The following is a 72,089-nucleotide window of genomic DNA, read 5'->3' as shown; positions in this document are numbered from 1 at the left end:
AGTGATATCAGGGGCACAATTATATTTCTTAGGGGCAGTTTTGCCCTTTGCCCTCGTGTATTTCCGACGCTGCCTGGGTGAATGAATTACTGGAGGTGTGTGTGTGTGTGTGTGTGTGTGTGTGTGTGTGTGTGTGTGTGTGTGTGTGTGTGTGTGTGTGTGTGTGTGTGTGTGTGTGTGTGTGTGTGTGTGTGTGTGTGTGTGTGTGTGTGTGTGTGTGTGTGTGTGTGTGTGTGTGTGTGTGTGTGAGCAACACTCACCTTCCCCTGATGTTGACTTTTCTGTGACTCAGGAACATGAGCCAGTGACTCCCCCCTCTGCACTCAAACAGCGTCCATCGATCCGAGCCGACACAGCCCTCATTAACTCTTCGACCTTGTGTTGCTGTTTGTTCTCGGTCACATAGTGAACTCATGTTGAGGGTTTCTGTGACGACCAGAGGAAGCAGCAAGTCCGGGCAGGTCGTCGGTTCACTGAAGTGGGTCAGAAGTAACGTTTTGTGTGACACAGGAAGAACACGGAGCGGCTTCCTGTTTCATGTTGCATACTCACAAGTATTTGTGATTAAAGTCACACTGGTGGAACAGGGAGTGTAATCTGAAAGCTAATCTCATTTGTCTCACTGATCGTGGAAACACTTCATTTTATGACATTGATGAAGAAAACTGTTTAGACGCGGATCTGTGTCGTACACAATCTGCTGAAAAAGGTCAACATTGATACGAGGGGTGTCTCAATATATCGGCATTGACCTTGACGGACGTATTTAAAAATGAAATATTAATATCATGTAAATGTTCCAGCGCCTCTTAAATCATTCGACAGCTACGGTTACAGAATCTCTCTCCACCGCCCTAAACTCGGATTTTGAATCGAATTCATTTTCTAAAAAACGCACAATAAACAAAGTTAAAGATTAATTTTGACTGATAGGATTAGTTTTGTTTTCTGATATCATGAATTATTTTGGCTACAATCCTGATATCGTGACGGCTCTAATTGATGGCGCTGCGTTGTATTTTCTGACCGTGTGTTTGATAGAAAGAAAAAAGCCTCAACATTTCATATCTCAATGATTAGAAAAGGCATTATCGTACGCTGCCACCAAATCTATTTATCCAATGAACTGACAAAAAAGTGAGTGACTCGACAGTTAAGACGCACAGGATCAGTGGTTTATGAGTACATATTATTGTTATTATTATTATTATGAGTACATGTTTATGTTCCCGCAGCACATTAATACAGCGATTTTAAAAAGTAAGCCCCAATATGAAGAGGAATGCTGCTCTCCCTCCGTGAATCCCTTTTATGGTGCCACTGCTACATATTCCTTTCATGAGCGGTTGACCCTCACACACACACACACACACACACACAGATACAGATAAATAGAGTGCAGCCATTATAGAAGCAGTCCCATGACCATACAGGGTTATGCTGCAGGGACAGAGAGAGCTGGTGACTAAGGCTCCACAAGGAAAGGCTTGATTTACTTCCCACTGCTCACACTCGGCGTTTTCTCCAGAGAACCGGGGACAAAAAAAAGTGTGACCAAAAAGTCACCTGTGAAAGTGCTGAGGGTTTTTTGTGCACCTGACTCAATAAGATCAAATATAACTGTATTAATCCCGAAGGAAATTCTTGTGCAACAGCACTCAAAGCTCACCTATTTAAATATAAGAAGTGATACTAACACTAGTGCCTAATGGAAACTAAAATAGAAAAGTGATATTAATAAAGTAGTAGAAAGTTAGATGAATGAAAATAATATTTCACATGATATGGAAATGTAATATTGCACGATGTTGGGTAATAAGTTCTGTAGCACACGGTGTAGCTGTGGAAGCTAGCGACAGATTGAGCAGACGGGTTGTTTGCAGAGTGGAAACGACAGGAGGCACGACATATCGCCCACAGCCCAAATTCATCACCTTGTTGACTGACTCCAGATCTGTTCTCAGGCTCAAGAAAGAAAAAACTAAACCGTTGCTGAGAGCTGCTCTACTGCAGCGGACAGAATGTGATTCTTCTCCTGACCGACCCTCCCTCCCTGCTCGTTTTAAGACTCTGATTATGCAACAGTAAAGCAAACATGTCCCGTGAACTCAAACACTCATCGACCCGATAAGGAACCCAAGTTTCACGCATGTATAGCTATCAGTGGTGGACGTACGGTTGACACTCGAGGCTATTAATAATGCCTTGAGACGCCTTTGTGTAATCATCAACCCGACCCCTCCCTGTGCGTTGGTCCTGGTTGCTTGGAGTTGTGTTTATTGCGGTCTCGAGGGAGAACACTGGTCCTGTTGGCTAAAGGAACGCCTGCTTTCTGAAACATCCCCAAGTTTACCAGACGGGTCGGACGCTTCAACAAGGCTGCCCTCTGCAGACTCGCTCTTTAGTTCAGTCTGTAACTGGGTTTGATGAAGGTTGACGCGCCAGTTTGTCTCTCTGCAGATTATTCCCCTCTGAAGTGTAAATTCAGATTAAACGAGCAGATTGCAGCACAGCTGTCACCCTCTGACGCTCAATAGGTGAAAAAACAAATCAAGTTGTGTAACAGAATTTGAACAGGAACCGATGGCTTGAATGTGTGTGTGTGTGTGTGTGTGTGTGTGTGTGTTGCCTCAAATACAAAGGTGGACTTCTCTAGGTACCTAAAAGATGTAAAACCGAGTTCCTCCTCAAAGAATCAAACAAAAACACCACTTTATATCTTGTTGATTGATTTGTTAAAAATCTAGTCGTCTAAAGAAATCTTAGTCGAGACCAGTGACTGCTTAGTCGGTCTATAATGGGCCCTATTTGCTCAAAGGGCTTTGTAATCTGTACAACCAGCAGACATGCAATAGATAAACAATACTTTAATAATACTGATGAATATACAGATAATTATCCGCTGAATCTGCAGCTTTTTAGTGAGTTTCAGCTCATTGCTAATCAGTCCGGCTGCAACATTGCTGTTCTGTTTCACTCTCACTGCTCTCGTAGCTTTGCCACGATACTCTACCTGCTAACAGCAGACACGCTCAGTTAGCGACTAGCTGGTGAACAAAGCAAAGCTTTTAGCAGCTAAAGAGACACAAGTTTCCCTCAGACGGTGGTGGAGACCAAAAACGAGAGAGAATATTGGATGTAAATCTGTCAGGTGACACAAACATGACTCTGAATGAATGATAATGTTTCTATGTAGCTGCAGGATGATTGCATCATCACGAAGGTGCTGTTAAAGGTGCTAATTCAAATGCTACAATTTCATCACATCCAACACTTGAGTAACATCTGTAAAATTCTCCAAGAAAAGTCGACATTAACGCCTCTCTTGAGAGAGATGTTAAGTAGAAAACACACAAACTCTATTTGTTTCGTTAACCCCTCCCCTCCCCAGATGTTCTGGTCAGAGTCACATTCTTCAGGTCAGCCAGTGACAGTTTCCTCGGCTCGGTGCTCCGACCTCCCGTCGCGAATCACCGCAGGGCTTCGTTTAGAGACGAGAGGCCGGAGCCCAGAGGTGATCTGTGTTCATTAGAGCGCCGGGTCATCCCCTGATGATCCACAAACCTCGGCCCGGAGCCCAAGGAAGGAAAACAATCTGCTTTAAAAGGGGCTTTTGGGTGTAAGAAAAACAGATTATTAATAGTAGTAGTAGTAGTATCACAGGTTTCCCCAGAGGAGACTAAATGTCTCCTGAGTCCCGTAGTAAGTTCATAAATCTGGCGTTGATTTATTTTCGTCCATGGCTGTTTGTTTTTAAGCGTCATTCTTACAAAGATAACAATGAAAACACCGTCTACTCTCCTTTTTTGAGATGATGCTTTTGAGGAAGGTTTGATTTTGTCCCAAAGTGTCAGAATAATCATGCAAGGATGATAAATAACCTTTTTGAGTATTTTTATTCATAAACCTTCAGTTCATTCTCTCAAACAGCCCCTGATGGAGGACGAGGTGAAGATGATTCTGGGTTAAGTGGATCTGCAGTGATCTTGACAACAGGCTGCTGGTGCTATATATGTTCCTAATGATGGTTCAGGTCATGCCGGTGTTTGTGGAAGACCAAACATGATTGCCTCTGGTTGGTGTACATTTTCACAGCAGAAGATTTTTAAGTAAATCTGGCGGGTTAGCATGTTTATCCTCAACACGCTGGAGCAGTCGTCTCCTTCAGGCAGCAGCAGTGTTTCTGGTATTGTCCCAGACGTCTCACATTAACGCAGAATAACTTCCAACCTGAAGAAACCTGACAAAGATAAATGAGGTCAGAGACCAAAAAGACAGTGCAGATAGAGTTAATGGACCCGATGTTCTGTTAACTTGTTAGCTATTAGGAAGGCTCACCAGTACTATATGCTAACAATAATCAAGCTACTCCTGTTTAGACGCATTCATATTTAACAATATGTTGGGGTGGTGTTTGATTGCTTATTGTTTGTTTATTAATGTAGTGAATATTGTTCCACGATAACTTTGCTCTGCAGATTATTCTACAAGCGCAACATCGGCTAGCGTGTTAGCATATTGTTAGCATTAGCTGAAATGGGAATTCAACATTGCTACTCCGTTTAGCTTCAGTCTTTTATTCAGATGTTCAAATTAACATGGATACATTTGGTTGAAAAGTGACCGTTGAAGTATGTATGCATTTAGAGTATTTTAATGAGTACTAATATTAGTATAGCATCCAATTGTTCTGAGACATTTCACTCAAAAACACAAATGTGAACCTCGCGGTGGTAACGGAGAAAATGAAGATCACCAAAGTCTCCATGATTCAACCTTAGAATGAAGCTTAAGTCGGACACTATATCGGATGTATCAACAATAAGGATCGCCCACTAACCCGGGGCAAGTCACATGCAACGTCGGGCTAGTTAATCTAGCAACCGTGACATCTCTGTTGAGAGTTGTACATGCGCGGTACCGATCGGGCACAGGGGAGAAAATTGCGGCGGCTAAAGACAAAATTCATGAGCTGAAGCGCAAGCGACCATTTCAATGATCCTGGAAACAGGAGTTATGTGTGTGGCGACGTTAGAGGATGTGGGCCAAACTCCAAATTCATATCTATTAAAGTCAAGATGACAATCAACTTGAGTCTTTATTATTTGATGACTGCTAATAAGTAAAACAATGTGTATCGGGGCAATGAACTGTGCATGGGCACTATGAATGTTACAATCACTGGATAAGTCAAAGTCTGACTCGTTAGTGGCTCTAGAGGAAAAGTCAAAGGGGGACTAAAGTCTGCATGATTCAACCTCTGAGGACCATGAATATCTGTACAAAATGCCATGGCAATCCCTTTAGTAGTTCAGATACTTCAGCATGGACCAAAGTGTGGAAAGACCGACCGTAGTGTTGCTTACAATGAGCCTGAAAGAACAGCTGGTGCTCTGAAGAAGGTGAACACATATTTGTAACCGACTGGTCTTGGTCATATTTTGGGGAGCCGATGTCGACCGTTAAACTGTCCTCTCTCTCTCTCTCTCTCTCTCTCTCTCTCTCTCTCTCCAGGAGGTCGGGTGTCTTCGTTCTCCCCGTGTATCGAGCAGGTCCAGAGGACGTGCGAGGCATTGGTGGATCAGGGTTTCGAGGAGATCAGCACCCTGGAGGTCCTGCTGAGAGTCCACGACGTGCGAACCGTCTACCTGCCGATGCCCGACTTCGGCCCCGACCCCTCCGCTCAGACTCTGCCCGACGCCGCCGAGATAAAGCCTCCGACCTCCGTCGCCTTGAAGACCACAACCCTGCCCAGAGAAACGCAAGGCCACACAGGGTACCTCACCTTCGCCACCAAACCAAGAACCTAAAGAGATTTCTCCTCATGTTTTAGCTCCAGTAAACTGGGACGTGGTTTATCAGCTCTCTGCCTCGCTCCGGTGTATTTTCCATCTACATTAATAAGACTCTGATAATCCAGCGGGGGCACCAGGCTCCTCCAGGTCCCGACTGCACTGCAGCACCGAGAGGATTTACAGTTTTGTGTTACGTCATTTTATCCTCCTGTCACTTGGCACCGGTTTGTTGCTTGCATCAAGCATGAGTGAATTTAATTTGAGAAGCGTTTACTCTACTTTATGTCTCCCCTTTTATAGAAATCTATTTTTAATCAATTATTTCATTTGTTTGGGGAAGAAATGTTTTCATTTTTATCCTCTTTCTTTGCACTTTTGTATTCAAGTAAATACAATAAATGTGTGAAAAGATTCATGCTTTTCTTTATTCTGTTGCACAAGAAGAGGAATAAAGTAACTCAAAGGTTTAATCCCTTCACCGGCTGATATGACGTGTGTTTAAGTGCCCTTGAGCAAGACATCGATCACCCAGCAGGTCAATCAACAATAAGAGTTTGTCAGCTCATTACATTTAACATTAATCTTTCTCTATGTACAAAAAACGAGCCCTTTTCTGGAGTTGATAGTTTTAAATTTGTTAAATATTTGAGTTGGATGGTCAGGTCGACGCCTCTCTCATGTTAGCTTAGCATAAATTAAAGCCGCTTTTCTTTTATTTGAGTAAAAGTTCAAACCTTTTCCACAAAGGCGTCACAGAGACGATGTTTAAGAATAAATACATACAATATAAACAGGCATCAGTAGAGACAACTAATCCTATTACCAAGCTATTGTAATCGTACTACATTGGCATTTTAAAGTCTTTTTTTATTAAACTATTCTCTTGTTCGCAGCATGTTTTAATGTTCCCGTTGACTCGTGAGCATCTCTCTGAAGCTCGGCACCAAAAAAGGCAGAAGAAACGTCTGCAGTTAAACACAGAAGACACGGAGGAGCTTCTGCTTGTGTCCTCCTCCCAGATCAGATTCTCACGTAACCAAAACCAACCGTGAGATTTCCCATTCCCCCTCTCCTGACAAGAAGAGATCCGAAGCACCGGAGAACCATTACTGCTGTATTTAATTTTGGATTCTTGGGTTTCCCCACTAGTCTTTCTTTCCAAAAGCTTCACGGGAAGACATTCAGTTTAAAACGGGAGAAATCTGATGTTGTGTGACACATTTCTATCTGATAATATCTCATTAAATCAGCCCCTGTTGTTGTTTTTCCACCTGACTGCTGCTGCTGCTGTTAGTCAGAACCTCCTGCTGCATTCAGAGGCAGTCGGGGCGTTAGAGGGGCTGTTAACGGTATAATCCCCGAGGTTTACCGTGGGTTATAAAAAGCACTGCGGCATTTAAGTCGGCTGTGTTGGACAGGTTTGGTGTGTGTGTGTGTGTGACTGAGTGCCAACAGACAGTTTTACACGTCTTAACAAGGCACAGGCGGGGAAAAAAATAGAATCCGCATTCTAGATTAGACTTGATTGTCTGGACTAGATTTAATCAATTACCACAGCTCTTCTTCTGTGGTTTTAATCTTCCTGCACCTTGTCTTTATCGTCTGGTTGTGCAAGAGCCAATCGGTATGTTTTACTATCAATACTTACACCAATATTCATCTGCAAAGAGGCGGAAAATCAACTAGAAATTTAGTAAAAACTTGGCAGCAAGAAATGAGTCACAGGAAGTTGTTGTGAGAAGTTCACAGAGCATACAATTAAGCTCGTGTGTGTGTGTGTGTGTGTGTGTGTGTGTGTGTGTGTGTGTGTGTGTGTGTGTGTGTGTGTGTGTGTGTGTGTGTGTGTGTGTGTGTGTTTAAACCTTCACATTCATCTTCTTGTTGTGTTGAAAGAGACAGAAAATGTTAACAGTGAGTCCTAAAGATGATGCAGTTTGTGAAAGTCACACCAAGTATTGCAAATGTAACTAATAAGGTACCTCTTTTTTTGAGTATTTTAATTAATTTCCTTTCTTTCCCTCATCAGATAAAGTATTTAATTCATGATCTAAATCAGCAAATATGTGTTTATACTGTATACTGTATATAAGACACAGCCGGAGTCATCGTGACCAATTGGTTTGTAAACTGCAGTTTTGAAGCCTTGAGTTTGACATTTTGGCCGTCGCCATCTCGGATTTTTGCCACCAGTGAACAGGAAGTGACCATATTTGTATTGCAGAGGAGTGACCTGTAGAGACCTGTCAATCACCGTGTAGCCCCGCCCTAAAGCATCCCCTGCTTTATGGTCTGTTTGACTCTAAATGGACCATAATGTACTAAATGAACATCATGCTGTATTGAAGAAGACTTGGAACGAGAGATTGAGACCATAAACTCATGTTTACAATGTTTACTGAGGTAATAAATCAAGAGAGAAGTAGAGTCATTTTCTCATAGACTTCTATACAACCAGAGGACACGCACCCTGGTGGACACTAGAGAGAATGCAGCTTTAACACATGAAGCTTTGACTTCACTTTTCAGAACTGGAGGTTGCCTCCTGGTTAATACAAAATGCAATTAGTTGGAGATAATTAGCTTTATAACCAGTTAAAGCTGTACTAATCTGTATTTGTATTATGTCATTAATGAATCAAATGACGAAGGTGGTGGAGACCCAAAACAGAGCTGAAAGAGAGAGAAATATACATCCAAAAACACTGCATGCATTTGAAGATGTAAAGCTGAAACTTGGCTACTCTTCTGGGCGATAAAAAACGCCGCACATGCGACTTCTAATCACCACTAGGAGGCTGATGAAAATCTCCGTTAAATAAACACGAGCTTCTCTGGGCAGCTTCCAGAAAACGGAGTCATGTAATTGAGTGAAAGTCGTCCCACCAGCAGACCCGAAGCAGCAGGCGGCTCCGGAGGGTCCTAATCTGCTCGGGGCCGAGGCCGAGAATAGCTGCTCTTATCTGCTGGAAATCCTGCCGCTTAATCAGCTTGTCTCGTGGCGTCCTGAGCCGAGCGCTGATGCCCGGCCAACAACCAGGCCTGACGCAACGCTGTCAGAGAGTGCGAACACGAGATGTGACGGGGTGGCACGCGACCAGATAAGGGCGTGAGGGCGTGTCAGGCCTCCTAAGTGGACTCAAAAACTCAGTCATCGCTTTAAAGGATGTAGCTGCAGGTTATCTTAGCAACTGAGCTACTGGTGCACAGAGAGGAGAGCGCAGGTGGTTTCTTTACGTTCATTATTAGCTCCTAAACGTTCCACTGTGTTCACCAGCTAGTCGGCTATTTAAAAAAAAGACATTTTTAATTTTACACAAATATTTTACAGTTAAAACTTGTCTAATAGAATCAAAGGCGATAAAGGGATTTTATGTTTAAGAAATAACACTAATTTTTAATTTTTACACAAATACTTTCTAATCATATTAAATGAGATGTAAAATGTATCGAAATAGGATTCAAAAGGCAACTTGGAGCCGCTTTCAAGACTGAAATAGCCGTTTTTTGTCATTAATGGAGCTTATGGTTCTGCTTTTCCTCTACAGTATGTGATCCTATCTGTTTTCTTTTAACCCCTTTAATCCTGGTGGGACTAAGAGAGAAGGAGAGGAAAGCAGCGATGATGAGATTAGAGGCTGAGAAGAGAGTAAAGCTTCTGTTGCTGCTCCGTGCTTTTGAATAAACCTCTTACACAAGTCGTCATTTCGCTGTCAAAACAGCAGCACGAATGGATTTTAATGTGATCAATAACAGCGCTTTTTTAAAAATACAGTACATAATCCTTTTTAACACGTTGAGGAACAAGAGATCTCCTAATAAGTGTGTTGAGTTTATAAAGACAAAAGCATTTGAGTAAAAAGCAGGAATGAAAGAACAAAGTCATAACAATAAAAACACACGGCGTGCATTTCTATCTCTGCAAAAAGCTTCAAAATAAAGACAAGAACATCACTGCAACTGTCTAAGAGTTCAAACAGCATGATTAATAAACGGACTAAATAATAGTTACACATTTAAAAACTGGATTTATTGAGAAATACAGATTTCAGGTATCTTGTGTTTCTGGATAAAGACGTTGGTCTGTCTCAACAACTCCTGCCCCGATTACATTTAGGTAAATGTTCATGGTCTCCTGAGGATGAATACTAGTTATTTTATCATTATCATGAGAACTGAACCTGACTCGTACCCACGACTTTAACATCAGACTGACCGAACACAACGAAAGACGTTCTGAGTTTGTTGTTTACTTTTAGATGGCGACGTGCGAATACAACAAAGAGCTTATTGGCTCAGTTTAAAGTGTGTCAAAAGGAAACATGATCATTTCTCTGCAGCTCCGTCTGACAGGAACATGTTCATCTTTTCATTGGAGGATCTACCATTGATAATGATGATGATAATAATAACGTTATAATCTCTGTGACCCAGTTTCAGTGAGGGACGAATGTTTCCACCCTGAAGGCCACAGGCCTCTGCGGTCTAATTACCGTATGAAATATTGATGAGCTGCCTGTTTGAATCCGTTCCAGCTGCCTCCTCAATTACTATCGATCGGTTTTGGGATGGAAAGCCGATGCTGCTCTGTGTCATGTTTTATAATTCTGTATCTAATCTGCAATATTTGATTTGGACATATGCACGTCTTCTTTCTGCTTGTTTTGTGTGTAAATACATAATTTACTCACTTTCCATCTTGGAAAGCTACAACTTCATAAATAAGGCTGGAATAGAGATCGTGAATAATTGATTGATGCATTAATGTACAAAGAAGTGAATGAAACATGTCCTTCACAAGTTCCTCAGATTCAAAAGTGATGTTTTCAAATTGCTTGTTAAAAAGCAGCAAATCCTCACATTCAATAAATATCAGATGTTTTACTCTTCTAGTTTAATGCAGGTCAGTCGGTTGTTACACAACTATTAACAGGATTACCGTGACATTTTGTGCAAACATTCACAGTCCCCAGAGGATGAACCCTACTGACTTTGGTGATCCTCTGTTGTTCCCTCTAGCGCCACCATGAGGTTGAATTTTGTAGTTTGTGGTGAAATATCTTTAAAAATATTGGATGTATTGGCATCAAATTTGGTACGACCATTCATGTTCCCCAGAGGATGAATTTTGATAACTTTGGTGATCCCTTAACTTTTGCTCTAATTGTTTTTAAACAAAAATCCCAAACTTTACAGACTCTTGATTAGTTGAGTATCTCGACTGTTTTCTGATTTTGTCCATCAACCAAACTATTTAAATAAATGTATATATTATTTAACCGTAACTAAATATTTAAAATGGCCTGATCACAAAGTGTATTTTCTCCATCACATGAGGGGCAGAAGAGACGACATTACCTCCAAATTAAAGTTTGTTTTATGCGATTTATGTCAGACAAATATGATTCATAAATGGAGGAACACAAAATAAAATGTTTAGATAGTGCTGATAAAATGAAGTGGACTGTTGAATTAAAGGATAGTTTGACTGTTTTCCAACCATCCATTGAGCTTTAAGAGACATTATTCTGTCCCTGTGAACCAGCCTCATTAAAACCCAACACCACCTTCTTCACCACCGACATTCCTGCCACTCAGTTTGGATCCCGGCCAATCGTCTTCATCGCTGAGGTGTGGTAGTCGCCCACTGAGTAGGACAACAATGGAGGGTGAATCGGCGTGGCTCTGCTCGTCTTCGTTTAATGGACAAACGACCCGGTTGGCAGCGGTCCAACCATCTCAAAATGGGCACTCAGCAGTGGGCACACTGGAGACCATTATGGGCTCTGGGAAAAGAGGGTTTGTTGTGTTGGTTCAAGAGGAACACACGGGGAAAAACCTGGAAAAGACACAGTGGGACATTTTTACAAAACTTTTCGAATCGACAAAATCAAAACGTTATTTAAAAAGTGTGCTACGAATCAATACGCTTCCTGATTCAACTAACGTTAACACTGTTCATCCTAACAAGTCCACTTAATTCCCCAGAGATATATATATATATACTGTATATATATCTCATGATTAAGTTTTAACAAATAGAGATTTTTTGACATTTAGTTAATATATTGTTATTTTATTGTTAAAACGGGATTTTATTTGAGGAAGAGTGCATTGTGACTCGTTTAGGACTCAAAACTCAACATTTAGGACTCGGGACTTGAGTACAAAGGCTTGAGACTCACTTGTGACTTGCAGGACTATGACTTGGTCACCTCTGCAGTGTGTATAGTAAAAAGATAAGCACCACATTAACCCGCTGCAACATTAAAGTAAGTGACACACTAATGCATCAATAAATAAACTTCAGTAATATTATATAAATGATTCAGACATTCTGCATAATTAGTGCTTTTACTTTTTGTTCTTTCCGTGTAATGTGATGCAGATACTTTTGTACTTTTGAGTAAAGTTTTAACTTTAACTTGTAACAGAGTATTTCTACACTGTAGTATTGATACTTTTACTTAAATAAGATGAGAGTACTTCTTCCACCACACGAGGCCTCTCCTCCCGATTAAGGAAACCCAGAACAACATTTTCTCTTCTTTTGATGTGGACAATAATCAGCAGACGTATACATTGTTGAGATGTGAATCTGCAGACAGGAAGTGTCTGAGTGCGTGGTGCTTGTGCTGCTCGTCTTTGTGTCTCTGGCTGCCTGGTGGTGGATGTGTGTTATGGTGGAGATTTCTCAGAGGCTTTTGTTCTGCCTCGCTCTGACGTCACCGACCCGTCAGCCGAGTCTTTGTTGCAGTTTCTGCAGCTCTGAAAAAGGGTTCAGTGTTCTGCACAAACCACAGAAAGAGGATTTAATGAAGGCGGGAGATTAAATATTCCTGATAACAAGTTGATGACCAGCACCCTCTTCTTCTCAGCTTAAATCACATGTTTTTATTTTTTCTGTGTAGATATTTCATGTCACACCGTATGATGTTTTTCCACAGCTGTTTTCATGTTTTGGGGAGAAATGACTGGAGCTAAATGAAGTACTGACTTGGTATGTTGCAATTCACAAATGGTCCAGGCGTGTGGGATGAATTTACAAACATTTTGAGAGGTTTCAGTAACACAAATACAGTTTCTACATGCACATGAAATGTAGTGATTTAAATGTTGTTAACGCTTAAAGAACACAAAACTCTGCTTTGTGTTCGTCAATGAGTGAACTCACTGTGCATGAAGGAGCTGAAGGAAAAGTACTGCGGCCTTCAATATCTAATCTGAGCAAAGTGTAAATGTGGAGCCTGTTCTCTGCCTGCAGACACAGAGTACATATGAGAGCAGATATGCTGCATGAACGCAGGCCGTTATCTCTAATCGCAGTCATGCAGAGGTGACTGTGAGGGAGTCAGAGCAAAGGTGACATCATCGTCTGAAGGGAAATACATCAGGACACTTATGAGATGATTTTTCATGCTTAAAATCAATCTTCTCATTACTGGTTCAACGTGAAAATGTAGTTTTTCCTGCTGCGTTGAAAATGCAACTTAAACCCATCAGTTCCTGTCGAACGCCGGCGTCCCGATGAGACGATTCCACAACACTTCTGTGTGATGTTTTACAGTGTAGGCGTGGTTCGTCCCAGATAAAAGAACTTTTGAGTTTTTGTGTACCATGAAGGTCTAAAAGGATTTTCTGACCGTTTTACCGGCACTAAGTATCTATTAGCAGTAACACATGTTAATAATGATAATACACTTTAAATGTGCAGCACAAAGTTACAAAGTGCCGAACATGAGCAAATCAAGATCAAGACATTTCTAAACAACAATGAGAAAAAATAAATAAAGTTTCTAAACAAACAAAATAAATAGAATAGAACAAAATGCATCACAATGAATGAAGAAAACAAAAGAGTGAAATGAACAAATACTTATCTGATCTGGAAAAAATAAAAAATTCAGCTTTGACAAACTCCGTTTTACAACATGTTCAATTTAACTAACCGTCAGTTTATAGGTGAATATAAAACCTGGCATAGCATCCTAACGGGCTTTCTGATTGGCTGCTGGTGATGTCACATGTTTAAACGCTTGTCATTGAGGAAGTTAAAAGTCATAAAGAGGCGATATGAGACAAGGACCTGGTGACCTGAGTGTTGGCTCAGTGTTAATCGCTGCCTGCAGGACTTTACTGACAGTCACAGTTCAACCTTGTGATAAGAAAACAGGACGACGACGACGACGGTTTCTTTAACGGGCAACAGACTCGAGTTGAGCTCATAATAACTGAAACTGTTTTTATTATAAAGTACTTGCATTCACAAAACTAGTTATAAACTAGCTAAAATATATATTTTTAAAGAAACTAAAGAAAACTAAATGTAAACTACAGAAGGCCTCAGATCTTCTTTATTTTGTAAGCTTAGTGATCTGGTTGCTTAAATATACTTTAGAAAAAACATTTGTCGATCTCTTACTTTCTCTGAATGCTTCACTTGTTTGATGATGCTGATGCACGTGCATGATCTTTGCACTTATTGTGAGTCACTTTGGATGAAATGATCACCTACATGAATGTAATGTAAAAATCAGCATGGACTGATTTTTATTTGGACATTTGGGGGCAGATTAACAAGCTGTAAACACAAAATATGATCATCTTTTAAAGTGAATAGTGTTATTTACATGTGTAGCTGCTACAGAGCACCATTATCATTCATTTGGATGAATGTAAGTTCAATATTTCCCTATATTCTCTCTCTTTTTGCTCTGTTTTTGGTCTCCACCACCTCCTGAGGACGATATCCGTCTCTTTAGCTGCTAAATGCTCCACTGTGTTCACCAGCTAGTCTCTCACTGTGTCTGCTCCTCTTTGATGCTAAACAAGAAGTGTAAAGTCCCTGTTTGAGAGCTTGTTTCGCTGCCTGCTGCTGCTGGAAACAAAGCAACTTTGATTCAGGAGGAGGAGCAGGTTGTCCATTATAGTCGCAGCGATGGCAGCTTCCCAATGTCATCACGCCAAAGTATTTTTAAACGAGACAACAAACCCGGACAGCACGTTGCATGATAGCTGGGTAGAAATTGTAAAGGTGTTTAGAAAACAGAGTCAGAGTAAGTCGCTGTGAAGTAGTGATGATATGCATTAATATAAACATATGGATGGTAGGATGTGCAATGGGAATGCAAGAGGACAACATGTTGAAGGGTTTCCCAGAAAGATTTGGTGGCTTTAAAATGACGTTCCCGTTTCACTACACTACATTCTGAATTGCGTTTTGAGGGAAACGTATTTTCTCCCGGATTGCGTTTGCTGTTTGCTGCTGGACAGGAAGTGTGAAGTCTCTTTATGAGAGCTTGTTTTGCTGCCTGCTGCTGCTGGAAACAAAGTGACTTTGGTTCAGGAGGAAGAGCAGGTTGTTCCATTATCATCACAGCATTTGCAGCTTCCCAATATCCTCATGCCGAAGTGTATTTAAACAAAACAACAAACCAGGACAGCGCCTTGCATGATAGCTGGGTAGAAAAGGTGAATGAGAGGCCAACTGTAAAGGTGTTTGGAAAATAGAGTCAGGTGACACTTCGCTGTGGATTGACCCCTGTATTACATACAAGTAGTGAATATGTGCATTAATATATGGATGGTTGAACATCTGAACGTTTATCAGAAGAATCTGTCTCTGTTCGGGGACTTTGTCTTCCCATGCTTCATTTTACCCTCGAGTGTCATTTGGTCCAAACAGTGAGAAACAACCTTGAATCTGATTTGCACCCGTTCCAACATTGCGGCTGTCCCAGCTGAGACACGAGTCAAAACCAGATCTATATTTTCCTCCGACTACGTGCAGCACACACATGAGTCACTGTGTCATGGGATGCATTGAGAAGCATCCAGAGCATTGTGCTTTTCTAAGAAAATGGGAAAAATGAGGACGAGTCTGCGCTGACAGATGAACTGCATTCAGAGACAGCTGACATCTGGCTAACAATAGAAACCAAAGAAGAAGAACTTCATCTCTAAAGGCTGGAAAAAATGACACCTACGCTCACAGAATGACAAACAACAGATAACAACATTTGTGCATTTTCAAATATTAAAGGCAGCTGAAAACATCACGTAATGACCTCTTTATCTGTTCAAATCAATAATGTCTGCCTTTAAGCAAACAAAACGTTTGGTATTTTTGTTTTTACACTTTTTAACTGTTCCTTTAACTTGAGCTAAAGCATCGTACGTTGTTTTGAACTGATCTTTGAAAAGTTTTAATAAGGCCATATTTTGTTGATTATATACTTCCAATCAATTATTTGTAAATCCTGTGAGGTTATAGACTTTGATCTATGAACTCTCTACTCTTCTTTACTGTTTGATTGTTTCTAATCCAGAAATCTAGTCTTGCGAAACAGTACAACTAAATATGAACAACAAATTTATTAAGATAGTGCTTTTCTTAATAAAGTTACAAAGTTATTTACGTTGAAACAGCTAAATAGAGTAAAACAACCAGAGAAGGGGTCTACAGTGATGCTGTAGTTAGACTCAGTGATGGAGCTAAATGTCAACATACTAACATAGGAATTGGGTCATTAATGTATGAAAGTAATGATAAATAAACATTATATCAGGTTCAGGTTCAGGTTACTTTTATTGGTACCCGTAGGTAGACTTGGTTTGCAACAGAAGGCGAGGCATCCATCATCACACATTACAATCAACACAGACAACAAGACAAACATGATAAAAGTACACAAGGCTACAAATCAGTCAATCAATCAATAAAATTAATAAGTACACAAACGTTGCTTCTATAGCATCTGTGCACTGTTGCTATCATTTGTTCACCTGAGTGATGGCTGCTAGAACTATGCTGTTTTTATACCGCTTCGTTCTACACCGTGGGACTGTAGACCTCCGTCTAGAAGGAAGAAGCTGAAACTCCCTGTGCAAAGGGTCATAAACCAAAGTATTGAACAGAATCAAGTTATTGCCTGATGGTGGCACGAGATTAAAAGTCGGAAAATTACTGAATGTCTTTAAGATTGATCGTATGGGAATCATAAATGTCTGTACCAAATTCCATGCCAATCCCTCCAACAGTGGTTGAGATATTTTAGTCTGGATCGAGGTGGTGCTACAGTAACAACACCCTGTAATGTTTTTGTGTAGGTCCGCGGGGGTGCAGCCTTTGTATCTTGGTGTGTGATTTGTGTTAGCGGTGAGAAGAAGGTGGGGCACATTCCTGCTGCAGAGTGTGTTTGTCCTCAGATGTGTGAGACGTGCAACGAGGAAGGACAGACGCAAAGTCACAGGTTGAACTTTGGCCAAACAGGCAACACTGCAGCAGCTCTGCAGCAACATCCAGGAAGCAGCACAGACGTTTCGCTCCGTCAGCTCCATGCGGTGAGATCATGGATCAATACCCATCAAGTTTATAGCTGGAGCTCTTTTGTGAGTCTTGATACAAACACAAAAGTTGGTAAACTGGTTTGAACCTCTCTTAAGCCGTCCATATAGCAGAGTTGGCCTTGCTTATAAATGTATACATTTATTCATCATACATTTATACTTGAGGCGAGGGAGGATGGATCTGAAATAAATCCTCTCGTCTGCAAAAACAGCAAACTAATAAATATGATTTAAAAGTCAGAAATCCCAGCCTCATGATGATAATATTCAATATTCACTTTCCTTTTAGCTCTGGTTTTAGTCTCCACCCCCAAAGAATGTTTCATTTGCTGCTAAATGCTTTTTCACTTTCTTCCCCAGCTAGTCTCTAACTGACTCTGCTCTTTAGTGCTGAGCAGGTGAAATACAGGAAGTGTGCCGTAAAACCAAAACTAAGAGCTAAAAGAGGCTATTTACAGCCGCTGCAACATCCGCTTTTTTGTGGACCTTTCTAGACCTTTTCATTCCACATCCGTCCACTAGTTTCTCTTGTACTGTTTCCTACATTTACGCCTGTCGACTGACCCTTCTCCCCCCCAATTACCCCATTAGCCCATTAGCAATATTAGATACAAAAAACTAAATATAAACAATAAGATTATCAATGAGGTACTTCATGTACACAATGTCGAGTGACTTTAATGTGTTTTCAATCATAAGACTGTCACAAGACTTTTCACTCCACCTGCTGACATAAAGGTCATTAAATTGGATTAAGGTGCAGAAACTGTGCAGGAGTTTGTCACATTTTTCTATAAGCATAGATTTCATTCTTTCTTCTTTAGAGCAGCGGATGAATCGTTCGCCAAAAAGAGGACGTAATTCATAGCTCTGTCTTGTTTCACTTCCTTATTGTTTTTTGCAGACAGCCTTTATCTGACTTACAACCTTTTTACCCCTTTTAGGAATCTCAAACTTCCTGTTCACACAAGTGCAATTAGTTCAGGCTCATTTCACATTTTCCCTCTTGTCTCTCTGCTCCCTTTTGCGAGTACAACATTTGTGTATCAAGTTGGGAACAAACTGCACCGATTCCCACAGGGGCGGGGGGAAGGGAACAGCATTTTGTGTTGTCCTAAATGTCCTAAAATCCCAAACACAGCACACGTCCTGTTCAAGGTGAGAGAGACATGGACGTGGCACGAGGAGCGGCTGCCCCCTGCAGCTCAGACGGAGGTGAGCCAGCCTCGTGCCAGTCAGCCAACACCGCTAACAGTACTTTGTATCCTGAAATAGAGACGTCAGCTCTCTAAGTGGACTGTTTTCCCGGCTCTCCATCGCAGCAAATTGCACTTTACATCAGACTTTATGGATCTGAATAAAACATGACATTCACTCTCGCCATCCGTCCAGGCACTCATGCTATTCTTGTGCATCTGTACATGCCAGAATGCATAGAAGATGCACAGTCATATTGTCCTGAGGGGGGGGGGACATGTTTCACGTTAGGTAACACCTCTTGCACTTTGCCTCCGTCCTTGGCTCGCTCTCTGGGCTCAAGAGTGAGTTGCAGATGTAATTCGTGGGAGTGGAGACACACAATAATACCCGCGGGCCACACAGGGGGCAGCTGCCGGTGCAGTGAGTAATAATTCCTGCTGTTGCCGTGGCAACCGGCCAAATATGGCACCAGCCCCATCACTGTCGGGCACCAGCGGTCCAGCCGCAGAGACAGAACCTGTGATCCCTCAACACATTCCCCAGAAAGATTAGTATCATCAGTATGAATCAGGTATTTTGGGACTGAGTGTGATATTTTTTGCCGCTGTTTAATGTCAATGATAAACTTTATTTACACATTTATCCACCATTTTTTATTTTAGACACATTCAAAGCATCATTGGCCACTAAAAGTCTTATTTTATAAAAGGATTATCCACCTGCCATTGTATCAATTAAGCTTAGATTTGATTCATAATTGAATTCGGTCTCCTTTCACTAACTGGCTGCGCATAAATCTTTGTTAAGTCACTGACTTTCTCACAGGGCCGACATGAGCCTCCAGCTGTTGTCCTGATCCAGAGCTGAATGGTTATCTGTCAAGGACTCCTGCAAAATTAAGACACCATAAACACACTGACAGCAGACAGATGGACCTCGGACCAGAGCCAGTATTTCCAGTTCAGTCTGCTGGGATGCTTTCCTTATCCCCAGTCCTCCACTGACCCCATCTGTGAAGTACTATACAGTTTAAAACCCTCAAACAAAAAGGTTTTCTAACATGAATTGAAATGTGCATAAAAACATCATCGACATGCTAAACGTCGCTCACGAAACACAAAGTAACGCGGAGGCTGATAGGATGCAGGTATTTAGCATCGACTGCATATAAGAAGTGGACGTCAATCACTGTGTAGTCCCGCCCTAAAGCATCCCCTGCTTTATGGTCTGTTTGACTCTAAATGGACCATAATGTACTAAATGAACATCATGCTGTATTGAAGAAGACTTGAAACTAGAGATTGAGACCATAAACTCATGTTCACAATGTTTACTGAGGTAATAAATCAAGAGAGAAGTAGAGTCACTTTCTCATAGACTTCTATCCAACCAGAGGAGTCGCCCCCTGGTGGACACTAGAGAGAATGCAGTTTTTAAGAGCAGAACAGGAGGTTGCGGCCTGTTATGCAAAAGTAAGTATATACATATATTATATTTCCTCTTAATGTTCAGTAGGCCTACTTAACAACAAGCTTAATATTAAAAGAGAAACTGAATAACAACAAAACAAGAGAGCGTTCATGTTTCTCTTTATTTGAAGCAAGGTTCTAAATATAATTGACTTGACCATGAATGCACAAAATGTAATGTAATCCATTCAGACTAAAGAAACATGTTTTGTCTGTGTTTTGTGTACACGGATGATCATCAATGAGAACAAGGTTGCGTTTCATCGAGCAATGTCAAACCATGCTCAATCAATTCCCTTCCCCTCTAACCCTAATCTGCCTCACAGGTCAAACTGATTTTAAAAGCATTTTATTTTAACCCCGTCACCTCTTGCAGTCACAGGCAGCTCAGCGTTAATGATGCAGGCTTTTTCTCTCGCCCGGTGAAAGAGGCTCTGGGAACGTTACATAACCCTCCTCCTCATCTGTTTGTGCACCGCTGCACCGCCGACAGCTCCAAAAAACCCTGCTGCATACTGCATGACATAACCCTCCACCCATCTGACTACACTGTCCTCCCTTCATCTGTTTTCCCTGCATCGCTCTCCTGCGTGGCTATTTTTACACAGGAAAAAAAGCAGACATACGCTGTGTTTATTAATAGTATTCATCTTCAGGCTCGGCACCACATTCTTCTCTCATGCATCTTGTGATTCATCCATTTCTCGGTCCATCATGGACGTCCCCTTTTATCTCTGCATGTCTTCCTCCTCCTGGTGCTCGTAGCCCAGCTCTCTCTCTCAGCTTATGAAATGGTTTTGTTGTGACGTATAACAATATAAATACAGTGTTGTTGTGTTTGATTCTTGAGCTGTTTTGTGACTCTGATTCATCTTGATTTAATGCTATCCTGCATTTCTAAGAATATGTCTTTAGAAACTACAGTTATGGACTACATTTCCCTTGTGTCCTCTGTGGAACAGCACAGGTGTGCTCTGTTTGGTCTCATTATGTGGGGATGAACTTAAAACGGTCAAACAGGAGAAATCTACAAAGACAAAGTAGTGAAATAAACACATAAATGTGTATTTTAGATGTTTTCTTTCCACGAGTCTGGAAGAAGACATGTAATGGAAGAAAAATAGTCCACAATCTCTAAATACTTCAGTGAATAAAACCAATGTTTTTGTCTGTTGTATCTCGCCTTAACTCCAGCAGAAGAGTTGTGAGTTTTCTCATCAACACCAGAAATGAACCTCTGTGTTTGCTGTGTGGTCAACCAAACAAAAATGTAACACACTTTCTATTTAGTGCTTTGAAGATCGTACATTTATAAATCATGGTGCAGTAAGTGCATAAGTGCAGTCGTGGAAGATATATTCAGATCCTTTAAAGGCATTAAACCCACACAGAGAATACTTCACTGAAGGTAAACGTCCTGCATTCAAAACCTTACTTAAGTAAAATTAGCAAAATGTACTTGAAGTACTCATAGTGCAGTAAAATGTATGTATGTTAGTGTGACGACCCTGTCGGCCTGTTCGTTTGGCTGCCTTCCTTGCAGGTGTGGAGGTGGGTGTGGCAGAGGGTCGTCAGGCAGAGTGGAAGCACCTGAGGCCATTAGCACCACTGGCCCTGTGTGCCGGAGCACCCAGAGCACCCAGTATAAAAACTCTCTGGATCCTCAGTTGGTCTCTGGCTCCTTCCTGACACCCATTTTGGTTTTGGTTGGTTTCCACACTATACAACACTGCATATACACTTTACACGCACCCACTCACACTGCTGGAATGACTGACTTCACATGTCACTGGTTATGTTTGTCTTTTATATTGCTTTAAACTTAATAAATAACTGATGAACTGCTTCATTGAATGCATCTCCCTTTTGTTGTCATGGCCGTTCGGCCCGGTTTGTGACAATAGTGTTTCACTATGATATCAGATGTTTCTGGATTAATATCACTGCTGCATGTTGCATTTTACCTCCTTTATATCCTGTTTTCTAGTTTAATCTACATTAATGCATCTTATTCTGTAAGATAATCACATGTTTGTATCTCTCTAAAAATATGTTTTCAGCTTTGTGACGACATAAAGGAACAAACATTCAACGTCGTACACATCTGGAGATACGTGGTTTTCACTGGACAGGAAGGGGATGAGACGGACATGCCACCACTTCAAAATGTCCATTAAAGGTCCATCACATCCTTCATGGTACTGTTGCTGCTGTGGTGATGCATGCTGCAGAGTGTTCATCACCTCCATGTTGCAGGTTATGTAATCAGCAGAGCCTCACAGAGCGATAACACGCCACTGTCTGCTGTCATCAACACTGTGCGCGTGTGTGTGCGTGTGCGTGTGCGTGTGTGACTGGAGCCTCGCCCAGAGCAGCTCATTCTTTACGCCCCCCTGCTGCTGCTTCCTCACAGGCTGCCCTGCAGAGCCGAGCACGTGGCGCCCTCTGGTGGCTGGACGTGAAACGGGGACGACCCATGTGACGCTGCTTCCTCTCTCTACAGGAAGGTCAGAGGTCAGAACAACATCGAGAGCTGCCAGGGATTCAGTAGGTGTGCTTCCTCCTCTTGTTCTCTGTCTGCTGATATTATCTGATTTTATGAGTATTTTAAATACTTTTCCTTGAGCATTTTCATGTTTCTACTTCCACTCCGCTACACCTTAGAGGGAAATAGTGTAGTTACTTTACTCCACTACGATGATCTGATGGCTTCAGTTACTTTGTTGTACTTTTATTTTGAAAGGATTCCTTCTTTTGCTCTCCACCTGCTGATTTCTACCCTCTCGTTTGATTATCTGAGTATTTGAGGTACTTGTACTATACTTGAGTATTTTAATCTCATGTCGCATATCTCTGGGAAATATACTTTTTTACTTCGCTACAATTATCTGATAGCTTTAGTTACTTAAGTTACTTTAGATTTGTGCACACAAAAGTAAAAGTGCAGCTAAAATGATCAGTCGATTAACAGATAATGAATTGGCAACTATTTTGATCGTTTAAAACATTTCATGTTTCCAATATTGTTGATGTATTAATAATAATATTGAGGTTTGGACAAAAGAAAAATTGTGACGGCATTTCTTACTATTTTCAATGTTTTTAAAAACCAAACAAAGTCGACTAATGGAGAAAAAATAATCGGCAGATTAATCCTTCATACTTCAAAATGAGCTCCACCTCAACCAACTACAGCCATCTTTAAAAACATTTTCCTGATTATACTTGTGTAACATGATCAATGCAGCACTTTTACTCGTGGAGTATGTTTACAGTGGTACTTGTACTGCCTGTGGCCTCGTGGTGACTCGGCCCGGTGAAGGAGGACGTGATCTTAACAGAGGCTCAGTGTTGGTGAAAGGTCACCTGATGTTTCTGTGGAGGCCGGAAAAAGTGTCCGCGGTCTCGTCCCGGTCCAGTTCTCTCCCTGATGTTCTCATCACTGGGAAAAACCCTACAAACCTCAAGTGGTGGAGGAAGTATTCAGATCCTTTTACTTCAGCAATAGTACTAATACAACACTGTGAAAATACTCCACTACAACCTATAGTCCTGCATTTAAAACCTTACGTCAGAAAAAGTATGTATCAGCTAAATTAAATATACATGTTTCTGGTTTAATATTACTAATATAATACACGTTGTTATGTGTATGTTGCATTTTACTGCTGTAGTTGTTTTTAATATACTGCTGGCTATAATCTACAGCAATGCATCATATTCTATAAGAAGAAATAAATAAAATACAAATTGAAAGTTTATTTAGCAGGAAGAGGTTTTTTTTTTCATTTCTATTGATTTTTATAGTTTTTCTTCATTCATTGCATCGATCAAACGGATCTTACTTGTGCTGCTGGTTTAACTTCAAATAATGAAAATACCAGATCATTATTTATCACATAATGTTCTCTGTTTGCCAGAATAGAGAGTGAGTTTGTGGTGCATGGAAACGTCTTCTATCCAGCTGAGATACTGTATGTTTTCTTAAAATAACCCTGAGTCTGCGTTTCTTTTAAAGTTTGGGATTGCCTTTGAAAAGCAAGTTGTCGTTTTGTTTTCTCTGGAGAGCAGCCAGGAAAACAAACTAAAACAATAAAACACATTCACATAAAACACTGATCAAGACACGCCGTCTTTATTTTGTAGTGGGAATACAAATTCAAAACACAACCATCCATGGAGCATTCACATTCACGCAACTTTTTCTGGTTTTTTTTCCAGTCTTGTGTGCTTTTTTTAAATTTTGTACAAGCGCGTCTCGGAAGAGAAACAGCAAAAGCCCGTCACAATCAATGCAGTTAAAGGCGACTTAAGAAAACATATCTGGAAAATAAAACAAATGCAATACCCTTTTGTTTACCAACACAGAACACATTTCTGTCGTTCGCAGAAAGAAAGGCAAAGCAGTAATAAACGGTGACGAAGGAACATAAAAAAGTGCGCTTGAATCAAAGAACTTTTTGTTAAAGCTCAGTTAGGAAGATCGTTTCCTTTCAGGTGGATTTCTACTTTATTAAATCCTCATTTTTGCTTTCTAACATTATTTCCACTTCATATTTTACCACTTTTAAACAATCAACCTTCGTTCTGCGTCGTACGATCAGCTGCTGGATTGAGCATCATGTTGCACCAGCTTTAAGTAAGTCTGAACGTAGCGGAGGAATCGCTGAAACTTAGTTATAACAGTAAAATTAAACGGAACAGTTTGACATTTTGGAGAATAGGCTTATTTATTTCTTGCCGAGAGTTAGCTGAGAAGATAGACACGTCTCTCGGGTGTCTGCAAGTTAAATATGAAGCTACCGTTAGCAGCTGGCTAACTTAGCTTAGCATAAAGACTGGAAACGGGGAAACAGCTAGTTTGTTTTCTCTGTCGAGAAAATCTGGAAATAATAGAGGTTTAGCATCAATTCAGTGGTGGAAGAAGTATTCAAATAATTTAAAAGTATTAATATCCGTGTGGAAATACTCTGTTCCAAGGAAACATTCTGCATTCAAAATCTGTGAAAAGTAAAAGTACATTATAAGCAACAAAAGATAAAGTACTCATAATGTGGATACTCCCAGTGTACTATTATATTATTGGATACTGTTATACTATCATGAATGTATTAATATGTAAGCTGTACTTTAATGTTGTCATTTTAACTACTTTGAATACTTTTGGTAGTTTCATCTGTAAATAATGGATCCTTTTTTTATAAACTTGTGTATTTTGTGCGTAAAACGTTACTATAGCTTTTAAACAAATGTCGTGAGGTTAAAAGTACTAAGTATCATTAAACGTAAGTATACAAATTAGTAGTATTTCCACCACTGATGGAGTAAATAAAGCAGGTTTAATAGCAGTTAGTGTCGACACTAGACTTACAATCACACTTCAGCTGGTGCAACTGGCCGCTGATCTTTAAACTCAACAACAAACTCAAAGGAGTTAGTTTCACTTCAAACACACCCGGAGTGTGTTTGAACCTTTGGGCGAAGTAAGAAGCCGGCGTTAAGTTGCTTTTCATTGTTAAGGTCTCTGAAATCAACTTTGGTACAATGAATACAAAGACAAAACATTCCTCAATGACTACATTCAATCTAGGATCAGGAAAACAAAATCTTAAAATCTGCAGGTTTGGTGTAAATGCATCGTCCCGTGATGGACGTCAGGCGGCCACCTCTCGATCCCCCGCTGGGTCTGAATCTTTTAAACTCTTTGACTAATGGACTCCAGTTTGAATACTCTGGACGACCCCGAGCTGCTTTTGTGTGTGTGTGTGTGTGTGTGTGTGTGTGTGTGTGTGTGTGTGTGTGTGTGTGTGTGTGTGTGTGTGTGTGTGTGTGTGTAAGTAAAAGACTGAGTTATTGTATTTTAGGATTAGGAATCTATTAAATGCCACTTTCTGAAATAAGTGAGCGGTGAGTCGACTCTCTGAGGCTTTGCTTCAATTTGAGCACAACTGTCTGTTTTTTAAAGGATAAGTTTGGTAATATTCTTGATTTTCTTCTTGTCAATAAATCACAAAAAACAAATATAACTATCTACTAATTATTAGAAACTAATTTATTTCGACTCTCATTCACCGTCCCGCTAGAACACCACATGTGGATCAATCCGTCGCTGAAAATAGTCCCCAACGAATTCTCCATTTCCTCTTATTTGAGACGTTTGCTAAAAACATATTGAACATTGTATTTGTACTTTGTTTCCTGTTTTTTAAGAATTGCATTTTGTTTTTGTTGGTTTTGGTCTTTCGATGGGATTTCATGACGATAACAAAAACTACCTTTAAAATGTCGCTCCGTGACTCTTCCGATATCACGCTTGTATTTGACAAACTTTCATGCAAAGACGAACTAGTTAACGCAGAAATACGTTCTTTCAGACCTATAAAATGCATCATACTGTCATCGATTCCTATTAGTTCAGATGTGAAATGGTTTTGTAAACCTACCTGGAACCAGGGTCCGCACATACACGGCCATCCTCCGTCTTTATGTTTGTTCTTATGAACCAGAGGATTCATTTGTTATGGTTGGCTGAACGCCCACTCATGGAGGCGCCACGAACACTGAATTTAAAACAAAAAAAGCTTCGAGACACTATGATGGCAAGACAGAAAAAAAAAAAAAGGTAACACGTCTTTAAAAAGTGTAAAACTTTTGATAAATGATTCAAATGTTTAGTTTTTTTAAAAACAAGCATGTGAAGTTAAGGTGCGTCCGGGTTGGTTTGGTCTGAGAGAGCATAAGGTTTCTGTGAGAAAGCATCTGTTGCAACAGCAGCCAGGCGGGCCGACGATGAGTATTGATCACTTTAATCTAATTCTCTCCCGGCTGAGTCATCCTCAGACCCACGAGGACCCGGCTGCAGGCGTGGTGCCAGAGAAACGCTTCCGACAGCAGGTTAATGCACGTGACGAGGGTTCAGGAACACGTTTCCACAACAAACATCTGCTTCACCTCGTTTGTTTTTCTGTTGCTTTAATTAAAACTTATGGAGACATTTGACCCTTTTAGTTTGTTTACACGACGAACAACCAGCGTCGACAAGCGAGAGGAAAACCTGCCGAGTGGAGAGAAAGGGAACGCTCGACAATCAGAGGTTCCTCTTTACCAACGTGATCAGACTCAAAGAAATCTAAAGTAAAAGTACAAAAGTATTTAAAAATATACTTAAAGTACTCATTATGCAGAAAGGCTCCTTTCAGAATAAATATATATGATTGGATTATAATATAGATTAATGCATTATCGTGTTCATCTCTTTAATTTTGCAGCTAGTAAAGGTGGAGCTTTACTTCATTTGAAGTGCTTTATATACTGCTGGGTAGTTTAATCTATAATACTTCATCATTTATTACTTGATATATATTTTGTATTAATAATCAGGAACTGCAAAGTAAATAGAGCTGTCAAATAAAAGTAGAGGAATAAAAAGTTCAACATTTACCTTAAAGTATAAAGGAGTGTAAAATACAAATACTTAAAAGTACCTCAAGATTGCACTGAAATACAGGACTTGAGTAAATATACTTAATTACTTTCTAGCACGGATTAAGAAGCTGTTGTGGAGCTTTCTATCGTATCACATGTTTACATTTCCATTCTTTCTCAGCAGGTTTTATAAAAGCTCTTTCTGCTGAAAACAGCTGGAACGAAAGATGCCGAAAAATGAGCTGAAAGAAGCTAAAACGCTCTGTAGCGCTGACGGGGAATTGCAGTCAGATGATAATTCTCACGAATGCCGCCTCGAACGTCATGTGATCCTTTGTTAAGATGAAAGTATTGATTTAAAGCCGGCTTCAAAAACTCCTAGAATTGCTCAGAAAAAGCTCATTTCATACGACAGAAAGCTCCAGAACATCTTCTAAAAGAGGTGCGATTGTTTTGTGAACTGATGTTTTCAAAGGTCGAGAGTGAGCTTTCAAAATTCTACATTTTCTGCAGAAATCAATGAATCACAAAAACAATGTGTTATTTTCGAGGTCAGCAGGAAGCTGTGAAGTAAGTCGGCTAATTATTTTAGTTTTGTCGTGTTGCGTTGCGTCTCCAACGTGACTCGTTTTTATTACATAAAGGAGCGCCGTCATTCTGTGTCGCCACAGATGATTGACCAGCACTCCTCCACCTTATTAGTTCAAATACTGACTCGAAGGAGCCTCAATTTCTGACCAGTAGTGCAAATTATCTTCTGGCGACGGCGGCCCGAGGTGCTCTACTCCACAAACATTCGGTGCGCCTTTTTATTTCTCGACAAGGCTGCTTTCTTTTTACACAAACAGGAGGTTTTACAGGGAAGGGTGAAAATAAAGGCACAGAGATTTTGGTCCCTCCCTCCCTCCCCCCCGCAGACTCTCGAGCAGCAGCCTCGAGAAGTTTCTAGAAGGCTCTGTCGACTGCGATCACCATCAGTACTCTCTCTACCGCACAGGACACGACTGCTGGCCCTGTGAGCTTCAGCCTTGATGTGTCAATCCAGAGGATATCACCCCTCCCTTCCTCTTCCTCTCCCCTGGGGACCTCTCACAGTCGCACTTCTCCACTCAGTATAAAAGCAGCGGGTCGAAACAAAAAAGCAGCAGCAATAAAATGTCACCTCCTCGTCTTCTTCTATCTCTGAATAAAAAGAAAACCCCGATCCATTTATAGCCAAACTCACAAACATTTTAAACATGTTACAAACAAACAAACAGCTACACAAGCAGCGAGGGGAACGGGGCTTTTATCTTCTCAAACATCCTCACGTCTCCACACCGATTTCTTTATCTGCGGTTTGCAGGATTTTCAGGGTGTGACTTTGGAGCGCTACCAGAGACACGGAGGGGACAAACAGGTCCACACGGAGGGGACAAACAGGTCCACGAGGAGAGTGAATGATATTTATATATCATCAATATTCCCGACTGTTTAAACAGAGATGGCCTGGCTTCGACACCAGCAGGATGTTTGGTGGAAACGCCTCAGATTAAATGTAACATTCGTTCACACCATCTGCTTTGTCAAATAGAATCGGACCACGTTTGATTTCTGTAGGAAACTGCAGCGAAAATAAAAGTTAAAAAAACGTCCAAATTCGGTCCAGAACCAACAGGTGTCACCATCTGGACCGAGCCGGTAGCCGTGGACCACGCTCTCTCTAATTAGGTCGCTGTATTTAACACATGCTGCCTTCATTAGCAACTCGGATTAATCAGGCCAGACGGGGAAGCGACTGCGACGCGATCCATCACACTTCATCGATATCAAGTGCAGTCTGGAGGACACGACCACTTTAACGGGCATCATCTTGGTGCTGTGGCCGCAGGCTTCAACACACACACACACATCAAACAACGACGTAGACGACAGACAACACCTCGCACACACACACACACACACACACACACACACACTTGGGAGATTTCAAAAGAAAATCTTCAAAAACGCACCAAAGAAATTCAAAGTGTTTCACAAAAGGAGTTCTGTGTCTTCTCAGCAGGGTCGGCCACATCTACCACAAAAAGAGACAAAAGAGAAGCGCTGCTGCAGTGCATTCTGGGGATTTGAGTCAATATTTACAGCCCGTGGAATGATAATGTACCAGTTTTTTTTTTTTTTTGTCTTTTTATTTACGCCCCCCCTCCGATGTCCCGCTGCCACGCTGTGATGTTTATATTTCATAAATCAATACTCCCACTCGTCCGTCTTCATGTCCAGGTAGTTGAGAATGTTCTGGGCAAACTTCACCGCCTGCTTCCGCGCCATCTTGGTGGTCTCGTCGCCCTGTGGGTCCACGGCGTCCAGCGTCAGCAGCTGTTTGGTCAGCAGCTCCTCCAGCAGAATGTAGCTCTTGTCGACCCGCTTGCCGTCGAAGCCCAGGGCCTGGGCCTGGAGGTCCGAGAGGCTCCCCAGGACCAGCCACACGGCCCGGTGCGCCGGCTGCTCGCTGGGGCCCGGCTGGCGGCGCGCCAGGGCCTCGCGGAGGTCCAGGAAAGTGATGATGGCTTGGACCTCCACCACGGCACGGCGGCGGGCCTCTCGGATGCACGGGTTCTTGGCCGTGTCCACTTGGTCCAGGTGGGTGAGGAGGCTCTGGAGCTCGGCTTTGGGCCCGAAACTCAGATCGCCCATCACGCAGTGCCGCAGGACGCCCTCTCGCAGGTGGGAGACGTGAGCTCGCACCGCCTCGATCTCACGGATGGAGTTGTTCTGCCCCAAGTCGTACCTGAAGAAAGAAACACTGAATCACTGCGCTGACAACTCAGACCTGTCATCACAGAGTCCGTACTGCTCCAATACTAAGTATTAGTGCTGATGAGTGCATGAAATAATCTATATTAATGAGGATATTTTCCTACATCAATATCTGATGACTAAGAAATGATATTGATGTTTAAACTAATGCGATGAACTCTTCCAGTGTTACGAAATGCATGAGATCAAATTCTTTATATACGTGTCAAACTAGAACTTAAAATAACTCATTCTGTTAGTTTGTTTTGTGACGGTGTCGTGATAATCCTTAGGAGTACTCTGATGATTTGGCACTGCGCTCCTAAAACAGTCAGCCTCATCATGGATGAAAAAAAAAAAAGTTTAAATTAAAATTGATGCAGCAGAACCAGAAATAAGGTATTTTTTTCATTTCATGCATTCTTCTTCTTTGTCAAAACCTGGAGCCTACATTACCCACAATGCAACTAGTAGCAGCTAGCCCAACTGTTCTATTACTACCGGAGCAACAAAAGGTTTTACAACAACAGTAGTCAGTGAACTGACTACTTCCCCTTTAAGTTACTTTTGTTGTTTTCACAAAACAAAGTTGGCTTTTCGATATTTAAATGAGCTGGACTTTGTTGCAGTTAAATGTTTTTGTACCAGGAGGCAAAAGGTCTTCTGACATGGAGGAGGCGGAGCAGCTCCGTCACACCAGCCAGAAAAAAACTCAATTTATCCCACCAAAATAAAAGCATCAGTTCAAATCTATGGTATGCTCAGGAGTCAGTTGGCACCTTTTATTACTCGTAAAAAACTAAAGTAAACATTAAAATGTCTGTGCATACTGTGTCAAACAACCTTTTTTTAACCATAATTGAATCTCAAAACTCGGCAGCACAAAGAGAAACGTGTGAACAGAGTGGTACTTCTACGTAATAGAGTGCTCGGTAGGCGTGTTATTGCTGTCAGTGCTTCTCTGGGGATGAGAGTCTAATTCACTTGTGACTGTGCAGCACGATTCAAATCAAAATGCAACAACAATCCACCGCCCAGGCTGCTGGTGATGCACAACATCAGCGCAGTGTGTACACGTCTTACTTTGAAGAACAGAAAATGTTTATGAAAGTTGTATATCTTAACATTTGCATTAGAGCTCAAACAATTAGTCAATGGACAGAAAACAAATCAACTATTCTGATAATCAATCAATTTTAAGTCTTTTTTTTTTTTAACAAAAGCGACAAACTCTTCTAAGATGTTAATATTTAGTCTTTTATGAGAGTAAATCGATTATTTTTGGGGTTTTGAACTGTTGCTTGCACAAAACAAGACCTTTTAAGACTTTTTTTTCACCATTTCCTGACTTTTTAAAGACCAAAACTATTTGATAAATATGGAAAATAATCCGCAGATTAATCACAAAAACTATTCATTGTGGCCCTGAACTGCTCATCTCCATTCTGTTGAGTGAAGCCTACCTGCGTGTGTCTTCTCCCTCCCCCTCCAGGTCCAGATGTTTCAGCAGCCCGTTTATCTCCTCCACAACCTGCTTCCTGTAATTTCTGATCGCCGCGTTCCCGGAAACATCCAGAGCGTCCAGGTCCACCTCCATCTCCGTCAGGATGCGTGACAGGTGGGCGCAGCTGTCCCTGCCGCTCAGGCCCATCAGCAGAGCCACCAGCTGACCGCGCGCCACGCTCACCTTCACCATCACCTGGTTGATGCGGTACACGGCCTCGTGGGTGTCGCCCGGCAGCGGCAGGGAGAGCGTCTGCTGCTCCGTGCGACTCTCGATCACGTCCTGGACGGCGCACATGCGGGTCAGCGCCCGGTAGCGCGCCTTGCGGAGCGGCACCCTCCCCTCGGTCTTGACTTGGGTGAGCCTCAGCACGATCACCTGCAGGGCGTCCACCAGCTCGTCGTTTATTTCTGCCACCCCGCCGGACCGCTGGGGCGCCACCACGCGGTCGTCCACCAGCTGCCGCGCCTCGTTGCTCAGCTCCTCGATGGCCGCGCGGGACGGATGGGTGGCGTTCTCCTCCAGGTAGCGCAGGAGGCCCTCCACCTCCTGCGCCGCTCTCTTCCGCGCCCCCTGCAGCTCCTGCTTGCCCTCCGTGTCCACCTGGTCCACGTCCAGCAGCAGCCGCGTCAGCTCGCGCTCCAGACGCTTGTAGTCGCGGTCGTGCTGCAGGCCGCTGAAGGTGCACACCTGGGGCCCCAGAGACGTCACCTCCTTGTGGACCTCGTACAGCCGCATCATGGCAGGGTGCTGTGGATAATACGGCTGCTGCTGCTGCTCCATTGGATGCTGTTGTTGCTGCTGTGGGCCGCCATGGTCCATCCTCTTCCCACCATCAAAGGGCTTCCCAAACAGGCTGGAGGAAACAGAAAGGAAGCATGAAGGGACGGTCAGAACGATAACACTGACTTTGTTTACATGCACACTCATGTTCCACTATTATTCAGAGTATGACAGTATCAGCCCGAATTTGATGGCTCATGTAAACAACAGATTCCGTTTAGATATCCTGAATTAGACCTTATCCCGAATGGAGCAAGACATGTGGGATGTGCGGCAACATGGCAACGCTCCTATTCCAAGATGGCGACGGCGAAATCGCCGAACTTGAGGCTTCAACAAACCAACGGGTGACGTCACGATGACTACGTCCACTTCTTATATACAGTCTGTGGTTGAACACAAAGCTGAAGCAGAGATGCATGCCCAAAACAAAAGCTAACTTTTCTGGTTGGAAGGAGATAAACAGGTTCTTGGATATGAAGAAATATCACAACGCATTCATTCAACATTCATTCGCTATGTCAGCCGCTTATTAGTGATATTGTCTGTTTCAGAAAAACGCCAAAAACTGGAATATTTGGTGCTTGTAAACATAGTCGTCATTGTTGTTTTCTGGCCAGAATGACTGGATTTACTTACAGCCAACACTGGTTGAATGAACTAATGTCTGGATCTCTGCCAGAGCAGCTGGCTCAAAGACAAACTCTACAACCTCAGCCAACCATTTAAATCAACAACTCCAGAGGAGAACAATGTGCTCACATGCTACTTAATATGTAAATAACGCCGCATTTCAGTAAATCTTTCTCCGCATTCCTGCGTTAGTTATAACGTATACGACCTTCTGATATAACCACGACGGCTGTTATGTTGCACTGGACACGGTCGCCCACTGGCTCCTTAAAAAGATAAAATAAATCACGAGACGAAAAATCAGCCACGGATAAAGAGTTGTATCTACGATTTGCAGGCAGTTCTGTCATCCTGAACAAGCAGCCCGGGGGCTGAAGAGTCATTAAACATGAAAATAATCCGTTTAATGTGTGCAGTCCTGACGCTCTGCCACCGGGCTGCCACTGTGCAACTTGCTGCTGGTCTCCAGGAAGCGTTAACCGGCCTCGTCTATCTGGAGGTTCAGTTTGCTCCTAATTCCTTCTGGCCTTTTTTATCAAACTGTTGTAAAAACCGGATTCTGGATACTTAAAATCAGCATTTTAGGTTATTTCTGATACCAATACATCAAAAGATATTCATCTTTTTACGCTCTAGTAGATGACTGAGTTGCAAAATCAATAAAGTTAAATGGTGCAGAGACGTATATTCTGACGTGTATTCAGAGTGTTTAACAATAACTTTATTTCACTAAAAAACGTCTGAACAGAGAATCTTTCTTGCACTTGTAACTATAAATAACAGATCTTTAATCTCTATTCAGACACTTGTTGGTTAAATAATAATATTGCTGTGAAACGACCTGAATGAGGAGCTTCTTGGACTGTTATTCAGTAATAATTTGGGCTGCCCTCTCGTAACTTAACGTAGTTAACCAAGATTTCTTTAGTCTATTGTTTGCTTATTTTCAAGCTGAATGCATGAAACACATCAACACATCAACGGAAAACACAGGATTGAAATTGGTGCTTTTGTGGGATTATTTATGAAAGAAACTCACTTTTGCAGATCTGTTTAAAATCGTACAAGTGTTATTCGACTGTGGATTCCTTTGGTCGAGGAAAGTCCTGGTGAACTCTTTACACTCAGGCCTACAGAGGTTAACTGGTTCAGAGCCACTAAAACAGTTCTACGTCACAACCACCCCACTGACATCAACAGTGATACAAACAATGCGTCGTTAGATACTGTAAAAGGTGATTTGCTAGTAAAAAACCTTTGAATGAATCCGTTTTTATTTATTAGATTTGATTAACTCCACTGTTTTTCTTTAACACATATTTTTATTGCTTCTTATATTATACATATTTTTAGTTTTCTTCTTTTTATGGAGCCTCCCAGCAAAAGCATGTCACACTATTGTACAAGCCGAGTGACAATAAACGTCTTGAATCTTAAGACGAGACGAGAACAAATGCCCGCGTGATACATTCGTCTGAATCTCAGCCGTCACAGAGGCGTGAACGAGGTTAACCTACATTCGGTCTCTTCTGGAGGAACAGCCCGCGTGACAAACGCTCAGAGTGCTGCTGAGTGTTCGTCACGTGATGGTGGTCGCTCTGTGATCCACGTCTACGGGATCCGGCCGACCGATCAGCTTCTAATACCGAGGAGGAAATAAACTGACCAACACCCAAAATACAAACACGCTTCAGTTCAGCTCAGCCTCCACAGGAAGAAGTGTGTTGAAGCGTGTCACAGGTTCCTCCAGCTCACAAACGTATTCTTAAAGATTTGATGCTCTTCTCTGTTGTTTTTAGTCATTTTAAAACTTAATATATTAAAGCTCGTCGTTTTATCGACTCAACAATGAATCTACTGATCCAGAGAATAGTCGGATTACCTTGAGCTCATTCTCTGTAGTTTGAAAGAGGAAGGTTGTGTCAGAGGGACGGTAACTTTGCCTTTCCTTGTAGTAGTTTTGCATTTGTTTGTAGTCTTTAAGTATCGATCATTTTTCGTAGTTTTGTCTTTTTTCGTGATCATCTGGGTATTTTTTGTCTCTTTTGTAGTTTCTTTGCATCTCTCTGTAGTTGTTTTGCATCTGTTTTTCTTACGTCTCATAGTTATTTCTTTGAGTAATTTCACATTGTGTAGTTTTGTGTCTTTTTGTGATCGTTTGCGTATTTTTGTAGTCAATTTAGTCATTGGGTGTCTCGTTGTGTGAATCTTTTTGTAGTAATTTACATCATCGTCAGTCATTTTGCATTTTTCATCTCTTTGCAGACATTTTGCATCTTTCTGTTTTACGTCTCTTGCAGTCGTCTCTTTGAAGTCGAGTTGCGTCTGTTGTTTTGTGCCTCTTTTTGTAGTCATTTTGAGTCAACTTGCAGTTGATTGCATCTGTTTGTAGTCACTTAGCGTATCTTTGTAGTCATTGTGTCTCGTAGTAGTTGTTTTGCATCTTTGTGGTGTTGTTTTACGTCTTGTTGTAGTTGTCTCTTCGAAATCAGTTTGTGAATCTCTAGTTTTGTGTATCTTCTTTGTGTTAATCCTTTTTGTAGTCCTTTTGCATCAATGTATAGTGTATTATAGTATTGTTGTGTCTCTTTCTAGTCTTGTTGACTTCTTGAACCAGAATGTTACCGCTGTTGTTGTTTTGAAGAACTGCACCTGAACTTCACACTGAAGATGAAGGGAGGCCGTCTGGTCCCAAAGCTTCCTGCCAAACAGATCCACACTGACACTCCTGAGCAGAGATATTGTACACAATGCGACAGCGTACTATACAAAATGTTGTGTTTCAGCTGCAAAATGAAGGGAAAGAAACAAATACTGGATTAGATTGGTTGGGAAGATAATATCTATGTATATAGAAATATACTTTGATCAGGAGCAAAAACAAACATGATCAGAACATTCCTGAACTCTACGATGTTAAGAACAGTCACTTCACGCAGAGGCTCGGACCTCTCGGGGCCCCGGGGCCGATCAGCCATCCATCCATGATCACAATGCAAACCTCTAGTCTACTGAAATGAAGAAGCACCTCCAGCATTAACATAAACAAAGAATAGGAAAGAGGATTAAATTCATCCCAACATTTTCACAAACGGCGACATCAAAGTGAACTTTCTCTATCTGCAGGGTGAACTGTAACACAGCGGATTAAGATGAGGAACGTATTGTAGATTTAGCTCAAGGGACAAGGTTGCATCACGAGACAGGCTGTCATCAGTCGAGGGCCCTGAAAGCATGATGGGATTGTTGCATACGAACACAAAGCCCAAAATATTTGTTTTGTTATTCACAGCATCAATAACACTTATTGGAATAGACAGGATTATGTTATCAGCAATCCCTAAAGTACTTTTATGTCAGAGGGAGAAGAGGGCTGGGCATTTCCAGAATAGTGGATGGACGCATGCCGGAGCCAGAGTTTACAAATCGGGAGTATTTAACAGGATAATCTCAGCTAAATCCACTCCAGTCTGACAAACACCTCATCCCTTAATTTGATCCAAGAGAGACGCAAAAGGGAGGCTGCTGTGATGAAGCTAAGAATAGGTTTGCTAGTAAGAATCTTCCCTGTCATGAGTCACAACGAGCCCAGAAAACGTACAAGCACCTTCCTGCACGGCTGCATGATGCACCGGTTCCTGCACGGCTTTGCGCATTATGTCGCCATACAAAATCCCATTTGGCACAGCTGGTTTTTGCGAAGGTAAACGTATACACACAGTCAACACACCTCCGGATCTAACGGCTGCACGAAACACCTCGAAGCATCTACCTGTCAGCTGCGTCCTCTCGCACACATACAAGCAGCATTATATATATATATATATATATATATATATATATATATATATATATATATATATATATTTATATATATATATATATATATATATATATATATATATATATATATTTATATATATATATATATATATATATATATATATCTCACCTTTTCAAAACTCCGAACACATTCGCGCACATTTTTTAACGGATGTATGTTTCCATCGGCCACAGCAGGGCGGGTTCGTGGAGCCAAGTGGCATCCAGATGGATCACCAAAACCAAATCTCTCTCCTCAAAAACGAGAGCGAGCGAGCGAGCGAGAGACAGAGAGAGAGAGAGCGAGAGAGAGAGAGAGAGAGATGTCGGTGATGCTCCGGTCAGCTTCAGCACCTAACCGACCTACTGTCTGACTGCTCTCCACGTACAGTACTCTGTGAATGCCATTGTGTCCGTGTGTCGATGCGTTAAGCTAGTTCCACATGATCACCTGACTCAGCCCCACCTTTTAGCCCAATAACTCCAGCTTTTTTTTGTTTTTTTTAGGTCTTAATAGACAAACAGCACTTCGCCCCTTTAATGGTTTTAACCCTTACCTGCATAGCCAGCGTACAGCCATCTGAAAGGTCCCGGAAAAGTGCGCACCTCGCCCCGATTAAAGCTATAAACATTAGCCTACCTAAGCTACCTTCTAGTAGTTACTTTCCGGTGCTCACGCGTAAGAACTAACGCGGAGTTTATCGTCGCTCATTTGGGTAGAGAAAAACCGTTTCACCGGTGTTTGTTTCACTCGACGGTTACGAGCTGTTCGTGGATGAATAGTTATCGTGTTATGAATCCACATCGACGGAGAACAAACGTCACGCAGGTGTCATGTTACAACGGATTGACTTCACTATTTTCTTTAACGGAGGGCAAGTTTTGGTTGTCCAACATAGAGTGCGCTCCATTTTGATCGTGTGGTCGTGCCGTTGGATCGTAGCGGCAAGGGCGGGTATGACGCTCGCTTAGAATTCACCTAAAGAAATTAAAAATAGTAAAAATTTGGATTTTGTTTTTGATTTATCGTTTTAACATTGTTTTGTTTTATCGACGAGGTTTAGAAAAAAAACTGTTATGTCATTCAAAACGTCACATTATCCAACTTCAATAATGAAAAGTGAGTAAAGGAAGTCGAGAGCCGGAAACAAGAGACAGCTCGCCTTCAAAGTAAAAGCTTTTTCAAGTTGTCAAACGTGTTTGCTCCAGCGATCAATTTAAGGAGAGATAAATTAAATGAATAAACAAATATACTAAATAATTAACACAATATATAACTTTTGATAAAGTCATATTTCTGCCACTTTCCACACAACGTGAATAAACTGCCAATGGGCGCAAAACACTGAGTTATGTTGTTTGTAACGATTCATTATATCATCAGTTTATTTATTTAAATAAAGGCTTCTTAAACTATTTGGGTGAATGTTACAGGCTGTAGTGTTGAGACTGTAAAAACACTTGATTTGCCCAAAAAGTAAAATCAATCAATTCAAGTTTATTTACTGTTTGCACTTTTAACTATTCTACATCAATAGTAATAGTAATAGAATGGTAAATATAAAATACATCAAATATACAATAATATATAATAAATGTAATAACAAAATAGAAACTATAAAAATATCAATCTTCTAAAACAAAAATAAAGAGGTTGCTTATTGAGGAGTTGGATTGTCAGGAGGCTCTCTCTCTTCGGGCTGTCCAGAAGCTGTTGGGCCTTTTTTTTTTTTTTTTAACATTTGTGAAGTGGAGAGCCCGGGTGGTTGTTGTTTTTTGAAATTGTAACATTACTATTACTTTTGTGACTTCAAGAACTTTTTTAATAACAGTAGCTATGTACTTTTATTGAAGTGACATTTGGTGTGCGTGTGTCTACAGACATCTTACCTGAGGCACTTGATACTTGCATTGAACACTGTTGGACTCTACAGCAAATAGACTCCTACAAAATAAGACGGCAAACTACACCTTCATGTCTCAGCTACACGTGTAAATAAAACTGAAACACAATATTGTTAACATAATAATCTATAAATCATCTGACTAATGTGCAGTTTGCTTGCTGACAAACCAATGCACTTACAACTTCCCTTTCTGAATCAGTTTATGTTCCTTCCAAAGCTGCTTATATGACAACACCACACAGGTTACCAGCTGCTGCTTTGACATGAATGAGGGGTCAGAGGTCAAACAGTGACCTCACAGTTTTGACAACTTGTGGCCATCAGCAGGCCTCACACATCTGGCAGAAAGGCATCACTCTCTGCGTCACTGCTGCTCTTGGTGAGGTCCGTGTGACTCAGAAAATCCAAAAAGTAATAGAAGCAGGAAAATCACTTAATTTCACACTTCAGATAGCTTTCATGTTAATAGATGATAGTCATGTCTGATTATTGGTTTGCCGAGAGACACTTTCAATCGGATGAGATGCAGATATCATTTATCACATTTAACTGAACAGAAAGGCTTTAAGTGATGTTTTTCTTTACATAGATCAAACCAATTTTACGAAGAATTTTCGAAATCTAGCCAGAGAGTTTTTGACCAATAAAACACATTTTGGTAGATGCTGAAGGAGAATGAGCTTTTTTAAAAGACTGATAGCGCCATCTTGTGGCTTAATTAATCCAGGCAGTTAAAAAAGTAGATTACTTGTCAAATATATTTAAAAATCACAATTAGATAGAGCATATGAAATAAATTGGAATATAAAATACTTGATGGAGTGATTTGAAGTCACTGTGTGTGCGTGCGTGTGTGTGTGTGTGTGCCTGCTTTAGGTCACATTGACACCAGAATGTGAAAAAAAACTATTAAATCAATCAACTCTTAACTTTCTCTGTGCAGCACGTAGCAATGCACACTTTGATTGGCTGTTGAAACAGCAACGCCATCTTAGTCTCCAACAGAACAAGAAATACAAAGTCCAGTAATCCATTCTGTAAAATAACTGATAATTCATCTGTTTGAACTTTAAAGGGGACAAAATCATTACTATTTACATATTTATCTGGAAAAACTATTAACATTCTGGTAATTTCCTACACCAATGACTCAAACACTGAATACACAGGAAGTCATTGGATTGTTTACATCCTGTTCATAGCTGTAGGCATCCTGTAGTCTTCAGACCACGTTCGGGTATCTATGGCTGAAGAAATTGCATTTGCGTTCTTGATCGCCGGTGAAGACGAGGCAGAAGAGATCCCTCTACTTTTCCACCAAGTTGAACTTGGATGGAGAAGGTGATTTGTTTTATGTAAATACTTAAAATGAACCAGAACATATGGCCACGGTTACAGTAAATTTGGTATCGTGTCCTCATTTTTGATGATTCTCAAGTTTTAGGCAAATTATAAAACTAAAAACAGTAGAATAATCAAGGAATGTAATTTAACACAATTCGTATTTTTATTATTTCATAAAAAGGATGGCATTGTGGTGAAACATGGTTTTCATAATTCAAAAACTGCTCCCTATATGGTTAAAGAGTTCTTTAGAATCAGCTTCATTATTCTTCTCCTAGGTTGGTTCCAAAAATACCGCATGTTGTTGAGGAGGTCGTCCCTCTGTACAGAGCCACTGACTTCAGAAGTCATTTCAGGCTCTCCAGAGGACAAGTTGAGGTAGGCTTATCTACAGCATTTCAAGGCTAAATATAATCACTGATATTCGCATGTGAGTTTGAGTCTCTTCTTTGCTAACTAGGACCTTATGACCATGCTGGGACCACACCACATGAACAGACAGCAAACCAAACTACCTGTCTGTGGACTCTGGCTAACCAGGAGTCGTATAAAGGTGTGGCAGACGGATTCAACATTTCAAAATCTACACTTTCAACACATCTCCATCACTTCTGTTCCCTGGTCGCTACACATCTGTCTCATCGCATTTTGCGGCCTACAGGGGAAGCACTCCACACATCCCAGTTACACTTTTAAACAGCTGGATTTCCAAATACAGTCTGTGCTGTCGATGGGTGTCACATTCCCATTGTTAAACCACATTGCAACAATCCCATAGCCTGTCATAACAGGAAACAATTCTATTCCATCCTCACCGGATTCTGAGACAGTAAACGGAGCTTCTGTCACGTAAATGTAGGTCACCCTGGTAGTTGGCATGATGCCAGAGCATCGAGCAACACTGATGTTCCACGGCTATTGGAAGAGGATCCTCAGGCCCTGGTCCCAGAGGGAATGCACATCATCGGTGATTCAGCTTATCCTCTGTTTCGACAACCGATGAAACCCTACCAGGATAGCACCTAACCGCCAGGCAGCGGCGCTTTATAGAAATCACCTGCTTCTGATCGAGGCCAAGACCAGAGAGATGGTGGTAATGGTAGTAATTTTACTCTGTTATTTTCATTGTATATACTGTGCATTTTTATACTAAATATTGTCTATATTTGTCTATATCTATCTATCTATCTATTTATTTGTTTTTAATGGAACGGGTTTAATATCCAGAATATCATTTTTTTTTCTTTATTATTATTTAATTTAATTTATAAATAACATTATTATTGTGTTTAAATGATAACTGTCATAAAGTCATGATGTTACACACTCCGGTCCACTAGGTGGCGGCATGCACCTTAAACGTTGGTTGTAGTCCGCCATTAAACTGAAAGAAGAAGAAGAAGAAGAAGAAGTAGAAGAAGAAGAAGAAGAAGACGACGACGACGACGACTCATCTCCCGGTAGCCTACAAAGCTATTGAAGTTAGCTTAGCATACTAGCTGGAAACAGACCGACGGGGACGGAAGTTATCTACACAGTGCTAGTCAGAGTTTAATGGAGAGTAAAGAGCAGAACGAGCGACAACAGAAACTACTGGACGCTGTTTTCAACCCGGAAGTCCGGACACAAAGAGCGCGTGGGTTCACTTTATTTCTTCTCTCAGTTCTCAAACACTGTTCATGCTCCGGCTGATAACTTTTAATGTAGTTTGGAGTGAAACTCTGTTGATTCAATGAATCTTTTTCTTCTTCTGATCTGTTCTCTCAGCTTCTAGATGACAGAAAATATTTTAACTTAAAGTACAAGTTTGTTCTCTTTGATGACACCACGTGGATTTTGCAGCTTGTTGAATTCTAAAATGGTTCATATGTTCATGGTCACATAATGAGTTGATACATCAATGGCTTCCTCCTGGTTATACTACAACAGTTATTATAGAAAGTTATTCAATAACTTCCCTGTTAGAAAGTGTAGCGTGACCAAACCTTGACCTATAGGTTCCTGAGAGCAGTCTCTAGAGCAGGGGTCACCAACCTGTTTGAAACTGAGAGCTACTTCAAAGGTACCGAGTAGTACGAAGGGCTCCTTGTTTGATACAAACTCCCTGAATAACAAAGTTGTACTGATCACCTTTTAAAAATAATAATAATGTATGTGAAGAGACTGATCACATGTCAATGTTAATTATTCCTCACAATAATTATTAACAATGATTTCCACAACAATGATGGTAGTAAACACAGATATATTTAAACATGCAACATTTATTTCTGTTTCAACATTTGAAGGTCAGAGGTATCACATCTCTGATATTTTTGTAAATAGCTTTCTTGACAGTTTTGTATGAATAAGCACATTTGTAGCAATTTGTTCAAAATCACACCTGTTATATTTTTATACAAATGATCACAAATCATTAACTGTCATATCTTCATATCATGTCTCGTTTGTACTAACCACTACCTTTGTAACATCTTTGAACAAATCATGAACTCTGTCCCATGTTTATACAAATGATCAGTTATGTAAGATAAAAAAATCAACTCTTTAACATTTTTTATTTAATCCTATTCCATTAGTACTAATCACCACATCTGTAGCATTTTTAACAAACTGTTCACCAATGTACTGTAACCTGGTGTATAATTTCACACTGCAACTCTGAGTGAGTCTTGTAGATGTGCATCAGTATGTTCTGTGTTTGTTATTGATGAAGTCCATGTAAGAAAAGCAGTGGCGGGCTGTGCATTTTATACCTATAGGGAGTGTAAGAGGGAATGATGGCAGGAAAAAATAGTGTATGTACAGGAGACTATCTGCTCAATACTAATATGTCTTTGTAACGTCTCTGTGTGTGTTTACTGTTTTACTGCAGACGTCCAGCAGCTGTTGGTGGTTAAAGAAGAGGTTTCCCCTGAGCAGCAGGAGTGGAGCTCCAGTCTGGACCAGGAGGACCCAGAGCCCCCACACATTAAAGAGGAACAGGAGGACCCAGAGCCCTCACACATTAAAGAAGAACAGGAGGACCCAGAGCCCCCACACATTAAAGAAGAACAGGAGGACCCAGAGCCCCCACACATTAAAGAAGAACAGGAGGACCCAGAGCCCCCACACATTAAAGAGGAACAGGAGGAATTCTGGATCAGTCAGGAGGGAGAGCAGCTTCAAGGGCTGGAGGAGGCTGATGTCAAGTCCTCATTCACTCCTGTGAAGACTGAAGATGATGAAGAGGAAGCTCAGTCCTCACAGCTTCATCAAAGACAAACTGAACAGATGGAAACAGATGCAAATGGAGAGGACTCTGGAGGACCAGAACCAGGCAGGAACTTGGATCCAGATAGACATCAAGGACCAGATACTGATGAGAAGACTGGAGAGTCTTCTGACACTGATAACAGTGATGATTGGAAGGAGACCAGGGAACCTCAGTCTGGTTTAAACTCTTTGAAACCTGATGAAGTCCTTGTCAGTGATTCAAGATGTAGTGCTGGTAAGAAACTATTTAGATGCTCCGAGTGTGAGAGAATATTTGTCAAGAGTGGAAATCTGAAGAAACACATGAGAATCCACACAGGAGAGAAACCTTTCAGCTGCTCAGTTTGTAAGAAATCTTTTGCACGCAAACACGTTTTACAGACACACATGAGAATCCACACAGGAGAGAAACCTTTCAGCTGCACAGTATGTGAGGAAAGTTTTGCTAGAAGTGGAGATGTGAAGAGACACATGAAAACCCACACAGGAGAGAAACCTTACAGCTGCTCAGTTTGTAAGAAATCTTTTGCAGAGAAACACGTTTTACAGATACACATGAGAATACACACAGGAGAGAAACCTTTCAGCTGCACAGTATGTGAGGAAAGTTTTGCTAGAAGTGGAGATGTGAAGAGACACATGAAAATCCACACAGGAGAGAAACCTTACAGCTGCTCAGTTTGTAAGAAATGTTTTGCACAAAAACAGGTTTTACAGATACACATGAGAATCCACACAGGAGAGAAACATTTCAGCTGCTCAGTTTGTGATAAAAGATTTATGCGCAACGCAGATGTAAAGGTACACATGAAAACTCACACAAGAAATAATCCCCTTTAGCCCTTTTACCCAATCAGCCCTCCGCATATCCCTTCGAGCGGTGGGCCCATAGGGCGGCGGCTCAATGTAGATTTTTCGGGTTGTTCATGGTCGAACTATATGTCTCATGTTCCGGAAACCAGATCCTCACCAGCAAGCTCCACTCCCAGGTCTGGCTCCAGAAAGGGGCCCCGGTTTGCCTTTTTTCGGCCCAGCTGCCACAACTCTTTTCTGACAGATGTTCAGTGAATTCTTGGTCTGAGAACACAGCTCCCAGGGTCACACACACGGCCCTAAACCACGTAAAGGTGATTTATTGGAAGGGTGTAACATTTAAGATGCGTTGCTTACTGTTAATATTATAATGTTATTTTGCATGTTTAGATACAGAATTGCAGAAAAATACCAGAAGGCAATTAATGTGTTCACGCATTGACTTCTGCAAGTATGTGTTTTCCTTTGTGTAATGTTATAGTTTCTGTTTTCTCTGTTTAGTCACCCAGTCCTACGCACCTTTTAACTTGACCCACCAGGTGTCGCTGTTTATACTCTTGTATATATTGTTTTTAATGGTTTTGAGGAAATGCTTTTTTATGATTTAGGTTAGATGTTTTCCTGGTAATTTTAATATCCCTTGTCTACTAATGTGCATCCTGAGCTTAGTACATACTGTAATAGAATGTATCTAAATGTAAAAAAAAAACAAGCATGAAATCACACATTGTCATTTTACTTATTGCTGAGGGAGCAGAGGTGCAGAAATAGATCAGAATGCAGTTAATGGGTTGAGTTTTGTCTTCTGCAGAAGTAAATAAATGTTGGGAAACAATCCATTGAGTTGTCTTTTTCCATGTCCAACCCACACCCATTACATATGGAAAAGATGGAAGGTAACTTAAGATGGGAATAATATTTTAGACTGCAGGAATTACTTCAATTTCAATAATTCTTTTAAATTTGAGGGCTTTTATTTTGTAGGTTACCCACAGAACCTGCCCTGCAAGTTGAAATGGGAGACACGTCGCTGGATTTAAGGAGAAAGCAACTGATGGCAAACTACTGGACTAATTTACAGGGACACAATGATTCTCACCCTGCAAAAGGAGTGTTGCAGGTGTTCTGGGAGAGTGGGAGGAGTCAGAGATCACTTTGGTCGGGTAGACAATGACATTGCAAGAGAATCTGAAGTGTTTGATCGGAGGATAAGCCCCTCGGTACTTTACCCGGTGGTGGCTCCATGGACGCTTGTGTGGCCTGACATAGACTGGTATTTGTTAGCGGTCGAAAAGGATGAAGTTGATTTGGTAAGTGCATTTGAATATTATGTAATGAAAGAGTATCGTGATTTTACACGGATGGTTCTAAGAAACCTAAGACAGGAGAGACAGGATATGGGGCAAAAACAACACTAATGGCACATTAGTGTCAGTAAAGCAGACGTCAAGTGTATTGTTTGGGGAAAATAATCAACTGAATGTGGCCAAAAAGGGGAGCATGAATCACATTAAAAGGAGTACTGAGCATGGGTGAGGGAGCACAGGTGAGGGTACTGTTAGCTTTCTTAAAGAATCACAGGGATTTTTTAATAGGATATGATGGTAATGCAGGGAAATGGTAAGAGGGCGATTGCCAGAGGCGAGGAACTTATAGGTCTAGAGTGTAAAACATGGAGGATAAAATCCAGGTTAATGTGGTATGTGTGGAGATTTGTTGTTGTTCGTTTTGTTTTGTGGGAAATATTGTCAGTCTATTGTCTGTTCCACTCTCCGGAGCAGAAGGTGGCAGTAATGCACCAATAAACTGGACGCCAACTGCCGTAAAACCAGAAGAAGAAGTTGCAGCAGAACCGGATGTTCCTCTTGGAGCAATAAGGTTAAGTAGGTGAAGGTAAGGTAAGGGTTTTCCTGCATTCAGTGACTATCAACTTCATTCACTAAATCAAAGAAAAAAAAATCTCTTTAATCATCTTGAGGGGAAACAAATGCTTGAGGTATTTTTCTTTCCATCAAAATGAACGCAATAAAGAGCTCCAGTTCGGCAACATCGAATAACTGATTCGAAAATATAAATGAATAAATAAATAATAATTGTGCCTATCTCACTAGTTATTTGCCATAAGAGTAAGATTCTGCTAGTTGAGTGAATTTCACATTTATATAAATACAAAACAATAAAACAAACACTTGCATCAGCATTAAAGTTACAGTCTTGACCTAAAATAGAGAGTAGATAATGGAATTCTGTCATTAGAGCACTTTGGCTGCTGCCGTACGATGTCATGTGTGTGTCTCGTTCAGATTTGTGTTAGTGAGGTATAAATCTGCTAGTCGGAAGCTACCCAGCATGCATTTCTTCATGATTGTACATTAACAGTGACCATTTGTAAACATCTACTCTATCAGAGTTGGAGTCTTCTATAAACAATGATTCTAAACTGTCAGGCAACAGTTTTTAATTAAATGAATATAAAGAAACAGTACATCAAGTGAGAGTTGTGTGTATTTACTGTATAGAGAGATGTTTTGGAGTTCTGTTTGTTTTATACACCCTGGCTCTTATAAAGATGACATTCAGTTTCAGTTAATTTATACTTGGAATGAAAAAATGTTGCTTGTCTTCTGTGCAAAGAATAAAGGTCTGGGATATACAGTATAATATCACAGTGTTGAACATTAAATACATATACAATGGTGTAGATATGGAAAAGACAAATGGTATGTTAATGTTTAAATAGTTCTTATGCTTCGTTATAATAGTATATATTTTATTAATTATATTATACAAGTACAACTGTTACGGTTACCACATACTTTTGTATCTACATGTGGAACTAAATGTTCACAAGCTTGTTTTCACGGACCTTTTTTTAACGCACAACAGTCCGTCTCGGTATGTCTTCCGTCTCAAAATGGCATAATTTCTCATAATTTAATTTATGAATGAAACGGGTTTAATATCAACAATATAACTTCTATATGAAGATTATTATAATTGTTCTTTTTTATTATTTAATTGAATTCATAAATAACATTATTATTGTGTTTAAATGATAACTGTCATAAAGTCATGATGTTACACACTCCGGTCCACTTGGTGGCGGTATGCACCTTAAACGTTGGGTTGTAGTCCGCCAATAAACTGAAAGAAGAAGAAGAAGAAGACGACTCATCTCCTGGTAGCCTACAAAGCTAATGAAGTTAGCTTAGCATGCTAGTTGGAAACAGACCGACGGGGACGGAAGTTATCGACACAGCGCTAGTCAGAGTTTAATGAGAGTAAACGGTGTTTTTAACGGAGTTTGTCTGGAGGAAAAGTTTCTGTCGCTGGTGGATTGATTCCTGGTGTCCTACGGAGCTAATGAAGTTAGCATGCTAGCAGCAAGTAGACCGACCCGAACGTAATCTGATAACACTGCACAGGTCAGAGTGAGCAAACCGTGTTTAACTGAGTTTGTCTGGAGGAAAGGTTTCTGTGGTTTAGTGAAAATGTCTAAAGTCCAAATGCTGAGATCTTTAGTCAACCAGCGACTAACTGCGGCTGCTGAAGAGATATTTGGTCTGTTTGAAAGAACAACAGCAGAGTACGAGGAGGAACTTTCTCGTTTAAAAGAGCAGAACGAGCGACAACAGAAACTACTGGACGCTGTTTTCAACCCGGAGGTCCGGATACAAAGAGCACGTGGGTTCACTTTATTTCTTCTCTCAGTTCTCAAACACTGTTCATGCTCCGGCTGATAACTTTTAATGTAGTTTGGAGTGAGACTCTGTTGCAATGAATCTTTTTCTTCTTCTGATCTGTTCTCTCAGCTTCTAGGTGACAGAAAATGTATAAATTTAAAGTACAAGTTTGTTCTCTTTGATAACACCACGTGGATTTTGCAGCTTGTTGAATTCTAAAGTGATTCATATGTTCATGGTCACATAAGAGTTGATTAAATTATTATATTATCTGGTTCCATTGATACTCTGGAACCAGATAATATAATACATAGTAATGTATTTAGTTCTATATATTGTGTATAAACATTTCATCACATCAGACCACATTGAGAGCTCAGATTTACTTGTGTTCTAATGCAGGGATGCACCGATACCAGTATTCGTGTATCGGGTCTGATGCTGTGCTGATGCACTTGTGATGTACTTGTGTACTACTCTGATACCACTAAGGCAACATGACGTTAACCTCCCGTCTGCTGATCCTAATCAGCCGCTCAGCTGCAACGATACCCAAATGCACCAACAGGTTGTGTTTGGGCCGGCTGGTAATTCAACATAATAATTGATTCTCTTTAAATGTTCTGCAAAACTGGAAAGGTATTCACAGATTCAGGTTTTCCGTATCAATAACTCTTTAGTGAAACATTGTTAAAACACAAACAATGCCCCTCTGTAACCGTAGTAAGGTGGACAACGAGCTACATCCTCATGAGACGAGTCTATAAAGATCAATGCTGAAAAGACATACTGCTAAATATTCAATCGCTTCATTGTCGTGCAGTGAACTGTAACCAAATACACTTCATACATCAACAGGCTGATTGATTATACTACCATGCTTATTTTAGAAAAAAAATGATTCTGCATAGTTTTGGCTCATTTTGAATGTGATAAATATTCAATAACTTCACTGTTACAAAGTGTAGCATGACCAAATGATTTCATACACCAATTGCTTCCTCCTGGTTATACTACAACAGTTATTATAGAAGAATGTGCTTTTGTGTAATGTAGAAGATTTTTTATTTGTAAAAATATTCAATAGGTTTGTGTTTGTTTGTGTGTTGGAGGGGGTGGGGGGGGGGGGGTCTACCTTGACCTATAGGTTCCTGAGAGCAGTCTCTCGATAAAGTTTATTAGTTCAGATTGTGTTGTTGTTGTTGTTGTTGTCACATTTCAGTTTCATCATCTTTACATGGATGTTCTCTACGGCTGACTACCAAGGTGGAGTGCTATTGGTTCAGAAACCGAGCGCACCTCTGATGCACGTCCACGGTTACGTTGTGGCTGCTTCTGAAGGTTCTATCCACTGTTTCTACGGTGGCAGGTTTACGTACATTAGTCAACTATAACTGCCCACATGATCACATCTCAGCTGGACTTTATGCAGGATGCAAGTGTGAGGAATTTAAATTTTAAAGCTCCTAATTATGGATATTATGTGATACAGTGTATTTACTTGTAGGAGTTCGAACCAAGTAGTGTGTTTGAGTGTCTGTGTGATCAGGTTTGAGGAATGTGCTGAGAGCGGGGGTTGTGTGAAAGTGGCTGCTTGAGGTGTTAACAGTAACAATGGAGCAACGGCCCAGGAGGGGCTTGTAGGACTTCAGCCAATCAATGAGCTGATCGATGAGCTGAGAAATGTATCTTTGGGGGGACAAAAGGGTTTGAAGCTCTGGGAGATTTCAGATCTTCTGCAGGCGACCGAGGAGGCATACCAGCCTCCTGGGTGGTTCGGATTGGATCTCACATTTCATGGAATTTATATGTTTGTTTTGTTATTAGTAGTGTGATTCGGTTTGTAACTGTTTGTATCTGTTTTTATGCTTCTTGGATAATAAATCCATTTGATTTTGACTTAAACCTGCTGTTGTGTTTTGGAGGCGATTGAGAGCACATGGCTGCAGGAAGGGGGGGGGGGGGGGATTTCTCCCTGGGTCCAAAAGTTATGGCCATAACACAGGTTCTTTGAATACTTCTTAACAATGTTGGGTAGTGACACACTTTTTTGCCATGTAAACTATTGATGACCTCATTGCTGCTGGTGCGTTGTGTCTTTACAATTTGTGTCGGCATGTCTGTTTGGTAACTGTGCACAGGGAGTGTAAGAGGGAATGATGGCAGGAAAAAAAAGTGTATATACAGGAGACTATCTGCTCAACACTAATATGTCTTTGTAACGTCTCTGTGTGTGTTTACTGTTTTCCTGCAGACGTCCAGCAGCTGTTGGTGGTTAAAGAAGAAGTTCCCCCTGAGCAGCAGGAGTGGAGCTCCAGTCTGGACCAGGAGGACCCAGAGCCCCCACACATTAAAGAGGACCAGGAGGACCCAGAGCCCCCACACATTAAAGAGGACCAGGAGGACCCAGAACCCCCACACATTAAAGAGGAACAGGAGGACCCAGAACCCCCACACATTAAAGAGGAACAGGAGGACCCACACATTAAAGAGGACCAGGAGGACCCAGAACCCCCACACATTAAAGAGGACCAGGAGGACCCAGAACCCCCACACATTAAAGAGGAACAGGAGGACCCAGAGCCCCCACACATTAAAGAGGAACAGGAGGAACTCTGCATCAGTCAGGAGGGAGAGCAGCTTCAAGGGCTGGAGGAGGCTGATGTCAAGTTCTCATTCACTCCTGTGAAGACTGAAGATGATGAAGAGGAAGCTCAGTCCTCACAGCTTCATGAAAGACAAACTGAACAGATGGAAACAGAAGCTGATGGAGAGGACTGTGGAGGACCAGAACCAGACAGACATCAAGGACCAGATACTGATGACAACACTGGAGACTCTTCTGACACTGATAACAGTGATGATTGGAAGGAGACCAGAGAACCTCAGTCAGGTTTAAAGTCTTTGAAACCTGATGAAGTCCTTGTCAGTGATTCAAGATGTAGTGCTGGTAAGAAACGATTTAGATGCTCCGAGTGTGAGAAAATATTTGCTCAAAGTGGAGCTCTGAAGATACACAAGAGAATCCACACAGGAGAGAGACCTTACAGCTGCTCAGTCTGTAAGAAATCTTTTATCTGTTGTTCAAGTTTACAGTCACACATGAAAACCCACACAGGTGCAAAACCTTTCAGCTGCTCAGTATGTGAGAAAAGTTTCACGAGTCATGGATCTCTGAAGATGCACAAGAGAATCCACACAGGAGAGAAACCTTTCAGCTGCTCAGTTTGTAAGAAATCTTTTACACAGAAACACGTTTTACAGGAACACATGAGAATCCACACAGGAGCGAAACCTTTCAGCTGCACAGTTTGTGATAAAAGTTTCGCCAGAAGTGATGAACTGAAGAGACACATAAGTTTCCACACAGGAGAGAAACCTTTCAGCTGCTCAGTTTGTGATAAAAGATTTATACGCATCAGAGATCTAAAGGTACACATGAGAATCCACACAGGAGAGAAACCTTTCAGCTGCTCAGTTTGTGAGAAAAGATTTAGGCACCACACAGCTCTAAAGGCACACATGAAAACTCACACAGAAAATAATCCCCTTTAGCCCTTTTACCCAATCAGCCCTCCGCATATCCCTTCCAGCGGTGGGCCCATAGGGCGGCGGCTCAATGTCGATTTTTCGGGTTGTTCCTGGACGAACCATATGTCTCATGTCCCGGAAACCAGATCCTCACCAGCAAGCTCCACTCCCAGGTCTGGCTCCAGAAAGGGGCCCCGGTTTGCCTTTTTTCAGCCCAGCTGCGACAACTCTTTTCTGGCAGATGGTCAGTGAATTCTTGGTCTGAGAACACAGCTCCCAGGGTCACACACACGGCCCTAAACCACGTAAAGGTGATTTATTGGAAGGGTGTAACATTTAAGACGCGTTGCTTACTGTTAATATTATAATGTTACCCAGCTTTATAGTGTTGTTTTTACCGTTAAAATAAAAGTTTTGCTGATGTAAATATCTTCTTGTGTAAAGTTATTTTGCATGTTTAGATACAGAATTGCAGATAAATTCCAGAAGGCAATTAATGTGTTCATGCATTGACTTCTGCAAGTATGTGTTTTCAGTTTTCTGTGTTTAGTCACCCAGTCCTACGCACCTTTTAACTTTACCCACAAGGTGTCGCTGTTTGTCCTCTTGTATATTGTTGTTCATGGTTTTGAGGATAGCTATTATTTAGGATTTCCTCTTAATTTTAATGTCCCTTGTCTATTAATGTGCATCCTGACCCGAGAACATACTGTAATGTCACAATAATGCATCTGTGTGTATTTGAAGAAAAGGAATTAAATCACACGTTGCCGTTTTGCATTGCTGAGGGAGCAGAGGGCAGAAAATGACCAGAAGGGAATTCATTGGTGATATTTTGCCTTAAATAAATAAATGTTGGAAAACAATCACTTGAGTCGTCTCGTTCCATGACCTACCCACAACTGTTACAAAGGGACCAGGTGGAAGGTAACTGAAGATAGGAGTAATGATATACTATTTTATTAGTTTAAGGGCTTTTTTTTGGGTACCCACCAAGTTGCAGCGGAACTGGATGTTCCTCGTAGAACCTGTCTGAATGGACTTTTAGCTGTTCATCTTTTTTTCTGGATGTTTTTCCTCCGACTCATCTCCCGAGTCTAAACCACACCCATTAATGCTTTGCTGGTGGAATCCAGGGAACTGCCATTACATGTGAGGAGAACTAAGTTAGCACTATCACACTGGATTATAATTCAGGGTGGACTTCACGGAAATATAGCATCGACTGTCCTGTACAATTGTTGGGAGTACTCGACATTCTCCGGTAAAAGCTTTGGATGGGACATTAACAGGAAAGTGAAACGGTTCAAATTAGATACCAGACAACATAGTCCAGCAGTTATTAGCAGCAGCATTCCTGCATGGATACTTCCACAACCCAAGGTAAATCTAGAGATATTAGAAAAGAGAAGAGAATGGACCGAGAGGAACGTTAACATCGGATACTTGGTTCAAGATCTACTGAATAAAAGCTATTCTAATTATATAAATATTTTTACAGATGGATCTAAACACTCAGATAATAATCATGCAGGAGTGGGCGTATACATTCCAGAATTCAACAAAGGAATTGTTAAAATAATTTCAAACAGGTTGTCAGTGTACACAGTCGAACTGACATCAGTAATCATCAGTCTTCAGTGGGTGGAGGAGGTTAAACCAATGAAAGTAGTTACATGTTCACATTCTGCAGCTGCAATACAAAGTATACAATCCGGTCAAACAGTACAAGAGGATCTTTTAACTGAAGTTTATATGTCATTACTGAACTCAGAACATTTAGGAATAGATGTACATCTCTGTTGGGTACCGCTCATGTTGGAATAGAGGGTAATGAGGTTGCAGATAAACTTGCCAAAAGAGCTTTAAACTAAAATTATATTTTAGAAATTTGTTTTGGGAGGTCAGAAGCAAAATCAGTAATACAGCGAAGAATTATTACATCTTGGCAGCAAATGTGGAATAATGACAATAAGGGGAGAAATTCAGACGTCAGTCATAGTGAGAAGTGATAGAAATAAAAGTAGAAAAGAAGATGTTACTTTCAGTAGATTAAGGTTAGGACATACAGGACTCAATGACACCTTATACATCATGAAAAAGACAGAGTGGGATAAATGTGAGATATGAAACTGTAAAGAAAGTGTTGAACATGTGCTGATAGAGTGGAGGAAGTTCAGTGTGGAAAGAGAAAGACTGAAGGGCAGAGTGATAGATTTAGGAAGGGAGTGGAGCATCAAAGGACTGTTAGAGATAGGGGACAAACAAGTTCAGCTTAAAAGGGCTTCATTTAATTTATGAATGGAACGGGTTTAATATCAACAATATAACTTATGTATGAAGTTTACTTAATTTTTATTTTTTTATTATTTAATTTATAAATAACATTATTATTGTGTTTAAATGATAACTGTCAAAAAGTCATGATGTTAAACACTCCGGTCCATTAGGTGGCGGTATGCACCTTAAACGTTGGTTTGTAGTCCGCCATTAAACTGAAAGAAGAAGAAGAAGAAGAAGACTCATCTCCCGGTAGCCTACAAAGCTATTGAAGTTAGCTTAGCATGCTAGCTGGAAACAGACCGACGGGGACGGAAGTTATCAACACAGCGCTAGTCAGAGTTTAATGAGAGTAAACGGTGTTTTTAACGGAGTTTGTCTGGAGGGAAAGTTTCTGTCGCTGGTGGATTGATTCCTGGTGTCCTACGGAGCTAATGAAGCTAGCATGCTAGCAGCAAGTAGACGGACCAGAACGTCTATTTGAAGCTCGTCCAGCAGACTTATTGTTTTGTTTCATATCATTTTCCTCGTCTAAATTTCTTACGTCTATAGCGAAGCGGAGCGGGAGAAAAATGTCCAGAAGACGACACAGCGACAGCGACAATGAGGGTTAGTGGACGTTACATGTGTATAAGTAGCTAATTCAGACGTTAGCCTAACGACTGGTGGCTAGCTACCGTTAGCGTGTTCTTTGGTAGCGTTTATCTAAACGCTTGGTGCACTCACGCTAATGCTGATAGATTAATTAATTAATTGACGAGTCTACGAGGTTATAGTCTTGTTATCGTTATCTAAAATGTGGTAAACTCTTAATTAATATCCGTTGATCCATGCTGGAGACGGACAGAGAAACCATTAAACTTCCTTTTTTTATTATAAATAAATTGAATTGGAGAATTCAAACAACAATTCTTGATCAATCACATTCATTGTTCGATGTATTGGTTTTATAACTCTATAAGAAAACACTGTTGAGCAATGCTGGATTAAAGTGAATTTAGCGTTACGTGCTAACCGTTAGCGCCGGAGCTAAGCTAGCTCCGGGCTAGCTCAGCTAGCTTCTCTCCTCGGGAAATCAGCGCTGACCTGCGACATCGATTGACTGCCTGAAGCCAAATTGGACACCTAAGTCTCTACAACGTCTTGTTTGTCGTCTTGTTTATCGCTAACACAGCAAACCAACGTTGCCTGAACTATAAGCTAGCGGTCCCGTGAGCTAGCGACGTCCACCACCAAACATGGAGGAGGCAGAGGAAGTAGATAAGATAAATAAACGACTATCACCTTACTCAACAATTGTGAGTAGATCTTCATTTGATTCTTCTAACAACGCAACTAGTCAAGACACTGCCTCTACTAAAGCTCCACCTGCTCCACCCAGTGCATCTGCTCCTACTACTGTTAGCGATTAGCGAATGTGGCTCCTGTGGCAAAAAAGTGAAAGAGGACGATAAAGCCGTCGAGTGTGAAGTCTGCGTACTTTGGTTTCACATAAAATGTCAGAAGGTTACAATCAAACTGTACGATGTCCTCGCTAACAACGATAGCTGCTCTTGGTACTGTTCCATCTGTAAACGTGGAGCCAAGACACTTCGAATGCAACTAGTGGCTATCAAGAGACCAACTAAATATGCAGGAAGCAATTGAAACTCTCTCAGACAACACCAGGGTAAACACGACTGACATTGTAAAGCTGCAAACGGACTTACAAACACCAGGATAAACTCACTGAACAAAGATTTAGGAGATATAGCTGTACGGATGGAGGAGGAACTGAAAAAACCAGGATCGCACAGCCAACTTGCCGCTGACCTTAAAACTGAAGCAGAACATATCATATCGACATCTAATGCACTAGCTACGGCTAAGATCAACTCACTGGAACAGAAAGTGGAACACATCACTAGCAAAATCAACCCTACACAACTCACGTCAGTTGCCCAAGACACAAGAAGCCTTAGAGAGGGTTTAAATGAGCTGGAATTGTTTTCAATCTACCAGAATCCACAACCCAGGAGGAAGACATCCAGGCAGTCCAAACCTTAGCCAAAGATGAATTCAAACTAATTGTTAGAATTAACAAAGTAACACGATTCGGAACATTTGATCAGGACAAACGGAGGCTACTGAAGATTGAACTAGAGACATTGAGCGAGAAGAAACAAATCTTAGCAAGGGCCGCTGAGCTTCGCAAAAGCACAAATGATGTCTACAACCAGGTGTATATCCGTCCGGACTTAACTAAAAAACAACTCAAGGCCTCAAAAAACTTGAGAGCGTCCCTACAGGAGACTCGCCTGGCAAACCCATCCAAACACTGGGTAATCAAGAGAGGAAGGATAGTCGAGGCTCCAGGAAACACAGAAGCAGCAACAACAGTTCAGACCTAAACAGATGTAAACCCCCACCAGTCCAAACCAACTGTAAACTAGGAAATCTGAAGGCGTACTATACCAATACAGACAACTCGGTCATGAGCAAATATGATGAACTTTTAACACTAGTAAACACATATGACTTCAGCATTATTTGCCTTACTGAAATCAAACCAAAAATAGGACAAACACCAGACTTGCCTACTATGAGCATCCCAGGTTATGACCCGTTTACAAGTGACTTGTTCGCAACCAACACGAGGGGTACGTGTATTTACACCAAGACCAATCTCAAAACCAGGCAAATCCATCCAGATGTGCACAGTCAGCATAAAGACAGCACTTGGGTGACCATCAAAGGGAAAGACCACAGTGACCTACTAATAGGATCCATCTACCGTAGCGAAAGCCCATCGACTGCCATCCCACGTGACGACGACCTTCATGCAACTTTACAGTGGGCAGCTTCAACTCCCCACACACACAAACTTCTAGTCGGCGACTTTAACCACCCAGACGTGGTATGGTCCCCTACACCCGAACTCCCGGATAACGCAAGTCCAAGCGGCCCTGCCACCAAGTTCATCGAGTGTATCAGGGACTGTTATTACCTTCAGCATGTCACTCAGCCTACCAGATATCGGGCCGGCCAAGCACCCACTAGAGATAACTCGATCTTTACCAACGAAGGCGAAATTGTTGAGCAATTATCCATTATGGCACCCATAGGAGCAAGTGATCATGTGGGAATCTCATTCAAACTAGTCTTTGGAACCAGCTCCTCTACATCGTAAAAGCCTACCTACAACTATAACAAAGGTGACTGCAGCTATGAAGACTATGCTTGACATCAACTGGGAAGACAGGCTAATGGGGAAAAGCACCCAGGAAATTGCTGACATACTGGAACAGACTATCCATGATGCCATAGTGAAGTGTATCCCCCTGAAGGCGAACAACCTGGACACGACAAGGAAGAAAAAACCACTGTGGTTGAACAAACAGGCTCTACAAAAGGTAAAGAGAAAGTACCACATCTGGATACGATACCTAAATACTAAAGACGGCCAGGATTACCAGACATACATCACAGCAAGGAACGGGGCGACTCATGCGGCAAGAAAGGCTAGACGGGACTTTGAGCACAAGCTGGCAAAAGACTCACGCACCAACACCAAAGCCTTCTGGAACTATGTAAACAGCCGCAGAACAATTAGACCAAATATCGCGGATCTGAAGAACGAGGATGGAACCTACAACAGCGACAAGAGCAAAGCCAATATTCTAAATGACCAATACTCAGGTAATTTCACCAGAGAGGATACCACCACCATGCCAACATTCACAGCAAAGCTGCTGACCTCAGACCTGCAAATTTCGATTACGGAGGACAGGATACTCAAAAAAACTCAGATCCATCAGAACAGACAAATCCCCGGGGCCTGACCAGATCCACAACCGATTACTCAAGGAAACGGCTGATATCCTTGTTTCACCATTGTGTAGCCTGTTCAACACAAGCCTAGCCAGCGGCGAGGTACCCGTACAGTGGAAAATGGCAACAGTAACCCCCATCTTCAAAAAAGGCGACAAGTCTGACCCAGCAAACTACAAGCCCGTCTCACTTACGTCGGTAGTGTGCAAACTCATGGAAAGACTGATTGCTGAAGACATCAGGGAGCACCTGAAATCCAACGACCTTCTATGCAAGCAACAGCATGGCTTCACGTCCGGCAGATCAACAGTTACTAATCTACTGGAAGCAATCGACATCTGGACTGAAGCCCTTAGTCACAAGCTTCCAGTCAATATTCTCTTCCTAGACTACGCTAAGGCCTTTGATACGGTTCCACGTGAGAGACTTCTCCTTCAACTTTCAACTTTTGGCATCCAAGACAACATACTTCAATGGATCCGTAACTTTCTTACCAACCGCAGATGAGTAGTGGTAAATGGACAATTCTCTGATTTTGCAAGCGTCAACAGTGGGGTACCTCAAGGCTCAGTACTTGGCCCTTTGCTGTTTGTACTATTTGTGGCTGATATACCGGATTTCCTCAACAACTTTGTCCTGATGTTTGCCGACGACACTAAGATCTTTGAAGTCATATCACAGCTACATGACACGCAGCACTCCAGTCTTCAGTGTGACTTGGACCATCTCCAATCTTGGGCCCAAACAATGTGCATGTTATTTCATCCAGATAAATGCAAAACAATGCACCTCGGGAACACTAACTCATAACGCACATACACAATGAGGAACAATTATGGCACAACCCACCAGCTTCAAATCACACAAGAAGAGAAAGACTTGGGTGTAATTATCGACTGCAACCTCTCATTCTCCAGGCACATCCAAACCCAGGTATCCAAGGCCAGCCGAGTGTTAGGAGCGATCAAACACACGTTCAAGTCCTTAGATCAAACATCATTTCTTCACCTGTACAAATCCTTGGTACGTCCACACCTCGAGTACGCCTCAGTCGTCTGGTCGCCCAAACTCAAGCGGGACAAAGATGCCCTGGAACAAGTTCAGAGACGCGCAACTAGACTAGTGCACGGCCTCTCAAACTTCTCATACCCAGAAAGACTTACCAGCCTCAACTTGCAAACGCTAGAATTTCGACGCAAACGAGCCGACATGGTCCAAACTTTTAAAATACTGACAGGAATCGACAGCGTACAGTCTGACAGATGTTGTGAAGTATTTGGCAATAGTATGTTTAAAAAATCCCTCAGCACCACTACGAGAGGTCACGATCTGAAACTACAGGTACAGCACCAGCCTGGTCCACGGAAACCTTTTTTCTCAAGTAGAACAACACCAGTATGGAACAGCCTGAGTCAAGTAACAGTTAGTGCCTCCTCAGTCAACGCATTCAAGACCAGCCTAGGGAGAGAATGGCAACACCAACACATATTTTCCTACTAATTCACCGTCCAGTCTCACGTTCTGCATTAACACATCTAACAAACCTTGAGACTCAACTAATTACGGATGAGGATCAAGCCATCACCTTGGTTTAGGGTCTCAATACTCTTAAAGGGTACCTAATGACCTTTACTAAAGGTAAATTACTAAAGGTAACCAAGGAACACAGCGCAGGTCAGAGTGAGCAAACCGTGTTTAACGGAGTTTGTCTGGAGGACAAGTTTCTGTGGTTTAGTGAAGATGTCTAAAGTCCAAATGCTGAGATGTTTAGTCAACCAGCGACTAACTGCGGCTGCTGAAGAGATATTTGGTCTGTTTGAAAGAACGATAGCAGAGTAAGAGGAGGAACTTTCTCGTTTAAAAGAGCAGAACGAGCGACAACAGAAACTACTGGACGCTGTTTTCAACCCTGAAGTCCGGATACAAAGAGCACGTGGGTTCACTTTATTTCTTCTCTCAGTTCTCAAACACTGTTCATGCTCCGGCTGATAACTTTTAATGTAGTTTGGAGTGAGACTCGGTTGCAATGAATCTTTTTCTTCTTCTTCTGATCTGTTCTCTCAGCTTCTAGATGACAGAAAATATATGAACTTAAAGTACAAGTTTGTTCTCTTTGATAACACCACGTGGATTTTGCAGCTTGTTGAATTCTAAAGTGGTTCATATGTTCATGGTCACATAAGAGTTGATTCAATTATTATATTATCTGGTTCAATTGATACTCTGGAACCAGATAATATAATACATAGTGATGTCTTTAGTTCTATATATTGTGTATAAACATTTCATCACATCAGACCACATTGGTAGCTCAGATTTACTTGTGTTCTAATGCAGGGATGCACCGATACCAGTATTTGTGTATCGGGTCTGATGCTGTGCTGATGCACTTGTGATGTACTTGTGTACTACTCTGATACCACTAAGGCAACATGACGTTAACCTCCCGTCTGCTGATCCTAATCAGCCGCTCAGCTGCAACGATACCCAAATGCACCAACAGGTTGTGTTTGGGCCGGCTGGTAATTCAACATAATAATTGATTCTCTTTAAACGTTCTGCAAAACTGGAAAGGTATTCACAGATTCAGGTTTTCCGTATCAATAACTCTTTAGTGAAACATTGTTAAAACACAAACAATGCCCCTCTGTAACCGTAGTAAGGTGGACAACGAGCTACATCCTCATGAGACGAGTCTATAAAGATCAATGCTGAGAAGACATACTGCTAAATATTCAATCGCTTCATTGTCGTGCAGTGAACTGTAACAAAACTGTAATAAAATGTGAAATGAAACTCACTATGCAAGTAAATTAAGCATTGTTTATCCACCCACTCCCACAGACAGTTAGACAGATGCCAGCAGAGTCAGCAGCAACACAGAGACAGAGTAGAGTTCCTGTGACGAAGGACGACCTCAGACGGTTTCGGATAAGCAGCCGAGCAGGAACTGCACTACGCCCCTTGCGGAAGAGGACGGCAGTCAGCTGCTCGCGGACTAATATTAACGGCATTGAGTTAGTGAAAAGGCTTGAACGAGAGTGGCGGCGTGAAATCACGGCCGTGTCTGTAAATAGATTAGAGTTTATGTTGCTGTTCGTAGTTTGACTTTCAAGACTGTGTGTGTGCAAACAACCAGTAAGTAGACGTAAAGTTTGGTGTTAGTCTAATGTAGTTATAAGCGTTATATTGTCATTTGCACGGCAATCTATTCTGATAGTTGGTAGCTCGTTCCTTGTTTGCTAAGTGGTGACTGTAGGAGTCCCGGACCTGTTTATCACTGCCTGTATTCTGTCCCTGTATGTCCTAATTAGAAACCAATGTTGTATAGTGGTTTTTACCAATTATTATTTCATGTATATCTGTTTCAGAACCACACACAATTGCTTGGTTGACTGTCAATAAACCTCTCAAAGGAACATCTTGTCTGGAGTGCATTCTGATCGATGCCCCTTGGTGGCCACAACTTTTAATGAACCAGTAAAAATATACAGTCCTTTCCCAGTCAATATAACAGTTCCCTTCCAGCTGTTTGAAAGCCAGCGGAAATATGAGAGGCTCAAAAGATGCGAAGAGGTTAAACATTAATATTAATGCCATTTGTTAAGTGTTCAAAAAGCTGGGCAGGAACAAGCTGGTAAAAAAGGAAACCATACAGATGTTTTATTTATTACTATTATAGATAAATATACCAGTATCGTATTTGTGGTATTTTATCGAATTCTGGTATCGTAAGTATCGGGTATCGTGATACTTATGGCAGATATCGTATCGAAGTCATAATTTTGGTATCGTGACAACCCTAATGTCACATATAGTTTTGTTAGTGAGTAAGGCACATAAACTAAATCACAGTAGAAATGTACTAGCACACTAAAATGTTCTATCACAGGGTGTCTGCCTTGACCTATAGGTTCCCGAGAGCAGTCTCTAGACAAAGTTTATTAGTTCAGATTGTGTTGTTGTTGTTGTTGTTGTTGTTGTTGTTGTCACATTTCAGTTTCATCATCTTTACATGGATGTTCTCTACGGCTGACTACCAAGGTGGAGTGCTATTGGTTCAGAAACGGAGCGCACCGATGATGCACGTCCACGGTTACGTTGTGGCTGCTTCTGAAGGTTCTATCCACTGTTTCTACGGTGGCAGATTTACGTACATTAGTCAACTATAACTGCCCACATGATCACATCTCAGCCGGACTTTATGGAGGATGCAGGTTCTTTGAATACAATGTTGGGCAGTGCCACACTTTTTTACCATGTAAACTATTGATGACCTCATTCCTGCTGGTGCGTTGTGTCTTTACAATTTGTGTCGGCATGTCTGTTTGGTAACTGTGCACAGGGAGTGTAAGAGGGAATGATGGCAGGAAAAAAAAGCGTATGTACAGGAGACTATCTGCTCAATACTAATATTTCTTTGTAACGTCTCTGTGTGTGTTTACTGTTTTCCTGCAGACGTCCAGCAGCTGTTGGTGGTTAAAGAAGAGGTTTCCCCTGAGCAGCAGGAGTGGAGCTCCAGTCTGGACCAGGAGGACCCAGAGCCCCCACACATTAAAGAGGAACAAGAGGACCCAGAACCCCCACACATTAAAGAGGAACAGGAGGACCCAGAGCCCCCACACATTAAAGAGGAACAGGATGACCCAGAGCCCCCACACATTAAAGAGGAACAGGAGGACCCAGAGCCCCCACACATTAAAGAGGAACAGGAGGACCCAGAGCCCCCACACATTAAAGAGGAACAGGAGGACCCAGAGCCCCCACACATTAAAGAGGAACAGGAGGACCCAGAACCCCCACACATTAAAGAGGAACAGGAGGACCCAGAGCCCCCACACATTAAAGAGGAACAGGAGGAACTCTGGACCAGTCAGGAGGGAGAGCAGCTTCAAGGTCTGGAGGAGGCTGATGTCAAGTTCTCATTCACTCCTGTGAAGATTGAAGATGATGAAGAGGAAGCTCAGTCCTCACAGCTTCATCAAAGACAAACTGAACAGATGGAAACAGAAGCTGACGGAGAGGACTGTGGAGGACCAGAACCAGACAGACATCAAGGACCAGATACTGATGACAAGACTGGAGAGTCTTCTGACACTGATAACAGTGATGATTGGAAGGAGACCAGAGAACCTCAGTCAGGTTTAAACTCTTTGAAACCTGATGAAGTCCTTGTCAGTGATTCAAGATGTAGTGCTGGTAAGAAACTATTTAGATGCTCCGAGTGTGAGAAAACATTTGCACAAAGTGGAGCTCTGAAGATACACGAGAAAATCCACAGAGAGAGACCTTACAGCTGCTCAGTTTGCGAGAAAAGTTTTCACCAGTGTTCATATTTACAGAGACACATGAGAATCCACACAGGAGAGAAACCTTTCAGCTGCTCAGTCTGTAAGAAATCTTTTACACAGAAACACGTTTTACAGGAACACATGAGAATCCACACAGGAGAGAGACCTTTCAGCTGCACAGTCTGTAAGAACTCTTTTACACAGAAACACGTTTTACAGAGACACATGAGAATCCACACAGGAGCGAAACCATTCAGCTGCTCAGTATGTGAGAAAAGTTTCGGGAGAAATGGAGAGCTGAAGAAACACATGACAACAACTATACACAGGAGAGAAACCTTTCAGCTGCACAGTCTGTAAGAACTCTTTTACACAGAAACACGTTTTACAGAGACACATGAGAATCCACACAGGAGAGAAACCTTTCAGCTGCACAGTATGTGATAAAAGACTTAGGCACCACACAGGTCTAAAGGTACACATGAAAACTCACACAGAAAATAATCCCCTTTAGCCCTTTTACCCAATCAGCCCTCCGCATATCCCTTCGAGCGGTGGGCCCATAGGGCGGCGGCTCAATGTAGATTTTTCGGGTTGTTCCTGGTCGAACTATATGTCTCATGTCTCGGAAACCAGATCCTCACCAGCAAGCTCCACTCCCAGGTCTGGCTCCAGAAAGGGGCCCCGGTTTGCCTTTTTTCAGCCCAGCTGCCACAACTCTTTTCTGGCAGATGGTCAGTGAATTCTTGGTCTGAGAACACAGCTCCCAGGGTCACACACACGGCCCTAAACCACGTAAAGGTGATTTATTGGAAGGGTGTAACATTTAAGATGCGTTGCTTACTGTTAATATTATAATGTTATTTTGCATGTTTAGATACAGAATTGCAGAAAAATACCAGAAGGCAATTAATGTGTTCATGCATTGACTTCTGCAAGTATGTGTTTTCAGTTTTCTGTGTTTAGTCACCCAGTCCTACGCACCTTTTAACTTTACCCACCAGGTGTCACTGTTTGTCCTCTTGTATATTGTTTTTCATGGTTTTGAGGATAGCTATTATTTAGGATTTTCTGTTAATTTTAATGTCCCTTGTCTATTAATGTGCATCCTGACCATACTGTAATGTCACAATAATTTGAAGAAAAGGAATTAAATCACACGTTGCCGTTTTGCATTGCTGAGGGAGCAGAGGGCAGAAAATGACCAGAAGGGAATTCATTGGTGATATTTTGCCTTAAATAAATAAATGTTGGAAAACAATCACTTGAGTCGTCTCGTTCCATGACCTACCCACAACTGTTACAAAGGGACCAGGTGGAAGGTAACTGAAGATAGGAGTAATGATATACTATTTTATTAGTTTAAGGGCTTTTTTTTGGGTACCCACCAAGTTGCAGCGGAACTGGATGTTCCTCGTAGAACCTGTCTGAATGGACTTTTAGCTGTTCATCTTTTTTTCTGGATGTTTTTCCTCCGACTCATCTCCCGAGTCTAAACCACACCCATTAATGCTTTGCTGGTGGAATCCAGGGAACTGCCATTACATGTGAGGAGAACTAAATTAGCACTATCACACTGGATTATAATTCAGGGTGGACTTCACGGAAATATAGCATCGACTGTCCTGTACAATTGTTGGGAGTACTCGACATTCTCCGGTAAAAGCTTTGGATGGGACATTAACAGGAAAGTGAAACGGTTCAAATTAGATACCAGACAACATAGTCCAGCAGTTATTAGCAGCAGCATTCCTGCATGGATACTTCCACAACCCAAGGTAGATCTAGAGATATTAGAAAAGAGAAGAGAATGGACCGAGAGGAACGTTAACATCGGATACTTGGTTCAAGATCTACTGAATAAAAGCTATTCTAATTATATAAATATTTTTACAGATGGATCTAAACACTCAGATAATAATCATGCAGGAGTGGGCGTATACATTCCAGAATTCAACAAAGGAATTGTTAAAATAATTTCAAACAGGTTGTCAGTGTACACAGCCGAACTGACATCAGTAATCATCAGTCTTCAGTGGGTGGAGGAGGTTAAACCAATGAAAGTAGTTACATGTTCACATTCTGCAGCTGCAATACAAAGTATACAATCCGGTCAAACAGTACAAGAGGATCTTTTAACTGAAGTTTATATGTCATTACTGAACTCAGAACATTTAGGAATAGATGTACATCTCTGTTGGGTACCGCTCATGTTGGAATAGAGGGTAATGAGGTTGCAGATAAACTTGCCAAAAGAACTTTAAACTAAAATTATATTTTAGAAATTTGTTTTGGGAGGTCAGAAGCAAAATCAGTAATACAGCGAAGAATTATTACATCTTGGCAGCAAATATGGAATAATGACAATAAGGGGAGAAATTATAACAAAATTCAGACGTCAGTCAGAGTGAGAAGTGATAGAAGTAAAAGTAGAAAAGAAGATGTTACTTTCAGTAGATTAAGGTTAGGACATACAGGACTCAATGACACCTTATACATCATGAAAAAGACAGAGTGGGATAAATGCGAGATATGCAACTGTAAAGAAAGTGTTGAACATGTGCTGATAGAGTGGAGGAAGTTCAGTGTGGAAAGAGAAAGACTGAAGGGCAGAGTGATAGATTTAGGAAGGGAGTGGAGCATCAAAGGACTGTTAGAGATAGGGGACAAACAAGTTCAGCTTAAAAGGGCTTCATTTAATTTATGAATGGAACGGGTTTAATATCAACAATATAACTTATGTATGAAGTTTACTTAATTTTTATTTTTTTATTATTTAATTTATAAATAACATTATTATTGTGTTTAAATGATAACTGTCATAAAGTCATGATGTTAAACATTCCGGTCCACTAGGTGGCGGCATGCACTTTAAACGTTGGTTTGTAGTCCGCCATTAAACTGAAAGAAGAAGAAGACGACTCATCTCCCGGTAGCCTACAAAGCTATTGAAGTTAGCTTAGCATGCTAGTTGGAAACAGACTGACGGGGATGGAAGTTATCAACACAGCGCTAGTCAGAGTTTAATAAGAGTAAAGGATGTTTTTAACGGAGTTTGTCTGGAGGAAAACATTCTGTCGCTGGTGGATTGTTTCCTGGTGTCCTACGGAGCTAATGAAGTTAGCATGCTAGCAGGAAGTAGACGGACCCGAACGTAACCAGTAACACAGCGTAGGCCAGAGTGAGCAAACCGTGTTTAACGGAGTTTGTCTGGAGGAAAAGTTTCTGTGGTTTAGTGAAAATGTCTAAAGTCCAAATGCTGAGATCTTTAGTCAACCAGCGACTAACTGCGGCTGCTGAAGAGATATTTGGTCTGTTTGAAAGAACAACAGCAGAGTACGAGGAGGAACTTTCTCGTTTAAAAGAGCAGACCGAGCGACAACAGAAACTACTGGACGCTGTTTTCAACCCGGAAGTCCGGATACAAAGAGCACGTGGGTTCACTTTATTTCTTCTCTCAGTTCTCAAACACTGTTCATGCTCCGGCTGATAACTTTTAATGTAGTTTGGAGTGAGACTCGGTTGCAATGAATCTTTTTCTTCTTCTTCTGATCTGTTCTCTCAGCTTCTAGATAACAGAAATATTTAAACTTAAAGTACAAGTTTGTTCTCTTTGATATGTTCATGGTCACATAAGACTTGATTACATTATTATATTATCTGGTTCCATTGATACTCTGGAACCAGATAATATAATACACAGTAATGTCTTTAGTTCTATATATTGTGTATAAACATTTCATCACATCAGACCACATTGATAGTTACAGTGATGCACCGATACCAGTATTCATGTATCGGGTCTGATGCTGTGCTGATGTACTTGTGATGCACTTGTGAAAAATGATTCTGCATAATTTTGGCTAATTTTTAATGTGATAAATATTCAATAACTTCACTGTTGTAAAGTGTAGCATGACCAAAATGATTTCATACACCAATGGCTTCCTCCTGGTTATACTACAACAGTTATTATAGAAGAATGTGCTTTTGTATAATGTAGAAGATTTTTCATTTGTAAAAATATTCAATAACTTTGTGTTTGTGTGTGTGTGGGGGGTGGTTCTATCCACTGTTTCTACGGTGGCAGGTTTACGTACATTAGTCAACTATAACTGCCCACATGATCACATCTCAGCCGGACTTGATGCAGGTTCTTTGAATACTTCTTAACAATGTTGGGCAGTGCCACACTTTTTTGCCATGTAAACTATTGATGACCTCATTGCTACTGGTGCTTTGTGTCTTTACAATTTGTGTCGGCATGTCTGTTTGGTAACTGTGCACAGGGAGTGTAAGAGGGAATGATGGCAGGAAGAAAAAACGTATGTACAGGAGACTATCTGCTCAATACTAATATGTCTTTGTAACGTCTCTGTGTGTGTTTACTGTTTTCATGCAGACGTCCAGCAGCTGTTGGTGGTTAAAGAAGAAGTTCCCCCTGAGCAGCAGGAGTGGAGCTCCAGTCTGGACCAGGAGGACCCAGAGCCCCCACACATGAAAGAGGAACAGGAGGACCCAGAGCCCCCACACATTAACAAGGAACAGGAGGACCCAGAGCCCCCACACATTAAAGAGGAACAGGAGGACCCAGAACCCCCACACATTAAAGAGGAACAGGAGGACTCAGAGCCCCCACACATTAAAGAGGAACAGGAGGACCCAGAGCCCCCACACATTAACAAGGAACAGGAGGACCCAGAGCCCCCACACATTAAAGAGGAACAGGAGGACCCAGGGCCCCCACACATTAAAGAAGAACAGGAGGACCCAGAGCCCCCGCACATTAAAGAGGAACAGGAGGACCCAGAGCCCCCGCACATTAAAGAGGAACAGGAGGACCCAGAGCCCCCACACATTAAAGAGGAACAGGAGGAACTCTGGACCAGTCAGGAGGGAGAGCAGCTTCAAGGTCTGGAAGAGGCTGATGTCAAGTTCTCATTCACTCCTGTGAAGAGTGAGGATGATGAAGAGGAAGCTCAGTCCTCACAGCTTCATCAAAGACAAACTGAACAGATGGAAACAGAAGCTGATGGAGAGGACTGTGGAGGACCAGAACCAGACAGGAACTTGGATCCAGATAGACATCCAGAACCAGATACTGATGACAAGACTGGAGAGTCTTCTGTCACTGATAACAGTGATGATTGGAAGGAGACCAGAGAACCTCAGTCAGGTTTAAACTCTTTGAAACCTGATGAAGTCCTTGTCAGTGATTCAAGATGTAGTGCTGGTAAGAAACGATTTAGATGCTCCGAGTGTGAGAAAATATTTGGCAAGAGTCGAAATCTGGAGAGACACAAGAGAATCCACACAGGAGAGAAACCTTTCAGCTGCTCAGTATGTGAGAAAACATTTACTCAAAGTGGAGCTCTGAAGATACACATGAGAATCCACACAGGAGAGAAACCTTTCAGCTGCTCAGTATGTGAGAAAACATTTGCTGAAAGTGGAGCTCTGAAGATACACATGAGAAGCCACACAGGAGAGAAACCTTTCAGCTGCTCAGTATGTGAGAAAAGTTTCCGGAGAAGTGGAGATCTGAAGGAACACATGAGAATCCACACAGGAGAGAAACCTTTCAGCTGCTCAGTATGTGAGAAAAGTTTCGCGAGAAGTGGAGCTCTGAAGATACACATGAGAATCCACACAGGAGAGAAACCTTTCAGCTGCTCAGTATGTGAGAAAACATTTGCTGAAAGTGGAGCTCTGAAGATACACATGAGAAGCCACACAGGAGAGAAACCTTTCAGCTGCTCAGTATGTGAGAAAAGTTTCCGGAGAAGTGGAGATCTGAAGAAACACATGAGAATCCACACAGGAGAGAAACCTTTCAGCTGCTCAGTTTGTAAGAAATCTTTTACACATCAACACGTTTTACAGGAACACATGAGAATCCACACAGGAGAGAAACCTTTCAGCTGCACAGTATGTGAGAAAAGATTTAGGCACCACACAGGTCTAAAGGTACACATGAAAACTCACACAGAAAATAATCCCCTTTAGCCCTTTTACCCAATCACCCCTCCGCATATCCCTTCCAGCGGTGGGCCCATAGGGTGGCGGCTCAATGTAGATTTTTCGGGTTGTTCCTGGTCGAACCATATGTCTCATGTTCCGGAAACCAGATCCTCACCAGCAAGCTCCACTCCCAGGTCTGGCTCCAGAAAGGGGCCCCGGTTTGCCTTTTTTCAGCCCAGCTGCCACAACTCTTTTCTGGCAGATGGTCAGTGAATTCTTGGTCTGAGAACACAGCTCCCAGGGTCACACACACGGCCCTAAACCACGTAAAGGTGATTTATTGGAAGGGTGTAACATTTAAGATGCGTTGCTTACTGTTAATATTATAACGTTACTCAGCTTTGTAGTGTTTTTAACCGTTGAAATAAAAGTTTTGCTGATTTGCTGATGTAAATCTTGTGTTAAGTTATTTTGCATGTTTAGATACAGAATTGCAGAAAAATACCAGAAGGCAATTAATGTGTTCACGCATTGACTTCTGAAACTGTGTTTTCCTTTGTGTAATGTTATAGTTTCTGTTTTCTCTGTTTAGTCACCCAGTCCCACGCACCTTTTAACTTGACCCACCAGGTGTCGCTGTCTATACTCTTTTATATATTGTTTTTAATGGTTTTGAGGAAATGTTTTTTTATGATTTAGGTTAGATGTTTTCCTGGTAATTTTAATATCCTTTGTCTACTAATGTGCATCCTGAGCTTAGTACATACTGTAATAGAAAGAATGTATCTAAATGTAAAAAAAACAAGAATGAAATCACACATTGTCATTTTACTTATTGCTGAGGGAGCAGAGGTGCAGAAAAGGATCAGAATGCAGTTAATGGGTTGAGTTTTGTCTTCTGCAGAAGTAAATAAATGTTGTAAAACAATCCATTGAGTTGTCTTTTTCCATGTCCAACCCACACCCATTACATATGGAAAAGATGGAAGGTAACTTAAGATGGGAATAATATTTTAGACTGCAGGAATTACTTCAATAATTCTTTTAAATTTGAGGGCTTTTATTTTGTAGGTTACCCACCAAGTTGCTGCAGAACCTGCCCCGCAGGTAGAAATGGGAAACACGCCGCTGGATTGAAGGAGAAAGCAACTGATAGCAAACTACTGGACTAATTTACAGGGGGTCCGTGTACGTTTCCGCTACCACGCTAAACGGTCTCGCACGAACCCCAAATGGAGCTCGCTCGTCACCAGAAGGTTTTAACCGAGGTCCTGCAGGGGCCTTTATATCCCCGATTACTTGACAAGAAATGACCACACACCTGCTGGAAATGGAGCAGATCTACTGAACCCATTATAATTGACAACAGATTGTGCCCATCACAGTGATTGCTGTTGTGTGTGTGTGTGTGTTGCTGATTTTCCAGATGATGTCGTTCAAGAATGTTTTTCTTATACTTTACTGTAATAGTACAATAAATAACTAATACATTTAACAGAACTAATTCTCTTAACGGGCATATGAGATGTTTTTTTTAATCTCACAAATGTAACAAATGTATTTTCAATATGTTGAGGTCACACAAATGGGATTTTCTGAAATAATAAATCTACTTTTCACAGTGGTCATTAAGTTTGGATGTTTTTTTACTTATTTAACTATGTTATTATAATTGAGGATATAAAATTAGGCATATTTTAGTTCTTGGATGTCATATTTATTTAAACATTTATATAAATAAATATATGTGAAGATAGTGTCATTTCTAAATCAATCGTTAATCGATGGACACATTACAGTGCTCTGACTGAAACAATGTTGACATCAAGTTGGATGTAGGCTTTCTCAATATTTATTTATAATTATTTACAGATGCTAAATATATAACCTTGTATATTATTATTGTTACAATCTAGAGTTAAGTTTTACAATTACACAGACAATTAAGATGTTCTACTTAACGTGTGGTTCGTTGTCAAATCTAAGAGCCAATCAGCTCTTTGATCCGAAGACAGCCAGGCTTTTCCCATCATGCATTGAGGTCTTGGAGGTCGGTGGAGAGCAACCGCAGCGCCTACATCTAAAATCTGCGGCCGCCTCGTTCTCGCGAGGTTATCGTTGCCCACTTATTCATTACGTCACAACAAGTCGGGATCATGTCGGACACAAATTTAACCGGCATGCATTTTGCGCCGATCGCCGGTGATCGATTCTACGCACGCCTGGTGTTATGTCGAACGAGCCTAATGTTAAAATATTGATATGTTATGATGTATATGATGTTAAAATATATTAAATATAGTGTAGCGACTCTGTGCAATTAAGAGTTTGTATTAACGCTGTATCCTGTCGGAAGCTTACCGAGCTTCGCTCGTGAGTTAGCCGGTTAGCTTGCTTTTGATCATGGATTATGTCTCTTGGAACAGTAAAAAAGTCTGATTTTCAGTAGGGATGGAGTCAACGATGTCCTGAATACATGCATCAGTCATTGTCTGGAATTATAGAGAAAAATATTTTTATAGCACTGTAAACATTTCGAAAATTTGCCATTTGAAGGTATAATTTAAATTCAGTTTGTAGTTGTTCAGAACAAAACGGTGTATGTGACTTTGTACGTATTAATTGATAACGATGCTAAAAATGGAGAGGTTGTTTTTAATCTCCAATATCTTGATAGTCCGCAATCCGCAATAGACGCTTCCCGCTGAATCAGAAGCGCAAAGGATGTTGGGTGTCATCAAAGCGGTCCTGCTCCAGACCACCAGACCTGCAGCACTCATACATGCAGGAAGGCCACACTTGTAAGTATGCAGGAGTATATACCTTTTATACAGGTGTTGTAATGAATGATATTGTTAATAGCCATGTTTTGCATTTACTTGTATTATCGTTTAGATGTATCTTGCGTGTTTTTTCCAGATATTGTGACAAATGAAGTGTTTGAATTGATGGTTAATGTAAGCTAGCTGATCCTAAACGTGCACTAGCAGTCATCCTTTGAATATTTTGGAAAGCTATATCAATGCACATGTTTGTTGAAGAATTGTTTTCCAGTGGTTTTGCCTGTAATCTGTGTTGATAAAGTATAATCATTAATGTTGTGTGTTGTTGATTTGTTGTGTACTTTGTAATGTTTGTTAGAAAATGGACAGTCCCACGAAACTGCCTTCTATTAATCTTCCGGAGGTGGAGGCTGTGGGACAGTCTATTCAGCTCCTGACTGTAAGTTTTACATGTGGTGGTGTTTGTGTTAGTATTCATCTGATTGATCCTACTGTATATGCAACACTTTTGTATCATGTTATTGTTACCTGTAAGTTTGTCTCTAGATGAACTTGTCAAAAGTCATTTGTACATTTGTTGTTTTGTAATTGCAGTAAAAATGTACAGATCCAGTAGTGCCGCGCCAGGAGGTCCACACCGGTCTGCTGCAGGTGAGCGGGCACATCATGGATATCC

At 41.3% G+C, this 72,089-nt stretch overlaps 3 protein-coding genes across 7 annotated transcripts in view; 2 read left to right on the top strand and 1 right to left on the bottom strand.

Annotated features, from left to right (window-relative positions):
- Positions 1 to 6,265, top strand: part of trmt61a (tRNA methyltransferase 61A) — a 14,261-nt gene extending 7,996 nt beyond the window's left edge. The window contains exon 4 of the mRNA XM_076107312.1: positions 5,515 to 6,265. Coding sequence (XP_075963427.1) covers positions 5,515 to 5,810 — 296 coding nt within the window. The 3' untranslated portion in view covers positions 5,811 to 6,265. The remainder of the gene's footprint in view (positions 1 to 5,514) is intronic.
- Positions 6,266 to 23,923: 17,658 nt separating this feature from the next.
- Positions 23,924 to 37,569, bottom strand: bag5 (BCL2 associated athanogene 5). 5 transcript variants are annotated; one of them, XM_076107213.1, is made up of 4 exons: positions 37,313 to 37,569; positions 35,559 to 35,719; positions 31,477 to 32,373; positions 23,924 to 30,005 (listed from the first exon to the last, which is right to left on the bottom strand). In XM_076107213.1, exons 1-4 carry the CDS (start codon positions 37,385 to 37,387, stop codon positions 29,465 to 29,467), a joined length of 1,674 nt encoding a protein of 557 aa, XP_075963328.1. In that variant the 5' UTR covers positions 37,388 to 37,569; the 3' UTR covers positions 23,924 to 29,464. The 5 variants fall into 5 exon arrangements, with proteins under 5 accessions (XP_075963328.1, XP_075963329.1, XP_075963332.1 ...); XM_076107214.1 differs by having other exon boundaries at positions 35,586 to 35,719; positions 37,313 to 37,567; XM_076107217.1 differs by lacking the exon at positions 37,313 to 37,569 and adding an exon at positions 36,886 to 37,270 and having other exon boundaries at positions 35,586 to 35,719.
- A 3,787-nt stretch (positions 37,570 to 41,356) lies between these two features.
- Positions 41,357 to 69,560, top strand: LOC142967711 (uncharacterized). The gene is given in 12 exon segments (XM_076107205.1): positions 41,357 to 41,642; positions 42,882 to 44,100; positions 47,493 to 47,758; positions 50,012 to 51,311; positions 57,450 to 57,796; positions 58,296 to 58,311; positions 59,040 to 59,311; positions 61,837 to 62,984; positions 62,986 to 63,182; positions 63,317 to 63,356; positions 65,845 to 66,103; positions 67,072 to 69,560. Coding segments are annotated over 12 exon segments (6,750 nt in total). The 5' UTR covers positions 41,357 to 41,560; the 3' UTR covers positions 68,676 to 69,560.
- Positions 69,561 to 72,089: the final 2,529 nt, after the last annotated feature.

Source organism: Anarhichas minor, unplaced genomic scaffold, assembly GCF_050575085.1.
Source record: "Anarhichas minor isolate MPS153535 unplaced genomic scaffold, ASM5057508v1 ptg000038l, whole genome shotgun sequence".
NCBI lineage: Eukaryota > Metazoa > Chordata > Actinopteri > Perciformes > Anarhichadidae > Anarhichas > Anarhichas minor.
The sequence above is the reverse complement of the archived record's forward strand: the minus strand, read 5'-3'. Positions and strand labels throughout refer to the sequence as shown.

What these genes read in the sequence shown, in the direction of transcription:
- bag5 (XM_076107213.1), bottom strand. Translation starts at nt 37,387, where the DNA reads ATGTTTATAGCTTTAATCGGGGCGAGGTGCGCACTTTTCCGGGACCTT. An exon ending in TCTTCAAAACAACAACAGCG is followed by an intron (nt 32,374 to 35,558) that starts GTAACATTCTGG and finishes TGTTTCCTCCAG; the next exon opens with CCTGTTTGGGAAGCCCTTTG. An exon ending in GAGGGAGAAGACACACGCAG is followed by an intron (nt 30,006 to 31,476) that starts GTAGGCTTCACT and finishes TTCTTTCTTCAG; the next exon opens with GTACGACTTGGGGCAGAACA.